We start from the raw sequence: 72,089 nt of genomic DNA on the forward strand, positions 1-72,089 counted from the left end.
TAGTATAAAATATTATTTTTCTAAAATTTTCTATTATTTAAATTTTTTAAAAAAACATGAAAGAATAAAAATTAAAGAAACTAAATACAGAGGGAAAAAAGTGGCAACACAGGTCTCTGTTCTGCCCACTTAAATAATACTCCTTACTCCGTTGTTTTGTTGTATGTATTTTGTTTAATTTTCAGTCCTTTCTTTCATTTCTATCTCATATTACAGACAATCCTTTACTTCTCTTCTTGTTCCTCTCCTACTATTTATTTCATCCCTTTTACTCCCTCCCTCCTACAGTTACTCCATAAAAATTACGTATAAACTTTACTTCCATCTTCATGCCTACCTACATATCTCCTTCAGTCTTCTTTTGCCAATTCGCTGGTAATTTTCCAAAAATTTTGCTTCTTATAATTTAAACTTTTCATTGATCACCCATAATATAAATTGGAAAAAGTTGAAAAGAAAGAGTTAGAAAAAGCTTGAAAAAGGGAGTCCAAAAAAAAAGAGAAAGGACGAAAATATAGCTGCAAAAATTGTCATATACTATATTCAGCACTAAAGAAAACATGCTAGGACATAGAAAATGCTTCAACAGCATTTTTTTCTCGCCTCAACAGAAAAAGGAAAGAAAAAGATATATGTCCATGGGCGGAAAAAGGAAGAGGTAGAGCAGCCTCACAATCGTCAAAGTATTTGTTTACCCTCAAAATCGGATAACAATTGAATTTGTTAGTGGTTATAAGGACATGTGGATTAACTTGATACAAAGCGATAAATTAGATTGTAATTGAAATAAATAACGATAGATTAACCATAAACCACGTGAGCTGGATGATTTCGGCTTAGGAAAGCACGCCACCCTTGAATTAAATGCACTTTATTTGACACCAAAATATCAGGAGTAAGAACTTAAAGAATGTATTGCTTATCAGTATATGTTACAATGCTCTTATGATTTGTCAAGTCCCCTTTATATATTAGGGGAGATCAAACTTTTAAGGTATTATTTTATTATTCTATAAAAGGCAAAAGTCCTTAATTTGCTGACCGTTGGTTCTCCTTTTTGAGCCGTTTCGTGATTTCTGCCATAATGATTGGTTAATGGCGAGAATTACAGAACCTTATCGGATGAGTTGGCAAAGCTTTTTTTCGAGACCGCTAGAAACGGGACCGGTTATGCCTTTCGTTAACTTGAGGGCAAATCCGATGGTCTCGATGGCTAATTTCAGCAATGCTTTGAGTTCGATCTCAATCACAATATTTCGATCTTGGCTAATTGTATCGAACGTTAGATCGATTTTCAAGCTCAACCTTATCCGATCACAGACATTTTGACCCTGGCCTAATCAGGGAGTCTTGGAAGCGAGATTGAATATCGAGCTTGGTTTTATCCGTATACAGATGGTCCCCTCATTTTTTTAGAAAATAGATGACGAGAAACGATATGAGCCTCCAATTTTTATTTCGATATATCATGACGTAACATCCTCTTATTTTCTGGAGAGTAAATGATGAGAAACAATATGAGCTTCCGATTCTCACTTCGATAAATCATAACGACGACTTCATGACGTAAGTGATAAGAATAGTTGAAACGTCCCGTCGTTCCAGTTTTTGAGGCATTAAATGAGTGTCAGTTAACGGTCGGCCGCTACAGGATGCGAACCGCCGTTTTGAGAAAACTATAAATACCCCCTTCATCCATTTATTAGAACTTTTACATTCAAACTCTTCTCTTATGTTTTTAATAAAGCTTCATCACCTTCATCTTCTGGTTTTCTAGCTTAGCCTTAAAACTTCTTCTCTTCTAGTTCTTTGAAAATTTACATAAGTTATCTGTTAGGCTCGCCTCCTCTTTTACCAACACTTTCTTTTCTTCACTGTTTATAAGAAATGGCAAAGATTTCAAAATATGTTCCTCAAAAAGAAAACCCCTCTTCTTCACGACTATCTGTTGACAAAAATGTTTCGTCTGTCGCTGCTGAGGAACCGGTACCGAAACCCCCTCTGAAATTGTTCGTACCTACGGGGTGACCAACCGGTGCTGATTTTAAGGTCGACAAAACCTCCTCCGTTCTGGGTCGGTGTGAGCCGGTCTCGAGATATATCTGCTCGGTCACCGATGATGTTCTCTCCGAGGTCAATAAAGATTGTAACTGGGCTGGCAAGCACGTGGTGGTACCCAAGCCTGAGGAAGCCATTACCACCCACGTGAAGAGTTTTTTGAGTGTTTACACTTATTCCTTCACGTTGGGCCCCTTGGACCCAGTCATAGTCGCCTTCTGTAAGAGGTACGAGATGACCCTTGGTCAAATTCACCCCTCATTTTGGAAGATAGTAATTCTTTTTCGTTTCTTTATGAGTAAGATCGAGCGGTGTCCCTTCACCATCGATCGTTTAATGTGTTTGTATAGTCCTTGACTTTACCGAGGGGGATTAATCAAGCTTGCACGTCAGGCCAGTATAGCCCCATTCTCGAGCATCGACGAGGATCGGGACTGAGGCTGGTTGGGCCGATTCGTTAGAGTGAAGACCTCGGATTTAATCCCGGCCGAGGATATGCAATTTCCTAAAAAATGGAACATGAAACGTAAGTAAAACCTTGCCTTTAAGATTAATTTTATAGCTTTTCCTTTTATTTCCTTCTCATCGATATTTTGTGATGGTGCAGCTACTGCTCGGATGCCTGATGCAGTACCTCAACTCAAGGAGTGGGTCGAGGGTATCGCAACACTTACTCCGAGCGTTCATGGAGTGAGCTTTTGAAGGGTCGATGGGAGGCCCGTTCTCATGGTAAGATTTTTTCTTTAAGTTACATTCAACCTTGCTTTCACGCCGTCGATTTTTAACTTATTTTACTTTCTTTTTGCAGGTTTACCGAAAGACGTTGAAATGAGGCCTCTGTCCGGTGATAATGACATTTTTACCTAGCCCCCATGCTCCAAAGAAGGACAAAGAGAAGAAAAGGAAAAATGCTTCGAGTTCTCTGGGCTCTGAGAAGAAGAGGCCAAAAAAAGGATTGGCCCGTAAGCCCAAGAGAAATGCAGTGGTCGATCATTGTCCCCGGACTCGCTCTATCGATTGAGAGATGAGTCCGAGGAGGAAGGAGAAGCCTTTGAACTGGTGGCCAGTATGCCGTCACAACTCGAAGGGCAAGGGGCCTCCGAACCAAGGATAGGCGAGGCCGGTTTTCATCATGTCAGGGGAGGCCGAAGGGTAGGCAGGAGCTGAGGCTTCCTGTGATGCGAAAAAAGTGCCGCAGGAAGCACTTGGTCCTATAGAGATTATCGATTCGCCGTTATTTATGGAATCGATGTTTAACGAGGCTCAAGTAGTAAAAGAATGCCCCATCGACGGAGCCCATAGATCGAAAGACCCTTTTTCGCAGTGTTTTTGATGGTATGGATTCGACGGCCACAGAGGATGCCATTGGATTCGGTAATTTAGAGATACCGAGGAAGAGCTCTCCCTCCGAAGCAAGCGGGCCTTCCTCGAGCCCAAAATTGGTCAATCGATTCCCCGCCGCGAGTGTATATCCTGATCGAAAATGCACCATTGTCTTTTCCCTTCCTGAGGATGCCCGGGTTCTTTCTACCTCGGTGGGAATTGCCAGTTTTTGGTGCTTGGTGACCGACGAGGATCAAGCTAAAATGAACGAGGTGGAAGCACCCTGTCTGTTCAATGAAGCTCAACAGACGTTGAATTGCGTAACTTCGAATTTTCCTTCATTATGTACTTAGATTTTATCGTGAATAATCGTAACATTTTCCTTTGTGTTTGCAGGCCTCGGTGCTTCATCATGAGGCCTTTCTTCGATACCGGGAAGAGTTCAAACGTCTCGAGGCCGAGAATCGGGAGCTTGCTGAGAAGAAGGATGCTTACAAGCTTCTTAGTGAGAAATCCTAGACTGAGCTAGAAGAGTTTCGGAAGGAGCATGCCGACCTGGTCGAGCAGGTGAGAAGAGTTCTTGAAGTTAGTTGGGCGGCCAACTGGACAAGGGCAGCTTCGCGCCTTTCATCTAATAGTTCCAGGCTCGTACTCATAGCCTCGTCGTTCGATTCTTTTGTTGCATGTAGGAATCTGATGTTCTTTTCTCCGACCTCGACCGGTATTAAAGCTTCGGTGCCATAAACCAAAGAAAACGGGGTGGACCTGGTACTGGACTTCGAGGTTGTACGGTACGCCCATAGGACCTCAAGTAGCATTTCCTTCCATTTTCCTTTGGCGTCGATCAACCTCTTTTTGAAGTTTTGGATTATGATTTTATTGGTGGATTCTGCTTGTCCGTTCTTACTAGTGTGGTAAGGAGTGGATAAGATCCTTTTGATCTTATGGTCTTCAAGAAACTTGCTTACTTTGCTGCCAATAAACTGTTTCCTGTTGTCGCATACAATCTCGGCCGGTATTCCGAATCAACATATAATGTGGTCCCAGATAAAATCGATGACTTCTTTTTCTCTGACCTTTTCATATGCCTGTGCTTCTACCTATTTAGAAAAATATTCTATTATAAATAAAATAAATTAAGCCTTACTAGATGCCCGTGGAAGGGGGCCAACGATGTCCATTCCTTATTTCATGAACGGCCATGGTGACAAGACCAAATGTAGTGGCTCTCCTGCTCGATGAATCATCGGAGCATACCTTTGGAATCCATCACATTTTTGAACGAACTCCTTTGCATCTTTTTCCATATCGATCCAGTAGTAACCGGCTCTGATTATTTTTTGAACCAGTGATTCGGCGCCCGAATGATTTCCATAGGTACCTTCGTGGATTTCCCTCAAAATGTATTTAGTGTCTCCCGGTCCCAAACATATCACGATCGGGCCATCGAACGTTCTTCAAACGTTGATAAGTGGCTTCGGCGTTTTTTAATTTCGAATGGCATCACGTTATAAAAGTATGTGCCGTATTTAGTAATGAATAAGGTTTTTTCCTGATCACTCGGGTCCATCCGTATTTGGTTGTACCCGAAATAGGCGTCGAGAAAACTGAGGATCTCATGGCCGACCGTGGCATCGATCATACGGTCGATGTTGGGCAAAGGAAAATAGTCTTTGGGAAAAGGAAAAGAGTCTTTGTAATCAACACACATTCTTAGTTTATTCCTTTTTTTAGGGACTACCACTACATTTGTTAACCAATCCGAGTATTTAACCTCCCGAATGGACCCTATTTTAAGGAGTTTAGGAGGGTGTTTGGCTAAGCTTATAAGCTAGTCAAACTGGCTTATAAGCACATTTTGGCTTTTCTACGTGTTTGGTAAACATCCAAAGTGCTTATAAGCTAAGTGTTTATAAGTTAAAATCAGCCACAAGCCATAAGTTGATCACCCCCAACTTATGACTTTTCAACTTATAAGCACTTTTAGTTTGACCAAGACTTTTACTAGTTTATCCTTTATAATATTTTTTAATTTACAAAATATTTTTCCCAAAATAAATTTTTTAATTTTCTCTTCATTCCATATTCGTTGTTTATCATTTTCTCTACAAAGAAACTTTTTAATTCATAATGTTTTATAAAAACTTTAAGGATATTTTAGTCTTTTTAACAAAAAAATAGCTTATCAGCACTTTTCTACCAAACATATCAACTGTTTATTATCAGTTTCAGCACGTCTATCCAAACACGTGAATGCTTATTTTAAAAATTAGTTTCAGCACTTAAAAATGCTTTTCAGCACTTCAAGCTTATCAGCTATTTATAATCAGCTAATCCGAACGGGCTCTAGATACCTCGTCCTTGATGAAAGCACGCTTGACCTCGGACTGGGGCCTCCTCTTCTGATTGACGGATTGATTTTAGGGTCCAAGCTTAGCTTGTGAGTAGTTATCCCCGGTGGGATCCCTGTCATATCGAGATGGGACCAAGCGAAACAATCTATGTTAGCTATAAGAAATTGAATATGTTTTTTACTGGGCTCGGGAGTTAACCCCGTGCCCAAGAATACCTTCCGATCTGGCAGATGCTCGACCAATATAATCTGTTCCAGCTCTTCAACCATTGATTTGGTTGCGTTGGAGTCATCAGGGATTATAAAAGATCGGGGGACACTATAATCATCGTCTTCATAAGTCCCCTACTTATTCGATTAGGTCGTGGCCGGTGTCGGTGACTGCTATTTGGCCTCTTGGTTTGCGCTCGAATTCAGTTCCTTCGATGTTGCGAGTATTGATATTGGAATCACTTATTCGACTGCAAATATTTTTTTTGCGGCCGGTTGTTCCCCATAGATTGTCTTAATCCCCTCCGGAGTTGGGAATTTTAACACTTGGTGAAGAGTTGAGGGCAATGCCCTCATGTTGTGGATTCATGGCCTTCCGAGAAGGGCGTTGTACCTTATATCTCCTTCGATCACATAAAATTTAGCCTCTCGTATGGTTCCAGTGATATTGACTGGTAACGTTATCTCTCCCTTAGTTGTTTCACATGCCATATTGAACCCGTTTAGAATTCGGGCTCCAGGCACGATTTTGTCTCGTAGACTGAGCTGTTCCACGACCCTCGACTGAATGATATTGGCCGAGCTACCTGGATCAATTAACACATATTTAATTTGAGTTTTATTTACGAGTACAGATATTACCAGTGCATCATTGTGAGGTTGTATGATCCCTTCCGCATCTTCGTCGCTGAAAGATAAAATTCCTTCCGGTACGTAGTCTCGAGTTCGTTTCTCCCTAGTGATGGATACTTTGGTGCGTTTCAACATCAGCCCTTGTAGCATATCGACTCCACCGATGATCATATTTATGACGTGTTGAGGTTTAGTATCTTCTTGTTCTGTCTGTTTGCTAGAATCCCTGTTCCTAAAGTGGTTCTTGGCTCGGTCGCTCATGAATTCTTGAAGGTGCCTATTATTGAATAAACGGGCTACTTCTTCTCTCAGCTGTCGGTAATCTTCCGTTCTATTACCGTGAGTGTCATGATATTTGCACATCTGGTTAGGGTCCCTTTGAGATGGATCGGATTGTAGAGGTCGAGGCCATTTGGTATCATTGATGCGCCTGATAGCTGATACGATGGGGACAACATCGACATTAAAGTTGTATTATGATAGCCTCGGCGCTTATTTAGGCCCGATGGACCTGTCGAAGCTGTTTTTGGTTATGAGCCCCCGGTTGCTTTGACCTTGATCATTTCTCCTTTCGTTTCTTATGGGGTTCCGCCCGGACCCACTGCCCCTCTGATCTCCATTATATGGTAGATATCGATCCCTGTTTGATCTTGGTTCACGATCGATGTCTCTCTTGACTCTGTCGAGGGTTCTGACGGGATAAACAGACTCCAAGGGGCCCCCGAGTTGGTCATCGTAGACTCTAATTTTTGATTGATATCGGTTATGTACATCTGCCCAGGTAACTGCGGGGTATTCTATCAGATTCTGCTTCAGTTGGTGTGAAGCCACCAAGCTCCGAATATTGAGTCCCTGAGTGAAAGCTTGAAAAGCCCAATAATCAGCGACTGGCGGCAGATCCATTCGTTCCATTTGGAAATGGGACATGAATTCTATGAGCATCTCGTTATCCTTCTCTTATACTGTGAGAAGGTCTGATTTCCATGTTTTGACCTTGATGGCACCAGCATGTGCTTTCACGAAGGAGTCTGCAAGTATATCAAATGAATCAATAGAATTAGGAAGTAAGTTGTGATGCCATGTCATAGCTCCCTTTGACAAGGTCTCCCCAAATTTTTTCAGTAGAACAGACTCGATCTCGTCGTCTTCCAACTCGTTCCCTTTGATGGCACACGTGTAAGAGTTTACATGCTCGTTTGGATCGGTCGTTCCATTATACTTAGGTATTTCAGGCATACGGAATTTCTTGGGGATTGGCTTTGGAGCCGCGCTCGGAGGAAAAGATTTTTGCATGAACTTCCTGGAATCCAGTCCTTTCAATATCGGAGGTGCTCCTGGGATTTGATCTGCCCTGGAATTGTAGGTTTCCACCTTTTTGTTGTTCGTTTCGATTTTCTTTTTCCCTGATTCTATCCGCTTTGCCAGCTCCTCGAGCATCTTTATAATCTTGGGGTTAGTACCCGATTCTTGTTCATTTGACCTTACTACGACCGGTTCATTTCTGCGGGTGACTTCACAGAGCGGATCAGGTTCAACCCTACTCCGCGTCTGGCTTTGGCTCTGCAACTGAGCTATCACCACCTGTTGAGCTTGCAGCATTTCGAAGATCATCCGTAGGCTGATCCCGTCTTCTTCATTATTTTGTGTGTTTCGAGCTGCCGATCGGGCCCCACCACGGATGCTATTTTCGGGGTCAGCAGGCAAGTTGGCGTCGATAGCCACATGATCTGCGATCGAAATTCCTACGGGACCAGCGGGTGACTCTACGTTACCAGGCGCTATGTTGTTATTCTCACCCTGATGACCAGACTCGTTGTCGATATATAGGGGTGCTAATTGAGAGTTTGACATTTTTAGCCTGAAATCAAAGATACTTCAAAGAGCAAGTGTAAAGTAGTATGTGTTATGAAGATTTGTATCAAATAATCACTATTATCCTTAGCCCCACGGTGGGCGCCAAGCTGTTTACCCTCAAAATCAGATAACAATTAAAATTGTTAGTGGTTATAAGGACATGTGGATTAACTTGAGACAAAGCGATAAATTAGATTGTAATTGAAATAAATAATGATAGATTAACCGTAAACCACGTGAGTTGGATGATTTCGGCTTTAGGAAAGTATGTCACCCTTGAATTGAATGCACTTTATTTGACAGAAAAATATCAAAGAGTAAAAGCTTAGAGAATGTATTGCTTATCAGTATATGTTATAATGTGTTTTATGAATTGTCAAGTCCCCTTTATATGTTGAGGGAGACCTACCCTTTAGGGTATTATTTTATTGTACTATAAAAAGTATAAGTCCTTGATTTTGAAGACCGTTGGTTCCCTTTTGTCTAATTTCGTAATTTCTATCATAATGATTGGTTAATGGCAAGAATCACGGACCCCTGTCGGATGAGTTGGCATTGCTTTCTTCGAGACCGTTAGAAACAGGACCGGTTACGTCTTTGGTAGACTCGAGGGCAAATATGATAATCTCAATGGCTTGTTTTGATGATGCTTTGAGTCCGATCTTGAATATTACATTCCGCCCTTGGCTGACCATGTTGGATGTCAGATCGAACCTTGGACTTCGATTTTTACCCAATTACAAATGTACCGACCTTGGCCCTCCATTTCACAAGCTCGATCGAACATCGAGCTCGATTTTACCCGTACACATCACTACAAATTTGAAAGAGGTAAACCTATTGTGGAGATTAAAACGCATAACTCTTGGAAGAGGAACGGAGAGGTTAATTAAAAAGGTTAAAAGATATAGATAGTTGATGAATTTTCAAGCACATAAAGGAAAAATGAGGAAAAGGGCAAAATTACCTAGAGATGAATTTGGAGTGACAAAATTGAAGTTTACCTTGATACAAGCAAATCTTTTGTTGATAATTTATCATAAAAGTGTAAGAGGGATACTGAACTTTTTCTTGCCAATTCCAATACTATACATCTGTGACCAAACAAACAATTAGCATAGATGAAAATTGGGAATCTTTTGTACTCACTGCAATTTTTCTATTAACTACAAGAGAAAATAAACAACCCAAAGTCAGCATAAGAATGTTATGTAAATGCAATTTTTTGTCGAAAACAACAAAGTTTCAAATTCGTTGGAACTACCACCTAGAAAATATGATCGCACTTTGATTGCAGTCAAGAAACTTACCGTTAAAAAATCTAATTATAAGATCTCTTAAAACAAAATCTACAATTTTAGAGATTTATCATACTTTTTTACTTGACAACCAAGAAAACTGGGAAAGCACAAACCCTCTCTTTCATATTGCGGCCTTCTGCAGTAAAATGGTGGTAAGAATTGGTGTAGATTTGCTTCTGTAGTTCCATTCAAATAAACTAGGCTGAAAGAAAAGGAAATAGCGTTACTTTTTTTCAAAGGAAAAGACGTAACTTATTATATTAAAGAACAAAAGAAGACGAAAAGGCTTATTAAAGAACAAAAGAAGAGGAAAAGGCGTCAGTTTAATCAAGACTATTCATGAGACGTGACTTTTCGGGATTTTTAATTAGCACATAAAAAGAAATATATATGGGGAAAATGGCAAAGAAAGAGAAAAAAAGATAAGGAAGTTCCCTTCTTCAAGAGATTGCCACGTCATTTTGTCAAAGTCCCTACTTTATATATACAGATATTCCATGAACGTGCGTTGCACGTTTATAATTGGCATATAGATAATTAGTCGATTATTTATATAAGGAACAACAAATATAATTAATGTATATATACATGTATATGCAAGAGAAAAAATGTTTAAAATGTGAGAAGTAAAAACTCTAAAAATTGATGTTATTACCTGCCTGCTTTTTCTTTATATTATTTTTTCTTTTTAAAAAATAAAATAAAAAGACAAAATGAGAGTTTAGCATACTACGTGTAACGACCCGACCAGTCGTTTTAAGCATTTACGCCCCTTTTAACTATTTGAAGTCTTGAATAGTTTCATATGATATATTATGATGTGTATAAATCGTCGATTTTGTTTTCAGGTGTTTCGGAATATGTTCGGAAGAATGAATTCCATGTTGGAAGCCTTAAGTTGAAAGAGTTGACCAAATTTGACTTTTTAGTATTCGACCTCGGATCAGAGTTTTGATGATTTCGTTAGGTCTGGGTGGTGATTTTGGACTTGGGCGTATACCTGAATTTTAATTTGGATATTTCTAGAATGTTTCGACGTCGTTTCTTCAAGCATAAGTGGTACCATATTAAGCAAATGAGATCCAAATTTAGTTTTGATTGAAGCATTTGATCCGTATTGAAATTACGGAACCATAGCAAAAAGAATCGTCAAATTCGGACATTGCATGAGAGAGTTATGCTCATTTCCGTGTCGGGAAAGATTTCTGTTTTTCTGGGGCAGAGGCAAATCGAAGGTATCAAATGCGATTTATAAGTCTCAGCTGTCAAATGCGACTTGCCTGGACAGATTTTAAAACGGGCGTTTCGGCCATTTTAAACACATTTAGAGCTAGGGAGCTCGAATTAAAGCGATTTTTGAGGCGATTTTCACCATATGGATTGAGGTAAGTGATTCTAACTCAGTTTTGGTTAAATTACACGAATCTATTGTTGTTTTTATCAACAAATTAGTATTTTGGGTTGAAAATGAAAGAAAATTTCATAGACTTTTAATTGAGGATTTAAAGGCCGAGTTGTGGTCGAATTTGAGTAATTTTGGTATGGTTGGACTCGTGGTTGAATGGGGGTTCGGATTGTATAATTTTTGTCGGATTCCGAGATGTGGGCCCCACTGTCATTTTTGGGTGGATTTTCGGATTTAATGGAAAATTTAGTATTTTCATATGGAATTGATTCCTATAATTTATGTTGACTGTATCAAATTAATTGTAACTAGATTCGAGGCGTTCAGAGGCAGATTCGCGAGGCAAGGGCATATTGGAATAGAGAATTACACGGTTTGAGGTAAGTAACATTTTTAAACTTGGAGTTGAGGGTATAAACCCCGAAAATCCGTGTTATATGATTTGTTTGGGGGTGACGCACATGCTAGGTGACGGGCGTGTTGGCGTGCACCGTAGAAACTGTGATGTAAATTGTGTAGTCAAATAATCTTGGCATTGTCCATATACTTTCATGTGTTAAGGAAATCGAGCTGAGAACTATGTTAAAAATCACGCTGAGGCTATATGCCGGTATTATTGAGACCCACAAAGGTCATGTTATTGTTGAATTATTTGTTTAAATTTTAATTTCGTACTCAGTCATATACATTCATTGCATATCATATCTCAGTCTCTGTTGTTATTTATCGATATATCATATCATCATTTTGGGCTAGTTTCATGACATTGTGAGCCCGAGAGACTGGAGAGATTGATGACTGAGTGGGGCCGAGGGCCTGATTGTGAGGATAATTATGGGACCGGGTTGCATGCCGCAGCAGGCCATATTGGCTTTATATACTTTATTATTATATGGATCGGGCTTCACACCGCAACATGCTTTATAGGCTTTATTGTTATGGGATCGGCCTGCACGCCGCAGCAAGCCTAAATGACTTATTATAGCGCTTGGGCTGAAGGAGCCCCTGCGGAGTCTGCACCCCCCTCAGTGAGCGCAGATAATATTATATTTGGGATGAATTTCCTAGGGTATGGAGTTGCCTTATTTATTTATGTTTGGGATGGACTTTCTAGGGCATGGAATTGCTTTATTTATTTATATTAGGGATGAATCTTCCCTGGGCATGGATCTTGCCCGAATCATTTATATTTTTGGAATGGATTTTTCCCTGGCATGGATGTTGCCTAATTATCTATATTGAAGGATGGATCTTTCCTTGGTTGGATTAGCTCCATACAGTACTGAGTGACTGAATGTCAGTCATTATGTATATATATTTGGGATGGATCTTCCCAGAGGTGGATTGGCCATGTACAATACTAAGTGACTGTGCGCGAGTAGTTATTATATTTGGGTTGGATCTGCCCGGTACAGTACCGAGTGACTGAGTGTGCTGAATAGTGAGCGTGATGGGTGAAAATGCGAGACAGTGAGATTGAGTACTCTGAGAGTGTGAGTATATGAGTTCATCACCATGCTGCATTGCATTAGACATCCATACTTGATATGTAGGCATAAAGAAGTATTTTTTCTCATGCCATCTGTTAATGAAATTTCTTATCTGTCGTTAAAGTTATTTTTGAAAAAAATTACAGATTTCAGACTTACTCATATTTTCGGTAATTTTCGGCAAAGGATTTGAGTTTTACTGTTATACATGAAAAGAAAATATTTATTTTCCGGAATTGTGTACGAGCTGAGCATTCTATTATTGAATTATTACTTGTGCTGCTTTAAATTATATTGTTATGAGATGTTATTGGTTATTGGAGTGGACTCTGACCTTGGTATAATCTTGTCACTACTTTCAACCTAAGGTTGGGTTTATTAGTTATTGAGCACATGTGGTCGGTTGTACTCATACTACACTTCTGCACCTTGCGTTTAGATTTCTGATGCTGATGTTGCTGCGTACGGTGAGAGCTGAATCTGAAGATGTGTCTGCGATCCAGTCACATCTACCTCTTGTTCTAGGTAGCTTTAGAATTTTTAAACTTGTTCATGTATATTTCAGACAGATGACGTATTTTTATTTCATACCAGTTTTTGGAAATTCTAATCTTAGAAACTCATGATTTGTACTACCAGTCCTTTGAGAGTGTATTAGAGTCAGTTAAATATTAATTGAATCGGATTGTTGTTATTTGGCTTACCTAGTGTCACGACCCAATTTCCCCTCTGTATGACGTCGTGACGGCACCTAATCTCTATGACTAGGTAAGCCTAACATTTTGCGAAATTAATGAAATGAAAACATAAATTTAACAACTAACTGTAGCAATAAAACTATAACTGAGTCCCATGCAATTTGGCATGTACAATAACCAACTCCTCAATATACTACTCAGTATTTCCAAAACCGGGAATATCATGAATCACAAACTACATGAGGAAAATCTAGTGTTTCTATACATCAAAGTCTATCAAAAGAAAATACAGAAGATAATGGACATGGGGAAGAGTAGAAGGGGACTCCGAGGTCTGCATATGCGGCAGATATATCTTGAAGTCTCCAAAGTTGTCCCGGCTCACTGATAGTGCAGCTGATAAGGAGTACCTGGATCTGCACACGAAAAATATGTGCAGAAGAGTAGCATGAGTACACCACAATCGGTTCCCAGTAAGTGCCAAGCCTAACCTCGGTCGAGTAGTGACGAGGTCAGGTCAAGGCCCTACTGGTATATATATAATAACACAAGATAGAATGAAATACCGCCATAAAATAAAGACTGAAATTTAACAAGAATGAAATCATAGAAAACAACAACTCAATACACAGAGATAACAACAGGGAATTTCCCGAGATACCGTCTCGTAGTCCCAACGTAAATGTGCAAAACAGGGGATCTCCCGGAATACTGTTCCGTAGTTCCAAAGTAAATATGCAGTACATGGGAATCTCCCGGAATACCGTGTCGTAGTCCCAAAGTAAATATGCAGTATACGGGGATCTCCTGGAATACCATTTCGTAGTCCCAAAGTAAATATGCAGTACAGGGGGATCTCCCGGAATACCGTTTCGTAGTCCCAAAGTAAATATGCAGTACAGGGGGATCTCCCTGAAATACTGTTTCGTAGTTCCAAAGTAAATATGGAGCTCAACCAACAGAAATAACAGTTACAACAGGATAAAACTACAATTTAGACTAAGTTCAAGTCAAGGAAAAATAAGAATTTCACTAAAACATGCTGCACGGAGTTCAGATAACAATTAAGGCAAGTAGGCATGCTATTTTAGTCTAACGGGTTACTACACATATTGATAAGACTCAAATAAGAAGGAAAAATAGGTTATTACTTAGTATAAATCGGGTTTTTACAATAATTAGCCCGTGTACATACTCGTCACTTCACGTACGCAATGCTCACATATCAAAACAGTACCAAATCCTAAGGGGATTTCCCCCACACAAAGTTAGGTAAGCCACTTACCTCAAACCAACCTCAATCAATTGGTAAGAATGCCTTTTCTACGAATATCTGACTCTGAATGGTTTGAATCTAGCCAAAAATAATTTGATACAATCAACAAAATTATAGGAATCAATTTCATAAAAAATATTATATTTTTCAATAAAAACCCGAAATTAACTCAAAAATTGCCTGTGGGGCCTACGTCTCAGAATCCGACGAAACTTACAAAATCTGATAACCCATTCAATCACGAGTCCAACCATACCAGTTTCACTCAAATTCAACTCCGAATCGACACCGAAATCTCAAAAACTTGTTTCTATGAGATTTCTAAAATTTTCCCAAATTTTCATCTCAAAACACTAATTAAATGTCGAAAATAATGATATATTCGTATATATTGACCAAATCCGAGTTAGAATAACTTACCACAATATTTTTTTCTTAAAAATTTATCAAAAATCGCCTCTCTTCAAGCTTCAATTTGTCAAAAATGGCAAATGGGACGAAGTCCCCTGTTTTATAATTTTGCCCAGGCAGCCCTCGGTCTTGCCTCGATCCTGGCCCTCGATCATGGCCCTCGATCATGGCTTCGATCCTGAGCCTTCGATCATGGCCTTCGACCCTGAGCCTCGACCCTGGCTTCGATCATGGCCCTCGATCCTGAGCCTTCGATCATGGCCCTCGATCCTGAGCCTCGACCCTTGCTTCGATCCTGGCCCTCGACCCTAGCCTTCGACCCTAGGCTCAATTTTTGGGTTTCGATCCTGGGCTCGATTTCCGGGCTTCGACCCTAGGCTCAATTTCTAGGCTTCGATCCTCGGCTTGAATTTATGTGCTCGATTTTCGGGCTTCGATCCTTGGCTCGATTTCTGGGCATCTATTTCTGCATTTCCAGCATAAGAAAATTGCAGTAGCTGTTTAAGTCCAACTTTTGATCCGTTAATCATCCGAAACTCATCCGAGGCCCTCGGGACCTCAACCAAATACACCAACAAGTCCTAAAACATCATACGAACTCATTTAAAACCTCAAATCACATCTAGCAACGCTAAAATCACAATTCATACCCCAATTCAAGCTTAATGAAAGTTAAGAATTTCCAACTTCTACATTCGATGTCGAAACCTATCAAATCAAGTACGATTGACGTTAAATTTTGCACACAAGTTAAAATTAATATAACGGAGCAATAAAAATTTTTGGAATCGAAATCCGACTCCGATATCAAAAAGTCCACTACCGGTCAAAATCTCCAAAAATTCGACTTTCGCCATTTCAAGCCTAAATAAGCTACGGACCTCCAAAACACAATCCGGACATGCTCCAAAGTCTAAAATCACCTAACAGAGCTAACAGAACCGACAGAATTCCATTCCGAAGTCATCTTCACGCAGTTCCGACTACGGTCCAAATCCTAAGGCTTAAACCTCCATTTAGGGACTAAGTGTCCCAAAACACTCCAAAAACCAAAACGAAACCTCCCGGCAAGTCACATGAGCAGAAAATAATACGGCGGAAATAGTAAACAGGGGATCAGGGCTATTACTCTCAAAACGACCGGCAGGTTCGTTACACCTAGCGGGTGAGGTTAGGTACCATCACGGCTAGTTGAATTTTGGGTCATGACACTATGTAAATTTAAAGTGATTGAATATTATTTAAAAATACATGAATAATAAATTTAGTTAAGTTACTTAGATAATATTATATGTACTTATAGTTTTTTTATTTGCAGTGTGACCATATCTTAAGATTTTCTCGTAGATGAAGTTTTTGATGTATATTGTCCTCTAATTCCTTGGCTACTCCATCATGATTAGAACTTTTATTGTTAATATTGATATTTTTCTTGAAAGTGTAACATATAATTATTTGTGTGAGAAAATATGTTGTGGCAAATATAGTGTAACATTTGGAATTATTTGCCTTTGCGCTTTATTTTCTTGGCAGAACAATAGCGTACTGGAAATAATTTTGAACAAATTTAAAAGGATATTCTTCGCTTTCTTGAGGCAAAAGTTGAATTTTGGGGATAAGCACATGCTTAAAAGCACATTAACCCATCATGATTTTTGCATGTATGCCGCTATATTATTAAAATTCATATGTGCCATCTTTGTATCATTACATGAGTTGTTTAACGGATCTAAATTTTTCAATATCATGATGGACGAATTTTTCTTCAGAACTCACTTGTATGCAAAAGAAGATCAGTTTTAACTTTATTTATTATATACATACATGATACCAACATCTACATAAGAACTTGTGAGGTTAAATATTTAAGCATTCTTACTGATAATAATTATTTTGGCATCATCTTCCGCTTAGTCAAATTAACTAAGAAATATTTTGCTCTAACCAAGGAACTTGACAATCAACTTTTTTTTAAAAGTTATTTACATATTAATTTATAATATTCTAAGATAGCTCTTTTCATCATGTACTTTACACAGCTTGCATTTTCATTTAATGATGCAAATTTTTCTTTTATTAAACAATCTTCAGCACAACTATCACTATTGAGTTTGACAGTCAAATATTTGGAAGAAGGACCAGATCATCTCTTATTATATACTCTTATCCGTTTTCGAAACATAAATTTAAAAGAATCAATAGTTTCGAAACATAAACTATTGAGTTTGACAGTCAAATATTTGGAAGAAGGACCAGATCATCTCTTATTGTATACTCTTATCCATTTTCGAAACATAAATTAAAAAGGCAAAACGGCCTCCTGGCCACTTAAACTTGCACCTGATTGCCAACCCAGTAAAGGAACTTATAACTTTCCCATTTGAACACCTCAACTCATATATTTGTGAACTAATAAACCCCTCTGACCATTGATCATGCTTATGTGGCAGGAGCAGAGGTGACCTGGCCAAAGTGCGTGCAACTCACGTAATTAACACGCGTGAGTACAATAGTTTTGGATTAAAAAATTATAAAACCAGGAAAAAAAATAGAAATAAAAAAGAAAGAAAGAAACTCCCTTTCTTCACAGTACATTCCTCCCCCCTTCTTCCCCGACCATCCCCTGCTTTCTCCCCTATCCTTCCCACTCAAAATTCATTTTCTTCATTTTACTTCCAAATCAAACGCAACGGTAACACTCCTCCCCCCTTCTTCCCCGGCTCACCCCCCTTTCTCCCCTTTCCTTCTACTCAAAATCCATTTTCTTCTTTTTACTTCCAAATTAAACGTAACAATTCTTTTTTGTCAAAAGTACCTTTCAATCTTCTCCCAAGCTATTCTTCTACTGAATGTCAAGGATATGTTGATAGGGAAGATTAAGAATTGAATAACTAATTAAGTCTTTGTTGCTTTTTCCCTCATTTTTTGGTCTCTGCGCAGATAATTTCTAGAACTAATTTTGACTTATTTGTGGTGGTGTGATGGTGCTGGAAGCAGAGATGTGAGCGAGAAGTTGACATGGTATGGTGGCATTGGCTTATATGCAGTAGGCCATGAAGAAGAAAAGGATAGAATAAAATTAAAATTGTGATAAATTGGTTTAAAAAGTTGGACCCACAAATTACACATGTCAAGCAACAAATAGTCGTATAATATGACTTAGTAAAATGTCAGTGTGTTTGATATACTGTGATGACCCAAAAAGGTCATCTTATATTTTAGAACTCGATTCTGCGCTCTTAAGCCTTAAAAATCTCAATTTTATCCTCTTTGATTTGCGTGCGCATTTCGGGTATTGGCTCGGAAGGCTTATATGTTAAAAACTGATAAAAATAAGAACTTTTGCTTAAAAATTTTAGTTGAGTTGACTTCGGTCAATATTTTTGGTAAACGGGTCCGGGTCTATTTTTTGACAGTCCCGTGGGTCCGTATCAAAATATGGGACCTGGACATATGCCCGAAATCAAATTCGGAGGTCCCTAGCTCGAGTTATGAATTTTTAAAAAAAATTAAAAGTTTGAAAGTTTAATAATTTTTAAGAATTGGTAGATGTTTGGCCTTGTTGATACCGGGTCTGTATCTTAGTTTCAAAGCCCGGTATAGGTCCAATATAATATTTATGACTTATCTGTGAAATTTGATGAGAAACGGAGTTGGTTTGACATGATTTGGACGTCCCGTTGTAAAAATAGGAATTTTAAAGCTTTTTTGAAAATGTTATTGGATTAGGTGCTAAGTTCGTAGTTCTAGGTATTATTTTGGCAATTTGATCTCGAGATCAAGTTCGTATGAAGTTTTTAGACTTGTGTGCACGTTTGGTTTGGAGCCCCGAGGGCTCGGGTGAGTTTCGGATAGGCTACGAGATGTTTTGGACTTGAAAAATATGGTATTTTTGCTGCAGCAGTTTTTCTGGTATGTTCTTCTTCGCGTTCGTGAAGGTACTCTTGCGAACGCGAAGGGTAAGCTGGTCAGTGTGAGTTTTTACTCTTCGCGAATGCGAAGCGATGTGGGGCTTTACCCTTCGCGAATGAGACCAGCTCATCGCGAATGCGTAGTGTTAGCGACCTGAGGGAGGGGCCATTCTTTCCTTCATCACGAATGCGAGCAAGGTCTCACGAATGCGAAGGCCAGGGGGGGTAGCCTTCACGAACACGAAGGGGACTCGCGAACACGTAAGCCTGGAAACTCTGCTCTTCGCGAACGTGACAGTGTCCTCGCGAACGCGATGAACACTGTCGCCCAGTGCATAAACAGTCCCAAAAACAGGACTTAAGCCATTTCTTCAACTTCTCAAAAACCAAACAGGCTAGAGGCGATTTTCAAGAGATATTTTCTTCCCCAAAGTGTTGGTAAGTGATTCTAAACCATTTTCTTTCAATTACCCATTACATTTCATGAATTTTGAACCTAAAATATAGAGTTCTCATGGTAGAATTGGGGGTTTGGGGTAGAAACTAGGGATTTCAAAATTTGGGGATTTAGACCTCAATTTGAGGTCGGATTCCAAAAGCAATTATATATCCGAGCTCGGGGGTAAATGGGTAAATGAACTTTTATCCGAACCTGGGGTTTTGACCAAGGGGCCCGGGGTCGATTTTAGAAATTTTGGAGGAAGTTTGGGAAAATATAAATTTATGCAATGCAATTGATTCCATTAGCAATATTTGATATTATTGAGTCGTTTTTAAATAGATACGAGTGGTTTGGAGGTGGATTCTAGAGGAAAACTGTGATTGAGTATTGAGTGGCCTTTGAAGCGAGGTAAGTGTCGTGGTTAACCCTGACTTGAGGGAATTAGGAACTTCAGACTATTTGCTATGTGAAATTCATGTGAGCGGTGTATATGTGAGGTGACGAGTACTTATGCGCCGCCAATTTACCTGCTTTCCCTGTTTCTCTCATTTTCTCACATTGTCTCTTTTTCCCTTGCCTAATTGCTATGTGTTTAGACTAGTGTTCTTAAGTTGATTGTTCTTATCATGTATATGGATCTTCTGGTGATAATTGAATATTGACTCCAAAGTTAAGGTTGATATTGTGGAACCTAATGTTGAAGTAATGCTTGTATTTATTATTCTATCTCACTGTTGTTAATTGTTCATTGCATTATGGTAAGGGAGAGTGTTAATGCACGAAGGGTGATGCCGTGCCATATTGTGAGTGTTAATGCACGAAGGGTGATGCCGTGCCATATTGTGAGTGTTAATGCACGAAGGGTGATGCCGTGCCATATTGTGAGTGTTAATGCACGAAGGGTGATGCCGTGCTATATTATGAGAGTTAATGCACGAAGGGTGATGCCGTGCTATTTCTATTGATTTTATGGTGAGGTTGAGAGTAAAAGCACGAAGAGTAATGCCTGCAATTTGTTTTCCTTTACTGTATTCGCTGTTCCTGTTGATTCATAGCATATTGGTTGTTTCAGTCATTATTCTACTATAGTTCTTTATCTCGTACTTCCCTTAGCATGTTCCCCCTAATTGTACAGGTTGATTTATAGGTGCCTTGTCTTAGCCTCGTCACTACTTCATCGATTTTAGGCTCGATACTTAACCAGTACATTGGGTCGGTTGTACTGATACTGCACTCTGAACTTCTGTGCATATTTTGGCACCGGCTCGGGTTGATCGAGATTTTTGTTGTTGGACCCGCTATTCAGAGACTCAAGGTAGATCTGTCAACGTTCACAGACCTTGAAGTCCCCACCTATCTTTTTCTGTTTTGATGTTCCTTTCATCCAAACAGTTGTATTTTTTTTCAGACTATTACTTGTAGTGAATTCTAGAATGCTCGTGAATTGTGACTCCAGATCCGGGTGGTAGTAGTTAATAAAATTTTGATATGACTCCGCACTCACTATATTTCATCTTAGCTAATTTGTTATTAATCACTGAATGGAATAAGGATTGGTTTAATGATTCTCTAATGTTGTCTTGCCTAGCAAGTGAAATGTTAGGCGCCATCACGGTCCCGACGGTGGAAATTCTGGGTCGTGACAAATTGGTATCAGAGCACTAGGTTGCCTAGGTCTCACGATTTAGGAGCGAGCTTAGTAGAGTCTGGAGGATCAGTACGGAGACGTCTGTGCTTATCTTCCAGAGGCTATGAAGTTTAGGAACAAATTTCACTATTGTTCTTCTCTGTCGTGCAATTTTGTTTTCTCGATACTGATTGAACTCTCCTACTCTTATTCTCTCACAGATGGAGAGAACACGTACCGCTTCCTCAGTTGAGCAGCAGCCAGAGCCCCCAGTGGCAGCTCCTGCAAGGGGCAAAAGTCGAGGTCGAGGCCATGCCAGAGGCAGGGGCAGGGCTCATCCCAGAGCTCGAGTAGCAGTACCAGTAGTGGAGCCTCAGGTAGAGTTGGGCTAGGAGGTTCCATCCCAGACCGATCCTGCCGGACCAACTCAGGTTCCGGAGGGGTTCATTGCCACCACAGTACTTCAGGACGCTTTGGTCTGTTTGGTGGGCCTTATGGAGAGTGTGGCCCAGACTGGCGCATTTCCCATGGAACCAGCCGTCTATCAGGCTGGAGAAGGATCCCAGACTCCCACTACTCCCGCTCTGGAGCAGATAGCTCCCAGTATCAGGTTCTAGCAGCTCATCCAGTCGGAGTAGTTCAGCCGGTTGTTGAGCCACAGACCAGTGATGGGTCAGCTATGTCTTCTGAGGCTTTATGGAGGTTGGACAGGTTTACCAAGCTCTTCCCAGTTCACTTCAGTGGTGTTACTTCAGAGGATCCCCAGAAGTATCTTGATAGCTACCATGAGGTGCTACGAAACATGGGTATAGTGGAGACCAATGGGGTCGATTTTGCTGCTTTTTAGATGACTGGTTCTGCCAAAAAATGGTGGAGAGATTATTTATTGACCAGACCAGCTGGGTCGCCTGCTCTTACTTGGGACCAGTTCTCTCATCTCTTCCTAGAGAAGTTTTTGCCTATCACATTGAGAGAGGAGCGTCGTTGTCAGTTTGAGCGTCTCCAGCAGGGCAGTATGACTGTTACTCAGTATGAGACCCGTTTTGTGGATTTGGCCCGTCATGCTATTCTTCTGCTTCCCACTGAGAGAGAGAGGGTGAGGAGGTTTATTGACTGACTCGCTCAGCCTATCAGATTGCAGATGGCTAAGGAGACTGGGAGTGAGATTTCGTTTTAGGCGGCTGCTAATGTCGCCAGACGAGTCGAGATGGTTCTTGCTCAGGGAGGTCAGGAGTCTGACAAGAGACCTCATCATTTCGATGAGTTCAGCGGTGCCTCATCTAGAGGTAGGGGTACTTTTGGTAGAGTCCATCCTCCCGGGCCATTTCATTCAGCACTCCAGGCATCCCACGGTGCCTCAGGTGGTCGTGGTCCTCATATGCCTTATTCCGACCAGCTAGCCTACAGTGTACCACCAGCTCCTATTAGTGCACCTCCACTCCAGAGTTATCAGGGTGGTTACTCAGGTCGACAGGGTCAGTTTCAGGGTCAGCAGTCATAGCAGCCGAGGTCATGTTATACTTGTGGTGATCCAAGGTACATTGCTAGATTTTGCCCTCGAACATCGGGCAGCTCATAGCATCAGGGTTCTCGTGCCATGGTTCTGGCACCACCTGCTCAGCCAGCCAGAGGGAGGGGTCAGACAGCTAGAGGTAGAGGCCAGATTGTTAGAGGTGGAGGTCAGGCCATTAGAGGTAGAGACCAGCCAGCTAGAGGCCGTCCCGGGGACGTAGTTCAGGGTGGTGGGGCCCAGCCCTAGTGTTATGCTTTCCCGGCCAGGCCGGAGGCTGAGTCATCTGACGCTGTTATCACAGGTACTCTTTTAGTTTGCAGTAGAGATGCTTCAGTTCTATTTGATCCTGGATCTACTTACTCCTATATGTCATCCTATTTTGCTTTATATTTGGTTGTGCCCCGTGATTCTTTGAGTGCTCCTGTGTATGTGTCTACACGAGTGGGAGATGCTATTATTGTAGATCTTGTTTATCATTCGTGTGTGGTCACCATTGGGAATCTTGAGACTCGTGTGGACCTTCTACTTCTCGATATGTTGATTTTGATGTCATACTGGGTATGGATTGGATGTCACCTTATCATGCTATATTAGATTGTCACACCAAGATGGTGACCTTAGCCTTGCAGGGGTTGCCTCGATTAGAGTGGAGAGGGACTCTTGGCCATTCTACCAGCAGGGTTACCTCTTATGTGAAGGCTCGGCACATGGTCGAGAAGGGGTGTCTAGCTTACTTGGCTTATGTCTACGATTCTAGTGCGGAGGTTCCTTCCATGGATTCAGTGCCGGTTGTTCGTGAGTTTCCAGAGGTGTTTCCTGCAGACCTACCGGGGATGCCACCCGACAGGGATATTGATTTTTGCATTGATTTAGCTCTGGGCACTCAGCCCATTTCCATTCCGCCATACCGCATGGCCCCGCTAGAGTTGAAAGAATTGAAGGAACAGTTGCAAGATTTGCTTGATAAAGGCTTCATTAGACATAGTGTCTCATCCTAGGGTGCACCTGTTTGTTTGTGAAGAAGAAAGATGGATCGATGAGGATGTGTATAGATCATCGGTAGTTGAACAAAGTCACCATCAAGAACAAGTACCCATTGCCGAGGATTGATGATTTATTTGATCAGCTTCAGGGTTCCCAGGTGTTTTCGAAGATTGATTTGAGATCTGGCTACCATCAGTTGAGGATTAGGGCATCCGATGTCCCTAAGACAACATTTCGGACTCGGTATGGGCATTATGAGTTTCTAGTGATGTCATTTGGGCTGACAAATGCCCCAGCAGCATTCATGGATTTGATGAACCGGGTGTTCAAGCCCTACTTGGATTATTTTGTGATTGTGTTTATTGATGATATCTTGATCTACTCCCACAGCCGAGAGGAGCATAAGCAGCACCTTCGGATCGTTCTTCAGACTCTGAAAGACACCCAGTTATATGCTAAGTTCTCAAAATGCAAGTTTTGGTTGAGTTCAGTTGCTTTCTTGGGTCACATTGTATCAGCATAGGGTATTCAGGTGGATTCTAAGAACATTGAGGTAGTTCAGAACTGGCCTAGACCCACAGCAGCTATAGAGATCCGTAGTTTCTTGGGTTTGGTGGGCTACTACCGTCGATTCGTGGAGGGGTTTTCATCCATAGCAACCTCGTTGACCAGGTTGACCCAGAAGGGTGCCCCGTTTAGGTGGTCAGACGAGTGTGAGACGAGCTTCCAGAAGCTCAAGACAGCTTTGACTACGGCATCGGTATTGGTGTTACCCTCAGGTTCAGGATCTTATACAGTATATTATGACGCATCCCGTATTGGTCTGCGTGCGGTATTGATGCAGGGTGGTAAGATTATTCCATATGCTTCGCGGCAGCTGAAGGCTCACGAGAAGAATTATCCTGTTCATGATCTAGAGCCGACAACCATTGTTCACGCACTGAAGATTTGGAGGCACTATCTTTACGGCGTGCCATGTGAGGTATTCACAGATCATCGGAGCTTGCAGTATTTGTTCAAGCATAAGGAGCTCAATTTGAGGAAGAGGAGGTGGTTAGAGCTATTGAAATATTATGATATCACCATCTTGTATCATCCCGGGAAGGCCAATGTGGTGGCCGACGTCTTGAGTAGAAATTCAGCTAGTATGGGTAGCCTTGCGTGTATTCCAATTGGTGAGAGACCGCTTGCATTGGATGTTCAGGCCTTGGCCAATCAGTTCGTGAGGTTGGATGTTTCTGAGCTCAGCCGTGTTCTAGCTTGTACAGTTGCTCAGTCTTCTTTGTTTGAGCGCATCAGAGATCGGCAGTATGACGATCCTCATTTTCTTGTCCTTAGAGACATAGTGCGACACTGTGGTACCAAGCAGGTTACTGTTGGAGATGATGGAGGTTTGAGGATGCAGGATCGTATTTGTGTGCCTAATGTGTATGGACTTCGTGAGTTGATTCTTGAGGAGGCCCACAGTTCCCGATATTTTGTTCATCCGGGCGCCGCCAAGATGTATCAGGACTTGCAGCAGCATTATTGGTGGAGGCAAATGAAGAAAGACATAGTTGCATATGTAGCTCGGTGTCTAAATTGCCAGCAGGTAAAGTGTGAGCATCAGAGACCTGGTGGTTTACTTTAGAGGTTATAGATCCCTGAGTGGAAATGAGAGCGTATCACTATGGACTTCGTTGTTAGACTCCCACGGACTCAGAGGAAGTTCGATGCCGTTTGGATCATTGTGGACAGGTTGACTAAGTCAGCGCATTTCATTCCTGTGGCAGTTACCTATTTCTCGGAGTGGTTGGCAGAGATTTACATCCGTGAGATCGTTCGTCTCCACGGTGTGCCCGTGTCTATCATTTCTGATCGAGGTACGCAGTTCACCTCGCACTTCTGGAGGGCAGTACAACGTGAGTTGGGCACGTGAGTTGAGTTGAGCACAACGTTTCATCCTCAGATGGATGGACAGTCCGAGCGCACTATTCCGATCTTGGAGGATATGCTCCGCACATGTGTCATAGACTTCGGAGGATCGTGGGATCAGTTCTTGCCCCTTGCAGAGTTCTCCTACAACAACAGCTACCAGTCGGGCATTCGGATAGCTCCCTATGAGGCACTATATGGTAGACGGTGTCGATCGCCGGTCGGATGGTTTGAGCCGGGGAGGCTCGATTGTTGGGCACAGACTTAGTACATGATGCCTTAAATAAGGTCAAGATTATTCAGGATTGACTTCCACAGCTCAGTCCAGGCAGAAGAGTTATGCCGATCGCAGAGTTCGTGATGTTGCATTCATGGTCGGGAAAGAGTGTTGCTTCGGATATCACCCATGAAGGGTGTAATGAGGTTCGAAAAGAAGGTCAAGTTGAGCCCTAGGTATATCAGACCTTTTGAGATTCTAGAGAGAGTGGGAGAGGTGGGTTACAGGCTTGCATTGCCACCGGGGTTATCATCAGTTCATCCGGTGTTCCATGTATCCATGCTTTGAAAGTATCACAGCGATCTATCCCATGTGTTAGATTTCAGCTCTGTTCAGTTGGACAAGGATTTAACTTACGAGGAGGAGGCGGTGGCTATTCTAGCCCGACAGGTTCGCCAGTTGAGATCAAAGAGTTACCCTTCAGTTCAAGTGCAGTGGAGAGGTCAACCTGTTGAGGCAGCTACTTGGGAGTCCGAGTCTAATATGCGGAGTAGATATCCCCACCTTTTCACCAGCTCAGGTACTTTTCTATGTCCGTTCGAGGACGAACGGTTATTTTAGAGGTAGAGAATGTGATGACCCAAAAAGGTCATCTTATGTTTTAGAACTTGATTTTGTGCTCTAGCCTTAAAAATCTCATTTTTACCCTCCTCGAGTTGCGTGCACGGTCCGGGTATTGGCCCGAAAGGCTTATATGTTAAAAACTGATAAAAATAAGAATTTTTGCCTAAAAACTTCAGTTGAGTTGACTTTGATCAATATTTTTGGTAAAGGGGCCCGGATCCGTGCTTTGATAATCCCGGTGGGTCCGTATCGAAATGTGGGACCTGGGAGTATGCCCAAAATCGAATTCGGAGGTCCTTAGCTCGAGTTATGAATTTTTGATGAAAATTAAAAGTCTGAAAGTTTAATGATTTTTAAGAATTGGTTGATGTTTGGCCTTGTTGATACTGGGTTCGTATCTTGGTTTCGGAGCCCGGTATAGGTCCAATATAATATTTATGACTTATCTGTAAAATTTGGTGAGAAACGGAGTTGGTTTGACGTGATTCGAATGTTGGGTTGTAAAAATAGGAATTTTAAAGCTTTCTTGAAAATTTCATTGGATTTGGTGCTAAGTTCGTAGTTCTAGGTGTTATTTTGGTGATTTGATCGTGCGAGCAAGTTCGTATGAAGTTTTTAGACTTGTGTGCTTGTTTGGTTTGGAGCCCCGAGGGCTCGGGTGAGTTTTGGATAGGCTATGGGATGTTTTGGACTTGAAAAATCTGGTATTTTTGCTGCAGCAGTTGTTCTGGTATGTTCTTCTTCGCTTTCACGAAGGTACTTTCGCGAACGCAAAGGGTAATCTGGTCATGGTGCGTTTTTACTCTTCACGAAGGCGAAGGCTTGGTCACGAACGCGAAGCGATGGGGGGGCTTTACCCTTCGCGAATGTGACCAGCTCATTGCGAACGCGTAGTGTTAGGGACCTGGGGGAGGGGTCAGTCTTTCCTTCATCGCGAACGCGAGCAAGGTCTCGTGAACGCGAAGGCCAGGGGGTAGCCTTCTCGAACATGAAGGGGACTCGCAAAAGCGTAAGCTTGGCAACTCTGCTCTTCGTGAACACGACAGTGTCCTCGCGAAAGCGATGAACACTGTCGCCCACTGCATAAACAGTCCCAAAAACGGGACTTAAGCCATTTTTTCAACTTCTCAAAAATCAAACGGGCTAGAGGCGATTTTCAAGAGATATTTTCTTCCCCAAAGTGTTGGTAAGTGATTCTAAACCATTTTCTCTCAATTATCCATTACATTTCATGAATTGTCAACCTAAAATCTAGAGTTCTCATGGTAGAATTGGGGGTTTAGGGTAGAAACTAGGAATTTCGAAATTTGGGGATTTAGACATCAATTTGAGGTCGGATTTCAAAACCAATTATATATCTGAGCTCGGGAGTGAATGGGTAAATAGATTTTTGTTCGAACCTCAGGTTTTGATCAAGCGGGCCCGGGGTCGATTTTTGACCTTTTGGAGGAAGTTTGGGAAAATCTAAATTTATGCAATGCAATTGATTCCTTTAGCATTATTTGATATTATTGAGTCGTTTTTGAATAGATACGAGTGGTTTGAAGGTGGATTCTAGAGGAAAAGTTGTGATTGAGTATTGAGTGGCCTTCGAAGCGAGGTAAGTGTCGTGGTTAACCCTGACTTGAGGGAATTAGGAACCTTAGACTATTTGCTATGTGAAATTCATATGAGCAGCGTATATGTGAGGTGACGAGTACTTATGCGCCACCAATTTACCTGTTCTCCATGTTTCTCTCATTTTCTCATATTGTCTCTTTTTCCCATGCCTAATTGCTATGTGTTTAGACTAGTGTTGTTAAGTTGATTGTTCTTATCATATTTATGGATCTTCTGGTAATAATTGAATATTCACTCCGAAGTTAAGGTTGATATTGTGGAACCTAATATTGAAGTAAGGCTTGTATTTGTTATTATATCTCCCTATTGTTAATTGTTCATTGCATTATGGTAAGGGAGAGTGTTAATGCACGAAGGGTGATGTCGTGCCATATTGTGAGTGTTAATGCACGAAAGGTGATGCTGTGCCATATTGTGAATGTTAATGCACGAAGGGTAATGTCGTGCTATATTATGAGTGTTAATGCACGAAGGGTAATGTCGTGCTGTATTGTGAGTGTTATTGCACGAAGGTGATGCCGTGCCATATTATGAGAGTTAATGTACAAAGGGTGATGTCGTGCCGTTTCTATTGATTTTATGGTGAGGTTGAGAGTAAAAGCACGAAGGGTAATGCCGTGCAATTTTTTTTCCTTTACTGTATTCGCTGTTCCTGTTGATTCATAGCATATTGGTTGTTTCAGTCATTATTCTACTATAGTTCTTTATCTCGTACTTCCCTTAGCATGTTCCCCTCCCGATATTACCTGTCTAGGTTTTCATTATTGTTACTTGTATATACACTGTTAAATTGTACAGGTTGATTGTAGGTGCCTTGTTTTAGCCTCGTCACTACTTCGTCGAGGTTAGGCTCGACACTTACCAGTACATGAGGGCGGTTATACTGATACTGCACTTTGCCCTTCTGTGCAGATTTTGGCACCAGCTTGGGTTGATCGTGATTTTTGCTGTTGGACCCGCTATTCGGAGACTCAAGGTAGATCTGTCGACGTTTACAGACCTTGAAGTCCCTACCTAACTTTTCTTGTTTTAGTGTTTCTTTCATCCAAATAATTGTATTTCTTTTAGACTATTACTTGCAGTGAATTCTAGAATTCTCGTGAATTATGACTCCAGATCCGGGTGGTAGTAGTTAATAAAATTTTGATATAACTCCGCACTCACTATATTTCATCTTAGCTAATTTGCTGTTAATCACTGAATGAAATAAGGATTGGTTTAATGATTCTCTAATGTTGGCTTGCCTATAGCAAGTGAAATATTAGGCGCCATCACGGTCCCGACGATAAAAATTCCGGATTGTGACATATACACACTCCATTTGAGGGATTTATTAGTTCACAAATATATCAGTTGAGGTGTTGAAATGGGAAAGTTGTAAGTTCCTTTACCGGATTGGCAATCAAGTTCAAGTTCAAGTGGCCCGGAGTCCATTTTGCTAATTAAAAATCATTGAATGTTGGATATTTTATTTCTATCATATATGTTGTTAGATAAAAAAAATTTCATTCAAGGCCACAAATATGATTTATCAAGCTAGCATTAAATATCTACTCTCGTCGATTTTGAAATTACTGGTAGATATTTGACATAAATCACCTCCGAAATTATTACTTTTCCATCAATCAGTTCATTGATATTCATTATCTTCTTTTTCTTATCAATTCTGTATTACCACTCTGCTTTAATATATATGCGATGACTTTTAATTGTTTGAAAAGTATGTTAAATATAGAGTGAGTCATGCACTCTTTGATAAAATTGTTGTCGCTTCACCACTTGATGTTATTGCTAACATGCTAGAATGCGTCTTCTTGATATTTGCAAGTGATGTACAGTATAGAAATAATTTTTAGATTCTTCCAGGTCCATCTACAAAGAACAATACCACTTTATCATAGTTGACTCTTTGCAATATAGTCTTGAGAGTTTGCTCTTGTTCATGATATAACTTTAACCATGCATTAAAATGTTGTTATTTGATTCTAGTGACCTTATTTCTTTTGCAACTTTCTTGAATGTTTTACACTTTGTTCCATTAAATATGAGTACGAAAAAATTACAAAAAAGTGATAAAACCTTATTGCCTTCACCTCGGAGCAAATCTCTAAATTTGAATTACAATTGTATTTAGTTTATAGGTAAGGATTATAAGACACAACCTATTAGTTATTCGTTATCATGCCATAGAAATTTGCTCTCTTCCTATCATTTATTCTTTTATCAATCGGATATTCATCTTTTTCTCGCATTGACTCGTTTCTAAACAATCGAGGGTATGTGATTCTTGCACTAATCACCCTTCATACACGGATTTGTAGAGAGGTAGCTTCCAGATGGATCATTCATCATGCTCTTGATACCAATTCATGATGCAAGAGCATATATTCATCTTTGTCATGAAATTCTACCGTAATAAGCTTGTCATACTAATGTACTAAAGTTATTATGTGTCCTTTTCAAATATTATTAAAAGGTGTTTATGTGTTAGACCTCTTTTTTATTATTATTTAAAGTCGTACACAAATACATGCGTTGCGACCCAAATAGTTGTGTGAAACTTTGTTATTGCCTTGCTAGGTTTTTAAATTAAACACCAATATTATTTTCCTACATCATCATTAATGTGTTGGGTGTATGCTGTTGATTTTGTAAGATCCCTAATTATTATGCCCAATAAAAAGATAGCGAAAAAAAACTAATCGTAATAAATGAATAATAACGTAAAATTATATTAAACGTAGTTGCATTCCTATGTTGACTTGATCTCAGTTTTATAATTTTCTATTGCAGTTAAACATTTTGATGTCAAACGTCTAAAAGTGAAAACACACGGCAATATATAAATACTTGAGCCAGCTGAAATTACTTACTTGTGCATGTAATATTTAGATAATTAATTGAGCTAATAAATATAATTGGGGGATCGATTAACTTTTGTCTTACTTTTACAACTTGTTGATTTTCTAAAATACAAAATAACAGTTACCTCCCTTCAAAAAACAATACTTAAATGAAATCATTTCACGTGATAATGAGTAGGAAGGAGTCCTTGACTACCTCAATTTCAAAAAATAAAGTTAGCCAAGTATGTTTAGGCACGTATATCCTCCGTGATAATTAAAAGATTTTGTTATAATTTGTAAATATTTTTTTACCTTAATAACTATTTTTACTACCCAAAATTAGTAAAAGTTCATATAAGTGCATTATTTTTACTACATAATGTCAAACTAATTGTTCAAATAGACCCTAACAAAGAAAATCACTATTAATATACTATATAAGGATAATAATATATAGTACTTTTCGCAAAACGAATTTAATTGAACTTTTTTTTTTTAATTTAAAAAAAGAGTGATTTGGTGAACCTAGCCAATAAATAATTTTGGTGTGATAAGATATATGTCACGACCCAAAATCCTAACCTGTCGTGATAGCACCTAACATGGTACTAGGCAAGCCGACATTACGAAATAATTCCAACACTTTTAACAGAAAATGATTTAAAGCAGTTTAAATAATAAAAGTTCTCATAAACAGGGATAGAAACCCAAAACTCAATGCGGAAATTACCAACTATCGGGGTGTCACAGAGTACATGAGCATCTATATATCATAAGTCTGGAAAATACTGCCTAGGATACTCTGAAAGTAAATACAATAAGCCGAAAGATAGATAAGGAGAGACAAGGTCTGCGAAACGTCGGGCAGCTACCTTGCAATCTCCCAAAAGATCAACTGTGCAAGGAGATCAACACCCACCGTGTCCAAAAACACCTGAATCTACACACAAAGTGTAGGGTGTAGCGTGAGTACAACCAACTCAGTAAGTAACAAGACTAAATGAAGAACTGAAAGTAGTGACATGCTTGACAGTTAAAGTCCAATTATAGTAATTTTAACATAAGAAGGTAGGCATGCTTTCAAGTTCAACAATTAAGGCCCAAACAGTTAATCCATGTCAAGTTCAACCGAATCCCTAAGAAATTTCAAGAAAGTGATATATGACAGCTGAAGTGCAACAATAATGAAGTCAATGCATCCTCTCAGGGCAACAGTCAGTCAACCCTCCCATTCACTCCAACCTCACAATCACTCTTTCCTCACAGTCACTCCTTCCTCTCAATCACTCAGCACTCGGCACTCGCACTCAGTGGTATATACGCTCACTGGGGGTGTGTACAGACTCCAGAGGGGCTCATTCAGCCCAAGCGCTATAACAAGCCAATCATGGCATATATCAATGAAACATGTTGCGGAAGCCCGATCCCATAAATGTCCTCACAATCAGGCTCTCGGCCTCACTCAGTCATCAACCTCTCCAGTCTCTCAGGCTCTCAATGATCATGAAAATCAGCCCAAACAGAAAGGATGTAATGTATCAACAATGAACAATGGAGACTGAGATATGAGATGCAAGTAAAATTATGACTGAGTACAAAATAACAATTAGCAGATGATTCAATATGTGCGCGACCTCTGTGGGTCCCAACAGTGCTAACACATAATTTAAACATGATTTCTAACGTGATTTGCAGTTCAATTTCTCTAACACAGGGAGAATGTACGGGTAACAACAGATTATTCAACTACACAGTTCCATGGGATTGATAAAGTCACAATTCCTACGGTGAACGCCCACACGCCCGTCACCTAGCATGTGCGTCACCTCAAACCCCAACACATAACACATAATTCGGGGTTTCATACCCTCAAAACCAAATTTAGAACTGTTACTTACCTCAATCCGAGCAAATCTCTACTCCAACACACCCTTGCTTCGCGAAACGGCCTCCGAATGCCTCGAATCTAGCCATAAACAATTCAATATAATCAATACAGGCTAAAGGAATCAACTTCATAAGAAAATGCTAAGTTATTAATTAAAAGTCAAAAATCTACTCAAAATGGACCCCCGGGCCCACGTCTTGAAATTCGATAAAAGTAACAAAACCTGAAAGCCCATCCATCCATGAGTTCAACCATACCAAATTTATCAAAATCCGACACCAAATCATTCCCCAAATTCCCAAATCAAACTCTCCAAATCCCTAGCCTCAAACTCCTAATTTACACCTTAAATACACACCAACTAGGTGGAAACATCAATGGGGAAACAAGATTATTGATAAAAAATGAGCATAAGGGATTTACCTCAAGAATCCCCTCGAAAATCCTCTCAAGAATCGCCAAAACCCGAGCTCAAAATGTTTAAAATGAAGCAAAATCGCGGACTTCTTCAATTTAAGTGTTATGTCCAGCACTTCTGCTTCTGCGGAAACTTAACCGCTACTGTGGTATCGCAGAAGCGACATCACACACGCATCTGTGGCTCATTCTGCTCCAGCGGTCCCTCACTCTGCTTCTACAAACTCGCTCCTGCGAGCATCCAAGCCGCTTCTGCGAACCAAGCTCACATGCCCAGTTCCGCTTCTGCGATCCGCCTGCCCCATCTGCGGTCACGCAGGTGCGGAATTACCTGTCGCACCTGTGTGCTTTCTGCTTCTGTGTGCCTCTCACCGCACCTGCGGCCAAGCAGGTGCGAAAAACTCCTCGCACCTACAACCACCTGCACACTCCCCTCCAAACTCGCACTTGCGCAAGCCAGCTCGCACCTGCGATCAAAGTTCCGCATGTGCAGTTACACCTGCAGAGGTCCAACCTCAGCAATCTCTCAACTTCAACTTTTGATCCGTTAACCCTCCGGAATCAACCCGAGGCCCCCGGGACCTCCACCAAACATACCAACAAGTCCTAAAACCTCATAAGTCGAACCCACAAATCACATCAAACAACTTCAAAAATACGAATCGCACCCCGATTCAAGCCTATTGAAACTAAGGAAATTCAACTTCTACAAACGACGTTGAAACCTATCAAAACACGTCTGATTGACCCCAAAATTTGCACACAAGTCATATTTAACATTACGGACCTACTCCAACTTTGGGAATCGGAATCCGACTCCGATATCAAAAAGTCCACTCCCGGTCAAACTTTTCAAAAATCAAACTTTTGCCATTTCAAGCCTAATTCCACTACGGACCTCCAAATCATGATCCAGACACGCTCCTAAGTCCAAAATCACCCAACGGAGCTAACACAACCATCAAAACTCTATTCTGGAGTCGTTTACTCATAAGTCAAAATCCGGTCCATCATTTCAACTTAAGCTTTTAACTATGAGACTAAGTGTCTCAATTCATTCCGAAATCTCTCCGAACCTGAACCGACTACCCCGATAAGTCACATAACAGCTATAAAGTAAACAATAAGCAGTAAATGGGGGAACGAGGCTACAACTCTCAAAATGACAGGTCGGGTCGTTACATCCACCCCCTCTTAAATAAACGTTCATCCTTGAACCGGTCTAGAAACATACCTGGAGTATCAAATAGGTGTGGATATCTGTTCCTCATCTCCCGCTCAGTCTCCCACGTAGCCTCCTCAACTGGCTGACCTCTCCACTGCACCTTCACTGAAGCTATGTCCTTTGACCTCAAATTTTGAACCTGCCGATCCACAATGGCCACCGGCTCCACATCATAAGTCAAATCACCATCCGACTGAACTGTGCTGAAATTAAAAACATGAGGCGGATCGCCGACATACTTCCGAAGCATAGAAACATGAAACACTGGATGCACACTCGACAGACTAGGTGGTAAAGCAAGCTAGTAAGCCACCTCCCCCAATCCTCTAAAGTACCTCAAACGGCCCAATATACTGAGGGCTCAACTTGCCCTTCTTCCTGAACCTCATAACACCCTTCATGGGTGAAACCTTGAGCAGAACCTTTTCCCTAACCATGTAAGCAACATCACGGACCTTTTTGTCGGCATAACTCTTATGTCTAGATTGCGCCGTGCGAAGCCGCTCCTGAATCAATTTAACCTTGTCCAAAGCATCCTGAACCAAGTCAGTACCCAATAGCCTAGCCTTACCCAACTCAAACCAACCCACCGGAGATCTATACCGTCTCCTATACAAAGCCTCATACGGAGCCATCTGAATGCTCAACTGGTAGCTGTTGTTGTAGGGAAACTCTGCGAGCGGCAAAAACTGATCCCATGAACCCCCAAAATCAATGGCACATGCGCGTAGCATGTCCTCCAATATCTGAATAGTGCGCTTGGACTGTTCGTCCGTCTGAGGGTGAAATAATGTGCTCAACTCAACCTGGGTGCCCAACTCTCGTTGCACGGCTCTCCAAAAATGTAAACTGCGTGCCCCGATCTAAAATGATAGACACTGGCACACCGTGAAGGCGAACAATCTCTCAGATGTAAATCTTAGCTAACCGCTCCGAAGTATAAGTAGTCCCAACTGGAATGAAGTGCGTGGACTTGGTCAGCCGATCTACAATCACCCAAATAGCATCGAACTTCCTCGAAGTTTGTGGGAGTCCAACTAGAAAATCCATGGTGATCTGCTCCCACTTCCACTCTGGGATATCTAGCCTCTAAGCAATCCACCCGGTCTCTGATGCTCATACTTCACCTGCTGACAGTTAAGGCACCGAGCTACAAACCCCACTATATCCATCTTCATTCTCCTCCACCAATAGTGTTGCCTCAAGTCCTGATACATATTCGCGGCACCCGGATCAATGGAATACCACGAACTGTGGGCCTCCTCAAGAATCAAATCACATAGCCCATCTACATTAGGCACACAAATCCGACCCTACATCCTCAATACCCTATCATCCCCAATAGTAACATCTCTAGCATCACCGTGTTGAACCATGTCCTTAAGGACAAGGAAATGGGGATCATCATACTGGCACTCCCTATTGCGATCATGTAAGGAAGATCGAGAAACCACACAAGCTAGAACCTGACTGGGCTCCGAAACATCTAATCCCATGAACTGGTTGGCCAAGGCCTGAACATCAACTGCAAGAGGTCTCTCACTAACAGGAATAAATGCAAGGCTATCCATACCCACCGCCTTTCTACTCAAGGCATCGGCCACTACATTGGCCTTCCCGAGATGACACAGAATAGTGATATCATTGTCCTTTAGAAGCTCCAACCAACTTCGCTGCCTCAAATTTAGATCCTTCTATTTGAACAAGTGCTGGAGACTCCGATGATCTGTAAACACCTCACAAGACATACCGTAGAGATAATGCCTCCAAATCTTCAATGCATGAATGATGGCAGCTAACTCCAAATCATGGACAAGCTAGTAATTCTCATGTGGCTTCAACTAATGCAAAACATAAGCAATCACTCTACCCTCCTACATTAAATCACACCTAATACCGATTCGAGAAGCATCACAATACATTGTACAAGAACCGGAAGCTGAAGGTAGAACTAGAATGGGAGTTGTGGTTAAGGCAGTCTTGAGCTTCTAAAAGTTCTCCTCACACTCATTCGACCACCTGAAAGTAGCACCCTTCTGGGTCAATTTGGTCAAAGGAGATGCAATAAACGAGAAACCCTCCATGAAGCGACGATAGTAACCGGCTAAACTAAGAAAGCTCCGAATCTCCGTAGCTGAGGATGGTCTGGGCCAACTCTGAACTGCCTCTATCTTCTTCGGATCCACGTGAATCCCTTCACTGGACACCACGTGCCCTAAGAACCCCACTGAACCAAGCCAAAACTCACACTTGGAGAACTTGGCATAAAGCTTCTCCTCCCTCAACTGCTGTAAAACAATCCTCAAATGCTGGGCATAATCCTCCTGGCTACGAGAGTACTCCAGGATGTCATCAATGAATACTATGACAAACGAGTCAAGATAAGGTTGAAATATACTGTTCATCAGATGTATAAATGATGCCGGGGCATTGGTCAGCCCAAAAGACATCACAAGGAACTCATAATAACCATAATGAGTCCTCAATGCTGTCTTTAGAATATCCAAGTCTCGAATCTTCAACTGGTGATACCCAGACCTCAAATAAATCTTTTAGAACACCATTGCTCCCTGAAGCTAGTCAAGTAGATTATCAATGCGCGGCAAAGGATATTTGTTATTGATTGTAACTTTGTTCAACTGCCTATAATCAATGCACATCTGCATGGTACCATCATTCTTGCTCACAAACAGAACCGGTGCACCCCAAGGCGACACACTAGGCCTAATAAACCCCTTATCCAAAAGTTCCTGAAGTCGCTCCTTCAACTCAGTCGGTGCCATATGATACGGTGGAATAGTAATATGCTGAGTGTCGGGCACCAAGTCAATACCAAAGTCAATATCCCTGTTGGGCGGCATGCCCGGCAGGTCTGCAGGAAACACATCCGGAAAATCTCGCACCACCGAAACAGAATCAATAGTAGGAGTATCAGCACCAATATCCCCCATAAAGGCCAAATAAGATAAACAGCCTTTCTCAACCATCCGCTAGGCCTTCAAATATGAAATCACTTTGCTGGGAACATAGTCTGGAGAACCTCTTCACTCAATACTTGGCAACCCCGGCATCGCCAATGTCACAGTCTTAGCGTGACAATCCTGAATAGCATGACATGGAGAAAATCAATCCATACCCAAGATCACGTCGAATTCCACCATACTAAGCAAAAAGAGATCAACTCTAGTCTCCAATCCCCCAATAGTCACTACACACGACCAATATACACGGTCCACAATAATAGTATCGCCGACTGGCATAGATACATGAACAGATGAAACTAAGGACTCACGAGGCATATCCAGATAATGAGAAAAATACGATGATACATACGAATAAGTGGAACCAGGGTCAAATAATACAAAGGCATCTCTGTGGCATACTTAGACAATACATGTGATCACTGCATAGAAAGCAACAACATCTAGCCTGGCAGGAATAGTATAGAATCGGGCCTGGCCTCCACCTGATCAGCCTCCCCTCTTGGGAGACCCATAGCTGACTGAGCCCTACCCCGAGCTGGCTGGGAGGGTGGTGAAGTAACTGGTGCTGAAGTTGTTGCCTGACTCCTCTGCTGCACTAGACCTCCTAGACGACGAGAACACTGCTTCCACATATGCCCAAAATCCCCGCACTTAAAGCAACTCCCCGGTGCTGGTGGTGGGGACTGAAGGGAGCCCCGAGCACTAGGATAGCTGCTAGAAGGACCCAGCATAAATGAACCCTGAACCGATGGAGCACGGGACGAACTCTAAGCCAGAAGGGAACTGAGAGATGATTGACCCTGATAAGAACTGTATGAACCATGGCTGGATGATGCACCACGGTAAACTAAACGAGTCGTCTAAGCGTGCCTATAAGGACGGCCCCTGCCGTGGTAGAACTGACCCGCAGAAGGAACACTGTTGAAACCACCCTATCCATGGGGCCTCTTAGACTCCCTCTCTCCTGGCTACGGACCATCTCTATCTACCGAGCGATGTCAACCACCTCATCAAAAGTAGCACCAGACACCCTCTCCCAAGTCATAAGCAACCGTAGCTGATATGTGAGGCCATGAATGAACCTCCTAATCCTCTCCCTATCAGTGGGAACCAAACAAACTGCGTGATGAGCCAACTCAGAAAATCTCATCTCGTACTGCGTCACGGACATGCCCTCCTGACGTAACTGCTCAAACTATCTACGCAGCTCCTCCCTGTGAGACTGTGGCACGAACATCTCCAAGAAGAGAACGGAGAACCCCTGCCATGTAAGTGGTGCTGCACCGACCAGCTTGTGCCTCTCATCAGCCTCCTTCCATCTGAAGGCAACCCAGTGAACTGAAAAGTAGTGAACGAGACCCCACTGGTCTCCAGAATACAAGACGTGCGAAGCATCCGCTGGCACTTTGTCTAGGAAACCCTGAGCATCCTCTGACTCAACACCGCTAAATGATGGAGACTGAAGCCTCCCAAATCTCTCAAGTCTCCTTTGCTCATCATCAGTCATAACGGGGACCACCTAGGCCTGAGCAGCTGCAACTGGCTGGGCTGGTAGTGCCCTCGGTGTCTGAAGTCCCTGCATCACCCACTCTAGAGTACGGGTGGTGGGAGTCTGGGTACCTCCCCCGGCCTGAGAAGTGGTTGTTGCGGCCGGAATAGAGACCGCCTGAGCAAGTATGGTGCACACGGTCAGAATTTGAGCCAAAGCCTCCTGAAGGAGTGGAATCACAATGGGCACAGCTGGTGCCTGAGCTGTCCCCACTGGCTCATCCACAACTGAAACCTGCTCATGAACAGGGACAACTGGCAGATTTGCATGTGCTGCCCTAGCTGCTGCACGAGCTGTACCTCTGCCCCTACCGCAACCTCGTCCTCTTGCGGCCCTAGCTGGTGGTACTGGTGGCTATCCATCATGTCCGGTAGCACGTGTCCTCACCATCTGTGAGAGAATAGAATACAAAAGTTTAGTTACCAGAATCAACAAATCCGCATGACAAGAATATAAGAATGTGAACTTTCCTAAGGGTTCGGCAGCCTCTCAAAGATAAGTACAGACATCTCCGTACCGATCTGCAAGACTCTACTAAACTTTCTCATGACTCGTGAGACCTATGTAACCTAGGCTCTAATACCAACTTTTCACGACCCAAAATCTTAACCTATCGTGATGGAGCCTAACATGATACTAGGCAAGCCGACATTACGAAATAATTCTAACACTTTTAACAGAAAATGATTTAAAGCATTTTAAATAATAAAAGTTCTCATAAACAGGGATAGAAATCCAAAACTCAACGCGAAAATTCCCAACTATCGGGGTGTTATAGAGTACATGAGCATATATACATCATAAGTCTGAAAAAAATACTGCCAAGGATACTCTGAAAGTAAATACAATAAGCGGAAAGATAGAGAAGGAGAGATAAGGTCTGCGAAACGCCGGGCATCTACCTTACATTCTCCCAAAAGATAAACTGTGCAAGGAGATCAACACCCACCGTGTCCAGAAACACCTGAATCTACACACGAAGTGCAGGGTGTAGCGTGAGTACAACCAACTCAGTAAGTAACAAGACTAAATGAAGAACTGAAAGTAGTGACGAGCTTCACAGTTAAAGTCCAATTACAGTAATTTCAACATAAGAAGGTAGGCATGCTTTCAAGTTCGACAATTAAGGCCCAAACAGTTAATTCATGTCAAGTTCAACTGAATCCCTAAGAAATTTCAAGAAAGTGATATATGACAGCAGAAGTGCAACAATAATGAAGTCAATGCATCCTCTCAGGGCAACAGTCACTCAGTCCTCCCATTCACTCCAACCTCACAATCACTCTTTCCTCACAGTCACTCATTCCTCTCAATCACTCGGCACTCGCACTCAGTGCTACCTGCGCTCACTGGGGTGTGTACAAACTCCGAAGGGGCTCCTTTAGCCCAAGCGCTATAACAAGCCAATCATGGCATATATCAATAAAATATGTTGTGGCGTGCAGCCCGATCCTATAAATTTCCTCACAATCAGGCCCTCGGCCTCACTCAGTCATTAACCTCTCCAGTCTCTCGGGCTCTCAATGATCATGAAAATTAGCCCAAAAAGAAATGATGTAATTTATCAACAAGGAACAATAGAGACTGAGATATGATATGTAAGTAAAAATGTAACTAACTACAAAACAATAATTAGCAGATGATTCAACATGTACGCGACCTCTGTGGGTCCCAATAGTGCTAACACATAATTTAAACATGATTTCTAATGTGATTTGCAATTCAATTTCTCTAACACAGGGAAACTGTACGGGTAACAACAAATTATTCAGCTACACAGTTCCATGGGATTGACCAAGTCACAATCCCTACAGTGCACGCCCACACGCCCGTCACTTAGCATGTGCGTCACCTCAAAACCTAACACATAACACATAATATGGGGTTTCATACCCTAATAACCAAATTTAGAACTGTTACTTACCTCAATCCGAGCAAATCTCTACTCCAACACACCCTTGCCTCGCGAAACGGTCTTTGAATACCTCGAATCTAGCCATAAACAATTCGATATAATTAATACAGGCTAAAGGAATCAACTTCATAAGAAAATGCTAAGTTATTAATCAAAAGTCAAAAATCGACTCAAAAGTCGGGCCTCGGACCCACGTCTCAAAATTTGATAAACATCACAAAACTAGAAAGCCCATTCAATCACGAGTTCAACCATACCAAATTTATCAAAATCCGATACCAAATCGTCCCCCAAATCCTCAAATCAAACTCTCTAAATTCCTATCTTCAAACTCCCAATTTAAACCTTAAATACACACCAACTAGGTAGAAAAATCAATGGGGAAACAAGATTATTGATAAAAAAATGAGCACAAGGGACTTACCTCAAGAATCCCCTCGAAAATCCTCTCAAGAATCGCCAAAACCCGAGCTCAAAATATTTAAAATGAAGCAAAATCGCGGACTCCTTCAATTTAAGTGTTCTGTCCAACACTTCCGCTTCTGCGGAAACAGAAACCACTTCTGCAGCGTCGCAGTAGAGATATCTCACACGCATCTGCGGCTAATTCTGCTACTGCGGTCCCTCACTCTGCTTTTGCAGACTCGCTCCTGCGAGCATCCAAGCCGCTTCTGCGGACCAAGCTCACATGCCCAGTTCCGCTTTTGCGATCTGCTTGCCCCTTCTGCGGTCACGCAGGTGCGAAATTCCCTATCGCACCTGCGTGCCTTCCGCTTCTGCGCGCTTCTCACCGCACCTACAGCCATGTAGGTGTGGAAAACTCCTCGCACCTGCGACCACCTGCACACTCCCCTCCAAACTCGCACATGCGCTGTCACGATCCAAAATTCCCACCTTCAGAATCGTGATGGCGCCTAACATTTCACTTGCTAGGCAAGCCAACGTTAAAATAATCTTAACTATTTTTAAGCAAATTTAATTAAATAGAAGTCAAATTACTGAAATAAAGTGCGGAAGGCCATAAATACCGAATTATCAAAATACATCCCCGAATCTGGTGTCACAAGTGCACGAGCTATTAGGATAATACAAATAAAGGTCTGAATAAAATTCAAGCTGTTTGAAAGATAATACACAGCTGAGATAAAATAGAAAGGGACTTCAGAACTACGAACGTTGTGCAGTTATACCTCAAGTCTCTTCTGAATAGCTGAATCCGAGCCCGTCTATGGTATGCTACTGGGACCGACTCCAAAATCTGTACAAGAAGTGCAGAGTGTAGTATCAATACAACCGACCCCATGTACCGGTAAGTGCCGAGCCTAACCTCGACAAAGTAGTGAAGAGGCTATGACAAGACGCATAATCAACATGTACAAGTATATACAAATACAAAGTAACAATAATACAATAAATAATAATTTATCAATTGGGAGGGAACATGCTAAGGGAAATGATATAATAATTTCAGCAGGAGAAGTGTCACTTAGCAGCCAATTAATTCATCAACAATAAAATGAGCAAATGATAATATAAAAGTGGCACGATACCACCCTTCGTGCTTTTACTCTCATTTGGCACGGCATCACCTTTCGTGTTTTTACACTCTCTGAAAATGATACGGCATCACCCTTCGTGCTTTTATACTCACAAATGGCACGACAATACCCTTTGTGATTTTACATGCACAAATGGCACGGCAACACCCTTCGTGCTTTTACACTCTTCCTTACTATGACAATGATATTATGAATAATTAAAATGGTACGGAATCACCTTTCGTACTTTTACACTCTTCCTTACCATGAAAATAATAATATAAATTCGAAAGAGTATTTAAATACGGGGATATACGCTTATCAATCAATTCAATACCAGAATACCGACTTCACCTTCCAAAATATTCAACAATAATTAAATAAATAATAATTTCACAACTAATGATCAAATAATCAATAATAAACTTAAGCAGGAATATCTTAATTAAATAGACAATTATTCACAATAAACAACTTCCACCCGCATGCTTTGACTCAACCACAATGCATAAGTACTCATCACCTCACATATACGGTGTACCCGCACATTAAATCATGTAGCAAATAAACAAATAAATCCTACTCTCTCAAGTCAAGGTTAACCACAACACTCACCTCGCTTGCAACCAAATTCAAGTATCCAATAAACCTTTGCCTCGCGAATTCGTGTCCGAAATCTTCAAATCTAGTCATAAATAATTCACTATACTCAATACAAATCGTAGGAATTAATTCCATATGAATTTACTAATTTTTTGGATTAAAATCCGAAATTTATCTAAAAACTCATCAGTGGGGCCCACGTTTCGAATCTCGGAAAAACTTACGAAATCCGAACACTCGTTATGAGACGAGTCCAACCATACAAAAATACCAAATTCCGATGTCAAATGGACTTTCAAATCTTAATTTTTTATTTTTGAAAAGTTTTTCAAAAATTCCAATTTCTTCCATCTAAATCCGAAATAAATGATGAATATAGACATGGATTTATGAAATATAATCACTTTTAGTTATAGAATACTTATCCAATTCAAAGTCGTGAAAAATCCCCTTGGAATCACCTAAATCTGAGATTCAAAACTCAAAAATGAGTAAAAATGGCTAACTTTCGATTTTATGGGTTCTGTCCTGGCCTTTCCGCATCTGCGGACGCTTGACCACATCTGCGATTTCCGCTACTGCGGGATGGGGCGCTTCTACAGACAAAAAGCCGCTTCTGCGGCTTCGCAGATGCGGCAAAAGTTTCGCACTTGCGCACACTGCCCAACCCCTTCCCTTTCTCTTCTGCGAGGCAAAACTCGCTTCTGCGAGCTCGCATCTACGGTCTAAAATCCGCAGGTGTGATTACACTAGAAGGCCAAAATTTTAGATTTTTTCTTAAGTCCAAATTTTGATCCATTAACCATCTGAAATTTACCCGAGGCCCCCGGGACCTCAACCAAATATACCAACAAGTTCTAAAACATAACACGGACTTACTCGGGGTCTCAAATCACATCAAACAACATCGATATTACAATTCACACCTCGATTCGAATTTTTATATTTTTCAATTTATAAATCTTGTACCGAAACATGTTAAATGAATTCGGAATGACTTCAAATTTGACACACAAGTCATAAATAACATAACAGAGCTATTCAAATTTCCAGAATCGGATTCCGGCCCTGATATCAAAAAGTCAACTCCGTGGTCAAACTTGAAAATCTTTAACTTTTAAATTTTTAGTTTCCGTTAAATGGTCATAACTTGAGTTATGGACCTCCAAATTAAATTTCGGGCATACGCCCAAGTCCCAAATCACGATACGGACCTACCGGAACTGTAAAAATACTGATCTGGATCCTTTTGCTCAAAATATTGACCAAAGTCAACTCAGTTGAGTTTTAAGGCTCTATTTCACATTTTAATCAATTTTTCATATAAAAACTTTCCGAAAAATTATACGGACTGCGCACGCAAGTCGAGGAATGATAAATAGTGCTTTTCGAGGTCTTAAAACACAGAATTAATTATTAAATTTAAAGATGACCTTTTGGGTCATCACATGAGCAAGTCAGCCCGTACCTGCGATCAAAGCTCCGCAGGTGCGGTTACACCAGCAGAGGTCCAACTTCAGCAATCTCTCAACTTCAACTTTTGATCCGTTAACCCTCCGGAATCAACCCGAGGCCCCTGGGACCTCAACCAAACATACCAACAAGTCCTAAAACCTCATATGAAGTTAGTCAAGCTCTCGAATCACATCAAACAACTTCAAAAACACGAATCGCACCCCGATTCAAGCCTATTGAAACTAAGGAAATTCAACTTCTACAAACGATGCCGAAACCTATCAAAACACGTCTGATTGACCCCAAATTTTGTACACAAGTCACATTTGACATTATGGACCTACTCCAACTTTCGGAATCGGAATCCGACCCCTATATCAAAAAGTCCACTCCCGGTCAAACTTTTCAAAAATCCAACTTTCGCCATTTCAAGCCTAATTCCACTACGGACCTCCAAATCACGATCTGGACACGCTCCTAAGTCCAAAATCACCCAACGGAGCTAAAGGAACCATCAAAACTCTATTCTGGAGTCGTTTACGCATAAGTCAACATCAGGTCCACCATTTCAACTTAAACTTTCAACCGTGAGACTAAGTGTCTCAATTCATTCTGAAATCTCTTCGGACCCGAACTAACTACCCAGGCAAGTCATATAGCAGCTATAAAGTACAAAATGAGCAGTAAATGGGGGAATGTGGATACAACTCTCAAAACGACTGTCCAGATGATAAGGTATATATATAATGCAACAGTAGTTTGTTTTATCACCGTTTGATGCTGACTCATTTACTAATTACTTTGAAGTTTTAATTACTCGCTGCTTAAGGGAAGGAATTGACTTCCAATAGAAAAAGGTTTCTGTCCAATATTACAGTTATATCCTACATTAGTTTTTTTTTATGAAAGAAATATTTTAAGATTATTTTGGTAAACAAATATTATATTCATACTTTTATAATAATATAGATAGATAGATTCTCTATTCAATTGACTTCATTTTATTATTGGAGATGTATCACAATTTAAGTATATGATTTTTTTGAAAAAAAATTTGAAGCTTATGGATTCTTCTTTTAATGAGTTAACTAACATTTTTACAGGTTAAACATACTTTTTAATAGTATTTATATGATTTTCTAAAATATTGTAACACTGATAAGGGCTACACGTGCAATGCGCGTGTCCAGAAACTAATTATTATAAAAGTAGAAACCCCAAAAGTGAAAAGTTAAATTACCAAAATATCCTTCTAAATAACTTACAACAACAACCCAGTATAAGACCTTATACCTACTATGAGGTAGAGAGGCTGTTTCCAATAGAAACTATTAGCATCCTTGCCTCCAAGAACTCCCCACCTTGCTCTTGGGGTGACTCGAACTCACAACCTCTTAGTTGGAAGTGAAGGTTGCTTACCATCAGAGTAAGCCCTCTTGTTATCCTGTTAAATAACTTAAATATCCTGTTATTAAAAAAAAACTAACAAAAATACACGTTTGTTTGAAGGGATGTAACTCTTCACAAAAGCGACTAATAATGTCCAGAATATGGTATCTTTTTAAAAGTTGTTATTAACGGTTGCTTTTTTTTTTATTTGTTAGAGAGTTAAATCTCTTATTTCACTAAAGATTGACAATACAATTATCGCCCTCATTGGAAGTGTCCCCTACAACTGTTATCTTATTATCAGAATTTATTCAAGCAAACTCCTTACTCTTCCATGGCCATGACACCAAATTCTCAAGCAATAATAAATTAAGTGCAACTCTATATTTCCCTGGCAAGTCGCACTCAACTTTATACTTGTTTATGTCATGCGAGGATCAGAAGAAACATTACTCCGATGTCTTCCTGCTAATGAAGAAAACAAAGTAACAATCATTTCCAATTGTATTATAACACATATCTCTTCTAAAGGTCTCCCATTTTTTCAAAGATTTTTATTATTGATATGTAATCTATATATACGATAAGTTATCAACACTTCTAAAATTTTTGTCTTTCCAAATACATTTACATGCTCCTTTGTAACGACCCGACCGATCATTTTGAATATTTACACTTCGCTCGGTAGTTTGAGGGCATGAGTAGCTCCGTATGATGTATTATGACTTGTGTGAATCGTCGAATTTGATTTTTAGGTTATTCGTAATGGATTTGGAAGAATGAATTTCATGATTGAAGCTTTAAGTTAGAAGAATTGACCAAATTTGACTTTTTTTAGTATTTGACCTTGGATTAGAGTTTTGATAGTTCAGTTAGGTCCGGATGGTGATTTTGGACTCGTACTTATGCCCGAATTTGCATTTGGATATTTCTAGAAGGTTTCGGCGCAAATTGGCGAAAGTTGGAAATTTGAAGGTTTGGAAAGTTCATAAGTTTGACCAATAGTTGACTTTGATGATATCAGATACGAATTGTGGTTCTGGGAATTGAAATAGTTTTGTTATGTCATTTGGGACTTATATGCAAAATTTGGGTTCATTCTGGGTTGATTTGATATGTTTCGACGCGAGTTTTGGAAGTTGAAAGTCCAAAGTTCAGTTAAGTTCGAATTGAGGTGCGATTCGTCGTTTCGATGTTGTTATGTGTGATTTGAGACCTCAAGTAAGTCCATATTATATTATGGGACTTGTTGGTATATTCGGACGGGGTCCCGAGGGGCTCGGGTGAGTTTCAGATAGGTTTGGGTTGTGTTGCGCTCGTTGTTTTTATGTTTCGATGTTGTTTCTTCAAGCATAAATGGTACCACAGTAAGCAAATGAGCTCTAATTTTTGTTTTGACTGAAGCATTAGATCCGTATCATAATTTTGGAACTATTGCAACTAGAATCATCAAGTTTCGACATCGTATGAGGAATATATGGTCATTTTACTAAGAATTGGGTTGCTAGATTTTTTTCAGATTAATTATAAAATTGCCACTGAATTCGTATATAAAAATTGGTACTATTTGCAAATATTGAAACCAACATATCTCCTTTATTATAAGGTCAAATGGAGTTTGAGAGTTCGTATTTGGACGATTTTTGAAGTGATTTTCACCACCAAGATTGGGGTAAATATTTTCTACTCATTTTTTATTATATTTTATGAATCTATCTTCGTTTTTGGCAATTGGTTGATGATTTCAAAAGTGAAATTTGGGGGGTTTTGTCTAAAATTTCATAAGTTGAATTTTTGAGTTTTGAACATCGATTTGGAGTCGGATTTGAGTGAAACTTGTATGGTTGGACTCATAATTGAATGGGTTATCGGATTTTATAAGTTTTGTCGAGTTTCGAGGTGCGGTCCCGGGTTGGAATTTTTGGTTAATTTTGGGCTTTTGAGTAAAGATTCGACCTTTATCAATTGAAATTGTTTCCTTAGGCTTTATTTGATGTATTTGAGTTGCTTTTGGCTAGTTTCGAGCAGTTCGGAGATCGGTACGCACGAGGTAGCATTTTTCGAGCATCGTTTGGCTTGCTCGGTGTTGGATTTGACTTGTTCGAGGTAAGTAACACTTCTAAACTCGGTGCTGAGGGAATAAAACCCCAAATTACGTGTTATGTGTTTGGTGTTGAGGTGATGCACATGCTAGGTGACGGGCGTGTGACCGTGCACCGTGTGAATTGTGACTCAGTTATTTCTGTGATACGCTGTAGTTACCTAATCTTATTTGTATCCATGAAATCTCTACGTGCTAGAGTAATTGAGCTGTGATCCATGTTAGAAACTATATATAGGCTATATGCTTATCTTATTGGGACACACTGGGGTCATTTCTGCTGTTGAGTTATCTGTTTATACTGAAATTACATACTCACTCATACGCATTCATCTACATATCATATCTCAGTCTCTGTTACCATTCATTGATACATCACATCATTATTTTTGGGCTGATCTCTCATGATATTGTGAGCCCGAAAGATTGGAGAGATTGATGACTAAGTAAGGTTGAGGGTCTGATTGTGAGGATATTGATGGGATCGGGCTGCACGCCGCAGCAGTTATTATTGATTCATGTCATGATTGGATTATTATAGCGCTTGGGCTAAAGGAGCCCCTCCAGAGTCTGTACACACCCCCAGTGAGCGAAGGTACCTACTGTGTGCGAGTGCCGAGTGATTGGAAGGATTGAGTGACTGTGAGGACTGAGTGGTTGTGAGGATTGAGTGACTATGAGGACTGAATGAATGTGAGGGTTGAGTGAATTGACACTATGAGAGTATGTATATGGTTTTGTCACTGAGTTGCATCGCATTCGTCATGCACACTTAACATACATGCATAGAGATGCATTTTTCTCATGATGTACGGTATCACGTCATTCATGACTTCTCATACATATTGACATGTAGGCATAGAGATGTATTTTCCTCATGCCATTTGAAAATGAAACATTTACCTGTCGAAAACTTTGAAAAAATTACAGTTTTCAAACTTACTCATACTTTTAGTGTTTTCGGTGAAAGATTTGGGATTTACTATTATACTTGAAAAGCATACCTATTTTTTCATAACTGTGAATGAGCTGAGCATCATATCTCTGAGCTACTTCGTGTACCATTTTTATTATATTGTTATGCATTATAGCTGGTTATTAGAGTTGGACTCTGACCCTTGTCCCAGCTCGTCACTACTTTCAACATAAGGTTAAGTTTGTTACTTATTGAGTACATGGGGTTGGTTGTACTCATATGACACTTCTGCACCTTGCGTGCAGACTTGGATGCTGACTTTATTGTGTATGACGGGAGCTAGCATTGAAAACGTACCTGCATTTCGGTTATAGCTGCCTCTTATTCACGGTAGCTCTAGACTTATGAAAAATCTGTTTATGTATAATTCAGACAAATGATGTATTTATGTTACACTACCTTTGTAAACTCTAAATCTTAGAAGCTCATGATTTGTACTGCTAGTCCTTGGGAAGTGTATAAAAGTTAAGTTATTTTATCATTTATTTTCTCAGTAAATCTCATTGAATTGGATTATTGTTAATTGACTTACCTAGCGGGTTGGATTAGGTGTCATTACGACTAGTTGGATTTTGGGTCGTGACATCTTCTATCCCAAGCATATTAGTTATACTATCGTGAATAGTCTTTTGTTCTTATTAGAAAACTAGCAACGTTAAAGAGCATTTCTATAAAAGGTTATTAACTTTTCAATGCCTTACCAACAACTTTTAAGATATGTTTCAACGTCTTTCCGCAGATACAAAAATAAATTATTTAACAAGTCTTGCTCTTATTTTTTACACTATGTTATTTTCTTACCCACTTCAAACATTTATTTTCATTTGTCACATTTTTTTTTTCTTGTGTACTTGATTGTTAGATTTTCTCTGGCGGCTACTCTTCTCTCCCTTTGTCAGGCAAACTTCCATTATAGTACAAAGTGAGTTATAATTTAATTTTTCAATCTATGCATTTCTTTGTTTAATTCAATTAATGATTATGCTACTTTAAATTCTGGTTTTTCTTTTATTTTAGATTCATTTTTATGATAATTATAATATTTGACAATCAAAAAATATAAAAGAAAAAATTGGTTTGTTGTCGGAAAATAAATCGTTGCATATCTTTGGTAGAGAAAGTATTAACGACTGTAAACAATATGTAATTGAAGTTTTGTTATTTTAGCTCTTAATGTATGTTGTTCGGTACTACAAAAATCAATTAGAACAAATTTAAAAGCATGACAATAAGTACTTCTATTGCATGATTAAATCTCTTATTCGTAATATTTTGTCACGATCCAAAATTCCCACCTTCGAACTGTGATGGCGTCTAACATTTCACTTGCTAGGCAAGCCAACGTTAGAATAATATTATTTATTTTTAAAATAATTTTTAAATTTATTAATAACAAAGAACAATTGCGGAAGTAAATTCTGAAATATAGTGAATAATCCATTAAAAAAAATAACGGTGTCTAAAATTCAAAATACCATCCCAGAATTGGTGTCACAAGTGCACGAGCTTCTAGAATAAATACAAATAAAAGTCTAAATAAAATAAAGTTGTTTGAAAACAAGCACACAGCTAAAGTAAAATAGATGGGGACTTCAGAACTGCGGACGCTGTGCAGTTATACCTCAAGTCTCCTCCGAGTAGCTGAATCCGAGCAAGTCTATAGTACGCCGCTGGGACCAACTCCGAAACCTGCACAAGAAGTGCAGAGTGTAGTATCAGTACAACCGACCCTATGTACTGGTAAGTGTTGAGCCTAACCTCGATGAAGTAGTGACGAGGCTAAGGCGGGTCACTTACATTAACCTGTACGCAATATTAGTAACAACAACAAATAATTAAAATAAATCGGGTAACTCATTTATAATAATTGAAGCCAACTCAGCAGTCATAACCAATTATCATTTTCATCAATTTTCGTTGCAGCGTGCAACCCGCTCTCACAATATATTCACATTCAATTCTGTTGCGGCGTGCAACCCGCTCCTCCAATATATTCATTTTAATCAAGTCTGTTGCGGCGTGCAACCCGATCCTCCAATATATATAAATATGTATGTCGACTTTTAAATAAGTCTGTTGCGGCGTGCAACCCGATCCTCCAATATGGACTTTTAGTAAGTCTGTTGCGGCGTGCAACCCGATCTTCCAATATGGACTTTTAATAAATCTGTTGCGGCGTGCAATCCGATCCTCCAATATATCCATTTCAATCAATTATGTTGCGGCGTACAACCTGATCCTCCAATATATACATTTACCAATTCTTATAGAAGAAATTTCCCCAATAAATACAACAATTAATATAAAATTATAAGACAATAAGCATACAACAATTATGATTTAATTATGAAATAAACAATGACAAATAGCAAATTATTATGGACATCAGGGAGAAAATAGGCAGTTTAATATTTAATATGCTAAATATCAAATAACAATTAAGACACATAATTCAAATAGCATGTAACAATTAATGCAAGAATTCAAGAATTAATATTTGACAAAGAATAGGAGAGAAATAATTATTATAATAATTAATTCATGATTTAAAATGATTTATAATTTTTTAAGTAATTATGCAAACAATTAATTTGACGACGTATAGACACTCGTCACCTCGCTTATACGTCGTTCACATGCATTTCATATAACAAATAGTTTAAGGGTTCTATTCCCTCAAGTCAAGGTTAACTACGACACTTACCTCGCTTTGCAAATTTTAATCAATTACTCAACCACAGCTTTTCCTTTTAAATTTATCTCCAAAAGTTTCAAATCTATTCACAAACAATTCGATATATTCAATACGAATCATAGGAATTAATTCCATATGAATTTACTAATTTTTCGGATAAAAATTCAAAATTTATTAAAATATTCGACAGTGGGACCCACGTCTTAAATCTCGAAAAAACTTACGAAATCCGAACACCCGTTCCGAGGCGAGTCCAACCATACAAAATTTATCAAATTCTGATGTCAAATGGACCTTCAAATCTTAAATTTTCGTTTTTGGAAAATTTTATAAAAATCTGATTTTTCTTCCATAAATTCACAGATTCATGATATAAACGAGTATGGAATCATGAAATATAATCAATATAGGATAAGAAACACTTAGCCCAATATTTTTTCGTGAAAATCGCCTTACCCGAGCTCAAAAATTAAAAATTATTGGAAATGGGTCGAAACCCCATTTCCAGAACTTAAGTTCTGTTTCTGAGATTTTTACCCTTCGCGAACGCGGTCAGTGCCTCGCGTTCGCGAAGCACAAAATTTGTGCTGCCCAATTTTACTCTTCGCGAACGCGAGGGCTACTTCGCGAACGCAAAGCTTTCCTGGCTTGGCCTTCGCGAACGCGAGCTGCCCTTCGCGAACGCGGACCCCTCTTCGCGAACGCGAAAAGTAATTTTCACCTGCCTCCAGTTTCTTCTTCGCGAACGCAAAACCCCTCTCGCGAATGCGAAGAAGGATACCAGAAGCAGATTTCTGCAGTTTTTTCCAAGTCCAAAAATAGTTCGTTAATCACTCGAAACCAACCCAAGCCCTCGGGACTCCAAACCAAACATGTACCCAAGTCCTAAAACATCATACGAACTTGCTCGCGCGATCAAATCGCCAAAATAACACCAAGAACTACGAATCGGACACCAAATCAAAGAAAATTTTCAAGAAAACTTTAAAACTTATATTTTTACAACCGGACGTCCGAATCACGTCAAATCAACTCCGATTCTCATCAAATTCGGCAGACAAGTCATAAATATTATTGTGTACCTTTACCGGGCTGCGAAACCAAAATACGGACTCGGGATCAATAAATCCAATATCAGTAATTTCTTAAAAATCATTAAACTTTCAAGCTTTTAATTTTTCATCAAAATTCCATATCTAGGGTTAGGGACCTCGGAATTCAATTTCGGGTATACGCCCAAGTCCCAAATCACGATACGGACCTATCAAAATTGTCAAAATACTGATCCGGGTCCGTTTTCTCAAAATGTTGACCAAAGTCAACTCAGTTGAGTTTTAAAGCTCTATTTCACATTTTAATCTATTTTTCACATAAAAATTTTTCGAAAAATTATACTTGACTGCGCACGCAAGCCGAGGAATGATAAATGGTGCTTTTCGAGGTCTTAGAACACAGAATTACTTATTAAATTTAAAAATAATATTTTGGGTCATCACATATTTTGATTCACATTGTAACTTTTTCACCATCAAGTTATCTGAAACTAAAATATTAACACTTAACAAAAAATAAAGTTGTTAACTTGAAAAGAATTATTATTATTTTATGTAATTTGGTGGAGATAATGAATTAATACTTCTAACATTAGAAGAAAAATAAAAGGTTGATTGCTAAGTTTTATGGAAACAAAATATTTTTCAGTTTTTGACTTAGCAGAATATGATACCAACAATTACTACCAAGAAGAATACTTAAATACTTTAATACAAAATGGCCTTCTACCATACATGTTTGTTGTCAAGTTCATTATCTCTTACATATATTAGTGTCAGCATATATATAATAGATTAAGTTAAAATTGATCTTCCATTGCATATAAGTTGATTTTGGAGAAAAATATGTTCGTCATGCTATTGAAAAACTTAGATCCATTGAATAGCTTATATATTAATAGCACTCATATGGTATATAGAAATTTTGACAATAACGTCATACATGCAGAAATTATGATACGGGTCAATATGCTTCTAAGTATGTGTTTATCCCCGAATTCAATTTTCATCTTCGAAACTAAAGAATATCCTTTTGAATTTGTGTGAAAATAATTTTAAGTATGTTTATGTTTTGCAATTATAATAAATAAAGTACAAGGACAAACATCCTAAATATTGGACTATATTTTTATTCATATATTTTTTAGCACGAACAACTATATGTTGTACTTCAAGAGGGATATCAATATCAACAACAAGAGTTCTGGTTATGGCGGAGCAACCAAAGCATTAGAAGAAAATATACATAAGAAAACATCGTGTACAAAGAAATATTCGGTAAGATACCATAATTATTAAATATTTTTAAACTATAATATTTAATTTTTTAACTAACATGACTAAATTGATGATGCCCTTTTATCATATTAAAATGTGTAAGTTCTGATGATGTCCTTTCATTTTGAATTCACGTATTATGCTAAGGTAATAATTTTTTTTCGACATTTAGACGATTGTTGTATTATTATACATAAAATTTCTCTCATTAAATAAATTTTGTTGTTCTTTTATATAAATAAATATTTAAACCACTATATGTCATTATTAACGTGTAATGCACGTTCATAGATACTAGTACTATATTAAAAGCACGAAGACCCTTAGGAAAATATGATTAGTCTTTTTTACCCTTTAAAAATATATTTTACATTGGATAAAATTTAAACTCAATAAACTTTCCTACTATAAGTTTTGTCCAAATATAATTCCGTATTTGATATCTTTTCCTAATAAGAAAAATATTATTAAGACGATAAAAAAAATTACAAAAAAGTAGGAGAAAAGATTCTTTTTCCAACAAGGGAAGCCCACGATTTGTGTAATTTTTTTATTCTTTGTCCATTAATCATACAAGACTAATTTTACCTTTTTATTTGCCTTTCTTATGAATTATTAGCTGTTTTTAAAATTTAAAGCATACATATTTCCTTAGCAGCTTTGTTGTTGAATCCATTAGTTTCTATTCTTAAAATACTACGGCAAGTATTGCTATGAACTGTATCTACCATTAGATATTGAAATAGTAATTATTGTTGGAAAAACAATAATAATATATTTGTGATAAAAATTTAATTCCATAATTGAATTTACAACATTAACTAAATTACCGTAATGCATAATAGCGTTATATAGATGGAAAAAGTTTTGGTAAAAAAGAAACTAATATTATTACTAAGATAGTTTATTACATAATTTGACTAAAATAACAAGAATTAGCTATGAAAGTCAAATTGTAGCTAATAGGATTTGTTTAATAATCTATCTCTAATTCATTACTACATAGGATTAGCGACAAATTTTTATTAACTACATAATTTGTCCGTTGCTAATTTTTTTTCTTTTTGTAGTTGACATATCTAGAATACATGGTACCTAGACGATCATTTTGATATGAAATTAAATCAAAAGAAGGGGACACATAATAGATCACCGAGCCTTTAAAATTATCTTAATTGTTTTATGCTTAGCTACGCTATCCGGTACTTTATCAACCGAATATGGCAAATATTCATCATTTTCAAGAGTTTATATTTGTTTAAATTTTATTTTCAAGATCTTATTTTTTAAAAAGATTATACACATTGTTATAGGGTGTGTGTGTGTGTGTGTGTGTGTGTGTGTGTGTATATATATATATATATATATATATATATATATATATATATATATATATATATATATATATATATATATATAACAAAGTAAAATCCATAGCGTACATAAGCAAATTATTTCTGATTTAGATATTTTATGAGGATATTGAGATTGTTATCTTTTCAACCAGATTGTTATCTTTAGGACAGATGAGCAAATTATTTGTCCTCCATATAATAACCCAGTCTGAGGTTTGAAGTCCAATTCCTTGTGGTTGGGAAGTGCATATGCTACTGGGCTTTTCAATTAGGTTTATTTAGGATAAAGAAGCTCAACAAAACAAAATTGTGGTGGCGGAAAACTACACTGTATAGTCGCTCCCAAAGTCATTAATAAAATATATAATTTTTGTATATATAGCTAGCGCATGTAATTATTTTTTGCCAAGCGACCAAATATGTAACTTGGTCGACCAGCCACTTTTGTATTTTGCTCAAATGCATATGCTACTGTGCTTTTCAATTTGGGTTTACTTAGAATAAAAGAAGCCCAACGAAACAAAATTGTGAGGATATATGGGTACTTATCCAATATCTTTCTTCCACACAACATTCAAAAAGACGTCATCCAACTGTTTAAATAAAAAATTAGTCGGTATATGTATAATTTAGAGAAAATGATCTTCTATAACCCCTCAAAATTTTAATAGCCCATATTTTTTCTTATTGACACGAAATTTTCCTCTGGCCCAAATATATTACATCTAATAACCCGAAATATCTATTTTGTATATTTTTTGTATAGTGACAGTCTATCTTGTATATATTTTGTATAGTGACAGTCTATTTAGTATATTTTTTTGTATAGTGACAGTATATTTTATATAGTGATAGTCTATTTAGTATATATTTTGTATAGTGACAATCTATTTTGTATATATTTTGTATAATGACAGTCTATTGTATATAAATTGTATAGTGATAGTCTATTTAGTATATTTTTTGTATAGTGACAGTCTATTTTGTATATAATTTGTATAGTGACAGTCTATTTTGTATGGTGACAGTCTATTTTGTATAATTATACGTATAAATTGTCTCCCTTATCTAGAAAAAAATTCAAGAGTTTAGATCTTTATGTTCCATAAATTTATGTTTTGTTTGTTGGGTTTTGTTTTCTCCTCTTTTCTTGGTGGCGGGGTGGTCGTAAGTGGGTGGCAGATATTGAGTATTGATAGATTGGACCGTTACTGTGATTGTTATCCTTAAAGAATTTGTTAAATACATTAGTTTGATAGAATTTATCAATTGCAAGAGTTTAATATAGAAAAAGGGCACGCTTAGCTTATACTCCTATTTATCTACATTACTAAAAAAAATAAGTAAAAAGAATTATTACACAAAAATTAAAATAAATAAAGTAAACGTATATTAAAAACTAGTATAAGGGATGTCAATCTCTGAAATTATCCTAACAGTAAATTATAATTTTGTATAAGAAAGTCGAGGCTCGGGGCGGCACAATGGTTAACATAATTTATTTATTTTTGGCTACAAGTTGTAATATGCTATTGTGGGATAGGCGACTGTTTATGGTTTTTGTAGAGCAGCTAACTTTGTCAAAAGCTCAATAATTTAGGGAGAATTATGCTCCCTATCACTTAGCCCAACAGTCCATCAGAAAAATGGCCCACGTTTGAAGTGCTTACCTGATATGGCCCACGTTGTATATAATTTTAAAATTACTTTTCACCGATTAGCCCACTCCATTTAATTGTTTTTTCTTTCTTTGTTTGTTTTTCTTCTCCCTGTATCATGATTTGCATCCTAAAATTTCTCTACCATTATATCTATTCTTCAATTCTCTTTCCAAATTCAAAGCTAATAACCACTATTTAGATGAGAAGAAAAAATACTACGTAAAAGTTTTTTTTGAGTCATATGAAGATCATTTCCTCCATTGGAATGTAGAGAACTGTGAGGTTCACTTGGTAGGTTGTTGGGTCATCAAATTAGAAAGAAAATATTGGCACTGTCTCAGTCTTATCCTCATTCCATATATAATTTTAATCTCAGTGGTTGATTAAAAACTTGAAAAATATAAGTCACTATTAAAGATTGTTCGAAACTTCAATTTCAGAAACTGAATTTTCGATTTGTTAGTTGTTTGGATTGGGTGTCATCCCAATTGATTGGGATCATAAGGGGAGTTCAGAACTCAAATTTGAAGTGATTTGGAGTAGATTCAAACTAGATTCGAGTTAAATTTCATAAGCTGCCCAAGGAAGAAGAAGAATCTGCGAAGCTCCATTGATAGGATTCATTTGTATAATAGTGTATAATATTGTATAAGTAGTGTATAATTGTGTATAAATATGTAACGACCCGACTTGTCGTTTTAAGAATTAGCGCACCGTTCAGTGGCTTAAGGTCTCGAGCAGTTTCGTAATATATATTATGACCCGCGGGTGTGGTCGAGTTTGATTTATGGATGATTCAGAGTGATTTGGGATACTTAGTCCCTAAAACGGAAGCTTAAGTCTTAGGATTTTGACCGTAGTCGGAATTGTATGAAGACGACTCCGGAATGGAGTTCTATCGGTTTCGTTAGCTCCGTTGGGTAATTTTGGACTTAGGAGCATGTCCAGACTATGAATCTGAGGTCTGTAGCTGATTTAGGCTTGAAATGGCGAAAGTCAAATTTTTAGAGTTTTGGTGGACTTTTGATATCGGGGTCGGAATGCGATTTCGAGAGTTGGAACAGTTCTGTTATGTTATTTGGGACTTGCATGCAAAATTTGACTTCATTCCGGGTTGACTTGATAGGTTTCGGCACGAGTTTTAGAAGTTGGAAGTTTTGAAAGTTCATAAGTTCGATTCGTGGTGCGATTTATATTTTCGACGTTATTTGATGTGATTTAAGATCTCGAGCGAGTCCGTGTTAGGTTATTGAACTTGTTGGTATGTTTAGACGGGGTCCCGGGGCCTCGGGTGTGTTTCGGATGGGCTACAAACCATTTCCTTCTATTTTTGAATTGCTGGTTCTGGTGTCTGATGTCCTTCTTCGCGATCGCGAAGATCCTTTCGCGTTCGCGAAGTGTCTCTGCTGATCGCCTCAATTTCCTTCTTCGCGTTCGCGTAATACGCCTCGCGATCGCGTAGCTCTGCACATTCCTTCACCGCGTTCGCGTCCCCTAGTTCGCGTTCGCGTTCGCGTAATGTTATTTTGGAAGATGAATTATTTGTCCTTTGCATTCGCGATCTTACGTCCGCGATCGCGTACTTCTGCCTTTCCCTTCTTCGCGTTCACAGCTCTCTCTTCACGTTCGTGTAGAAGAAATTAGGAACTGGGGGCTGTTGGCTATTTCTTATTTGCGTTCGCATCAATTGCCTCGCGTTCACGTAAGCTCCTGCCCATTGTTCGTCGCGTTCGCCTCCCTTCACTCGCGATCGCGAAGGGTCTTTCTTGGCAGCCTCAATTCTCTTCTCCGTGATAGCGACCCAATCTCCGCGATCGTGATACATAGTCATCTGGGCAGGACTAAAAGTCTCAAAAACTAAGGTTTGAGTTTATAACACAAAAATCAAATTGGGAGCTAGGTAGAAGGCGATTTTTGGAAAGATTCTTGCGTGGGTGTCTGGGTAAGTGATTCTTGTCCAGTTTTAATTAATTTCCATGATTATACCTTTGAATCCATCATTTAATTCGGATTAAATGGAGGAAAAAATTAAAATTTTTATAAAATCTTCCAAAAACGAAAATTTAAGATTTGGAGGTCGAGTTGTTATTGGAATTCGATAAAATTGGTATGGTTGAACTCGTATCGGAATGGGTGTTTGGATTTCATGAAAATTATGTCGGGTTCTGAGGGGCGGGCCCCGCGTTGACTTTTGTTGACTTTTTGGAATACATTTTTAAGTCGACGTATTATTATCCGGAATTATTTTCGATGAATTTCAATGAAGTTATACAATTAATTTGGATAGATTTGAGCTGTCCGGAGGTCAATTCAAGCAAGAAGTTGATTTTGGAATATCGGCATAACTTCAAAAAGGTAAGTGTCTTACTTAACATCGAGTGGAGGAATTACCCCTTAGGCATCGAGTCTTATGTACCATTTGTTAAATGTGATAAGCCGTGTACGCGAGGTGACGAGCATGTACTCGGGCTTATATGTGCAAAAATATTCATTGAGTTAAAGTCTTGGGTAAATTGTGTAGTAATTTGGATAATTGTTAGTACTTACTAAATCATCTATTAGCCATGCCTAAATTCTTGTTGTTGAACTTGTTTTTAGATGATAATTTGATGTGATTGTTACTTGAAAATTTATGAAATTTCGTGAGTGTTTTTGGTTTGATAATTCTTGAAATTTAATTTCAATAATATGAATCTTCCCTATGCAAATAATTAATTAAGCAAGTTTAAAAAGAAGTGATAATATAATTATCTAAGTTTGGATTAATAAAGGCTTTGCCTTATGCTGAATAATTTTTATCTCTATTGATTATTTTTGGGTGTTATACACATTGTGTGGGGCCTTTGGCTATTTGTTGTGAAATTAATTGACTTTGTTGTAGCTTTGGAATTTGGTTGTAGCCATTGGACAAATTGTGATATGAATTGATTTTGTTATGTTGCCGTGATAATTTCCCGTGTTAATTATTGTGTTGTGTTAATTATTATTTTGAGGATATAAGGGTGGCATTTCACCGTTGATATTTATATGGGTATAAGGGTGGTATTTCACTGTAGTTGTGTTTGTTGGAATATTGTCTGGGCGGAACGATAAGGATGGTTATAGGAGCGATAAAGGTGGCAATAAGAGCGATAAGGGTGGCTACTGATATTGTCTGGGCGGAGCGATAAGGGTGGTTATAGGAGTGATAAGGGTGAAAATAGGAGCGATAAGGGTGGCTATTGTCAGGGACGATATGTGATGATCTGTGGTTGTGGTGTTGGTGATTTTCATGTGATGTTGTGATTTTTTTATGTTTATTTTTATACCTTGTGCAATTTGTCTTGTTGTTGGTAAATTGATAATAATCTGATTTATGTTGAAATTGAGAGCATGTGGCTATTGCAAGGCGGATTATAAAATAAAATGTGGACACGAGGTGCCGTGAGTAAATAATGAGGATATTGGCACGTGAATTGTCCGTGCAGTTGTGATATGAAATGTGGGCACGAGGTGCTGTGATAAAATGATAATGATATTTGGTACGTGAATTGTCCGTGCAGTTGTGATATGAAATGAGGGCACGAGGTGCCGGAAAAATATGATGATTTAGTTATGGGCACGAGGTGTCGTAGAAATATGAAAAATAGGCTGAGACCCATGTTTACAAAAAAAATATAAAATGGGCTGAGACCCGTATGTTTTATGATTTTGAAATGAGGTGTCACATGGTGACTCTTTAATCGAAAAAATTATATTCAAAATATTTATTTGAAAGGATTTTTATTCAAGAAGAATTATATGAAATAATTGTATTTGAAAGATATATATTCGACGAAATTATATTTGAAAAGGAGTTTTATTCGTAAGAATTATATGTGAAAGATATTTAATTGAATAACTTGATTTAACTGGGTATAATTGTATTTATTAATTATTAAACGATATTAATGGTGATTTTATTGTCTTACTGTGCATATCATTGGTTGTTTTATGTTGCCTTGTTGTTATTTGTTTCCTATTATTTTGTATATTATATTGCACAAGTTATTAGACTAGTTTGTGTCTTGATTGTACTTCGTCTCTACTCCACTGATGTTAGTCTTGATACTTACTGGGTACCGACTGTGGTGTACTCACTCCACTGAGGTTAGTCTTGATACTTACTGTGTACCGACCGTGGTGTACTCATACTACACTTCTGCATATTTTTGTGCAGAGCAAGGTATTGGAGATAACGGACTTGAGCAGAGTTAAAACGGGATCGTAAGGATTCAAGGTAGAGCTACTTGGTCGTCGCAGTCCCTTGGAGTCTTTCCATTTTATTGTACTGTTAATTTGTAATCAAACAGTATTGTATATTCGGTCCTCGTGATCATTCTATGTATTCAGTTAGAGTTCGTGACTCAGTACTACCAGTCTTGGGAGGTTGTATATTCATATTTGTTTCGTTGTTAGTTTCGATTACTTATTTAATTCAAAAAAAAAATGGCTTCAAAATGTAATTGAAATCGGCTTATCTAGTCTTAGAGATTAGGTGCCATCACGACGCCTGTGGTGGGATTTTGGGTCGTGACAAAACACCTCTTATACACTATTGTATACAAGGTTGATATTTTATTTACAGGTATTTGGTGGACTTCTTCTTCTTCTACCACTACTACTACTACTACAATAACAACTACTACTAGACCTATATACATAGTGCATCACAAATATTTTCACTACTGTGCTTATACATCTTTATATGCTTTTATACAACTATATATATAATGTACTTCTTTGTATAAAAGTGTATAACATCATATAAAAGTGTATAAGCATCTCTAGCGAACGTTTTGTACAATTTTCACTTGCAATTCTTGTATAAAACCAGTCCAAATCTCCATCAAATGACTTCAAACTTTGTATTCAGCCTACTTAAACTATTTCTAATAAGTTTAAACAATACTCTCTCTAAATTTCTCACAAGATCATATTCGAAATTTAACAAAATTAGCATTAATGGAGATGAGATTCTAGATTTCTCGCGTCTGTTTTTGCTTTTTTGTAGTTGTGATAGGTATGTATAAACTTGGGAAAAAAGGAGAATGGAAACTCACGAATATTTCACGCCTGAAAATATAGAGAATCAAAAAAAAAATCGAATCTAAGCTTGTTGTTATTTGGCTACACATTTGCAAACTTGTAATTGGGCTAAAATACTGCAAGATCAGCTTATAGAGTGCATTATTCTGTAATTTTATCTATAGTTTATGTATAATATGTGTATAATTATGTATAACCATAATCTATATCTATCATCTAGGAAAAATAGATTGTGAATCTTGCCGGCTATTTGTATAAAGACCCCTTTTAAGTTACTACATTGTGTGCGATGGGGGTTACCAATCTAGGCCATAGACTTTTTTTATGCCCATTTACATTAATTACAAAATGCAGAGAGGATTTGGCTAAAACCACTACAATAATTAATTATTGACTAAGAGAGAAAATATGGTAAAAGTAAATTGTATATACTTTGTATATCAAGTATCAATAGAGAATTTATAATAACGTCTTCTGGGGATCTGAAGGGCCTCCACTTTCAACAAGTGTCCTTGGAGCTGTCCCTGGTAGTAGCTAATGGTAATATGCTACTATCATTCTTGAGGAAATATATCCCTTTATGTAATAATTGGATTAAAGTACATCCACCAGATCGGTAGATACCGGCCCATTCCTTTTGGATAAGGATATGTTCGAACTAATCAATTGCCTTTTTTTAGTGCTAGGCCCAAAGCTAGCCGTGTGCAGGGGATTTGCATCATACCCTATATTTGTGCCATCTTTTAACATATATTCTATTTTTTAAAATTATTGATTTGATAGTGAACTCACAAAAAATCTGTAATAATATGAGAATTACACCCCTGACAAAAGATATAAAACGATCTCCTCCTCTCCTCTCAGCAACTTTATAAAAAAATCAAAAACTTGTCTAGATTCATCTTCAGAATCACCCTTGCATGAAGTTGTTTTAACTTGAAGCTAAAACTTCATGCTAATGTAGCATGAAGTTATTTCACATTGAAGCTAAAACTTCATGCTATATTAGCATGAAGTTGTTTCACATTGAAGCTAAAATTTCATGCTAATGCATGCTGAAGTTATTTATTCTGCAGTCTACAGTTTTGCCATGAATTTTATCCGAAACTTAAGTCTAAACATGTTGTATTTAGTTCATTTGCTAAAACTTTATATTAAACATGCTGAAATTATTTAGTTCATTTGCTAAAATTTCAGACTAAACATACTTAAGTTATTTAGTTCATTTGCTAAAACTTCAGACTAAACATGCTTAAGTTATTTAGTTCATTTGCTAAAACTTCAGACTAAACATGCTTAAGTTATTTAGTTCATTTGCTAAAACTTCAGACTAAACATGCTTAAGTTTTTTAGTTCATTTGCTAAAACTTCAGACTAAACATGCTTAAGTTATTTAGTTCATTTGCTAAAATTTCAGACTAAACATGCTTAAGTTATTTAGTTCATTTGCTAAAATTTCAGACTAAACATGCTTAAGTTATTTAGTTCATTTGCTAAAACTTCACACTAAACATGTTGAAGTTATTTAGTTCATTTGCTAAAACTTCAGACAAAACATGCTGAAGTTATTTAGTTCATTTGCTAAAATTTCAAACTAAACATGCTGAAATTTTTTAGTTCATTTGCTAAAACTTCAGACTAAACATGCTTAAGTTTTTATCTTGCAGTATGTAATTTTCTAAAGAGTTTTTGCTAATGCATGTTGAAGTTATTTAGTTCATTTGCTAAAACTTCATATCAAAATATGCTGAAATTTTGTAATGCAGTCTACAGTTTTATCCTGAGTTTTATCCGAAATTTCAGTCTAAACAAGGTGAAGTTTTTAGTTTATTTGCTAAAACTTCAGCCTAAACATGCATAAGTTTTTGTCCTGTAGTTTGTCAATAGTCTTTTATTAAAGAAGGGCAAAATCTTCTTTTTAAAATATTTTTAACAAAAAAATAGGTACGGATGCAAACGAAAAAACAAAATGGGTATACGTTAAAAATGGCCCAAATAAGACGTCCCATGCAGTTTTTACCCGTCTGTACAGTGAAGAAGCACTAAGTAGGGATTGAAATTTGCATTGTCCGAGTGCTAGGAAGATTTTGTAATGAAATATGAATAATCAGTAGATATAGCAATGCCTGGAAATTCCCACCTTTAATTAATGTTTATAGCAAGTTAGTAACGCGGGAGATATTTCCTTTACTTTTTCCATTATTTCGTGGATACATATATAGTAGTAGTAATAGTTTTCCTAAAGTTAATTCATACTATTAACTTTATACCTTCTTCTTTTTCATTTATGATTTTTTCCCTGTCGAAAACAGTTAAATCGGTGGAATTAAATCTGGGTTTATGAAAATTTCTTGTGCTTCTCTCGACGAAAGCATCGATAGGGACCCAAAGAAGAACGAGAAAAACAAATATGTCACACGCAGAAGGAGAAGAGGGTCTTCCCCTTTCAAGTGTTGATTAAAGAAAATAATATATAACTGCATCAAATCGAAAAGTCAAATTAAACCGATTAAAATATTTGATTAGGTTTGGTTTCATTTAATTTGGTATTGAGTAAAAAATATCTGAACCAAACCGATATATAAATATAGACATATAAATATATAATTTTAAAACTTTAATAGAATTTTATTTAAAAGATGTCTAGAAATATTTGAGATCCTCTCATGGAATATAATATTTAATAGAACTATAAAGTGTATCATTCTTTTTTTTATATACTTTTGTTTACCCTCAAAATCAGAAAACAATTGAATTTATACGTGGTTTTAAGGATACGTGATCTAACTTGATACAAAATGAGAAATCAGATTAATATTGAAATAAACGATGAAAAGGTAAATACAAACCACACAAGTTGAACAATCTTAGCCTTGAAGGTTGATCACCTTTGAGTCAAAAATGCTTTAATCGATGCCGGAATAGAACGATGAGATAATAAGAACTAGAAATAACAGTATATCGCTTAGGGGTGCGTGTTACAATGTATTTTTGAATGAATTATCAGACCTCCTTTAGCTCAAGGATAACTAACAATATGAAGATGTTCGTTCCTATGGAGTGCCCAACCGATGCCGATTACAAGGTCGAGAAAACTTCCTCGGTACCTGGTCGGTGTGAACCGGTCTCGAGATATGTATGCTCGGTTACCGACAACTTCTTCTCCAAGGTCAAGGAAGACTGCAACTGGGCTGATAAGCACGTGGTGGTTTCTTCGCCCGAGGAAGCGATTACTACCCACGTGGAGGGTTTTATAAGTATTTACACTTATCCCTTCACGTTGGGCCCCTTGGATCTGGTTATCATCACCTTCTGTAAAAGGTATGAGGTGACCCTCGGTCAAATTCATCCCTCTTTCTAGAGGATAGTAATTCTCCTCCGCTTCTTCGTAAACAAAATCGAGGGGTGTCCCTTCACCATCGATCATCTCATGCATCTGTACAGTCCCCGACTCTATCGAGGGGGATTAATAAACCTTGCTCATCGGGCTAGTAAGGCCCCATTCTCGAGCATCGACGAGGATCGGGACCGAGGCTCGTTGGGTCGGTTCATTCAAGTGAAGACCTCGGATTTAATCCCGGCCGAGGATATGCCATTTCCTGAGAAATGGAACATGAAACGTAAGTATAACCTTGCCTTTAAGATTTTGTTTATCGCTTTTCCTTTTCATCCCTTCTTATCGATGTTTTGTGGTGGTGCAGTTGTTGCTCGCAGTTCCTCGACTGAAGGAATGGGTCGAGAGCATCGTATCGCAGAAGCCATATTCCGAGCGCGAGTGGCACGAACTTTCGAAGGGCCGGTGGGAAGCCCGTTAACACGGTAAGGTTCCTCCCTCGAGTGGGTAACACTTAATTTTCCTGTTGCGCCCGTTCTCACTTATTTTTCCTTTGCAGGTCTTCCCAAAGATGTTGTAACGAGGCTTCCGTCCGGTGATGAAGACATCCTCCCCGAACCACCTACTCCGAGGTAGGATAAAGAGAAGAAAAGAAAAGGGGCTACGAGTTCTCCGAACTCGGAGAAGAAAAAACCTAAAAGGAGGCTGGTGCGCAAATCCAAGGAAAGTACCAGCGCTCGGGGGATTCCATTGGACTCACTCAATCGACTGAGGGATGAGTCTGAAGAAGAAGAAGAAACTTCCAAACTGGTGACCCGCGTGCAAAGCGGCACCGAAATGCCTCAAACCAAGGAGATCGACGAAGAGGCAGTGGCTGAGGCCTCTGAACCGGGGAGGGATGAGGCCATTTTGCCCCGAGCTGGGGAGGTCGATAAAGAAACCTCGACCAGTACTTCTCGGGCAGAGGAAAATGTCCCGAAGGATGCACATGGGGTGATAGATCTCTCCGGGTCGCCTTCATTCACTGACTCCATGATCAACGAGGCCCAGATGCTGAAAGGACTCCCAAATGAGGGGCCTCAAAGGGCGGCAGATTCTTTCAATAACTTCTTCGATGGCTTAGATTCTACCGCCTCGGAGGACATCATCGGGTTAGGCGACTTACTGGTACCAAAGAATATACCGTCTTCGAGAGCCAGCGGGCCTTCTTCAAGTCCAAGATTAGTAGACCAGTTTCCAACTCCGAGTGCAGATCCTGACCGGAAGCGGTCAATCATTATGTCTATCCCGGAGGATGTCCAGGTTCTTTCCACCCCCGTGGGGGTTGCCAGCTATCTTCGGTGTCTGGTGACCGAAGAGGATCGGGCCAAGATGGGCGAGTTAGATGCCCCCTGCTTGTTCAACGAAGCTCAACATGCATTAAAGGATTAAGTTGCAAACAATCGTAACATTTCTCTTTATGTTTGCAGGCCTCGGTGCTTTATCATGAAACGTTTCTCCGATATGGGGAAGAGTTAAACCATCACGAGACCGAGACTCGGGAGCTTACTGAGAAGAGGGATGCTTACAAGCTTCTCAGTGAGAAACTCTAGGCTGAGCTAGAAGCGGCTCGAAAGAAGCATGCCGACCTGGTCGAGTGGGTAAGAAGAGTATTTGAAGTTAGTGACGATGAGTCAGACACAGTGGCTAACGATCTGAACCCGCAAATTCAAAAGAAACTTGACCAGATCGAGCAGGTCCAGGCGGAGGTGGATACGGTAAAAGCTGAGGCCGAAGAATGAAAAAGAAACATGGACCGCCTGGCCTTGGAAAAGGAGACTGCCCCGGGCACAATTGGCTTCGACAGAGGTCCAGCTCCGGGCTGCAAAGGAAAAGGCCTCGGTACAAGCCAAAAAGATCGAAGGGCTCCTGACTCAGCTGAGCTCGGCGGTCTCCGGTCAAGAAAATTTGGCCAAGGAACTTGAGGAGGCCAAGTCTGAGGTTGCCGTGGTTAAGGCCGAGGCCGATGAGAGGGTGGCCCAGCACAAGGCTGATGCCGAGGCGGCTCAGGACCAAGTGAGAAATATGGTGGAGCATATGAAGTGGCAATCACGAAGGGAGGCCCTCGAGGGAGTTCATGCTCGGGGTTTTGACCTGTTAGCTGAAATCGAGAATGCCAAGGTATTCGAAGCCAAGGTCAGGAAGATGGCTTTCCCTGAGGAGGAAGATTCCGAGGGTTCTGAATATTCGGGTGAGTCCGAAGGTGACGGAGACCCCGAAGGCGATGATGCGGCCCCCGGCAAAGACTAGGCTACTTAGGATGTTTTTGTCTTTTGCTTTTTGAGGCTGTTTGGCCGTTGTTGATACTCAATTTTGCCCTCACATTTTTTCAAATAGTATATATATTTTCAAAATGTCATTTTTGCATCATTATTTGATTTACAAGATTTATATAAGCATTTTCTATAATTTTCCGCAATTTTTAGAGTCTGCATTTTAATTACTTAAACATTTATTAATTACGCCTTTATTTATTTTGTGATGATTTAATTACCCAAAGTTATTATTGGCATCAACATATATGTTCCAGAATATTTTTTCTCTATTTTTATATAAGCACATTTATATTTTTAAGTTATTTACATAATTTTGCAAAAATGGCCTACATTATACAAATAATTGCGTTTATTACATTACTCATGCCAAAGTAGCATTTTTATATTTTGTAATATTCAGTCATAATTCTTAAGTAGTTTTATAGCATAAAAATTATTTTTTACCATTTATTAGATGTTTTAATAATTTATTTTATTAATTTTAAAGGGGTTTTCAAGAGGTGGCCCAAAATAGGCTAATTTGCAAACTAAATTTGGCCCAAATCTCTAGCCCAACAACTCCCAGCCCAATCCAAATGACCCTTTACTAAAACCCGGTCGTAACCCGTTTCTATGACCCGCCCCACTCTTATTTTAATCTTGACCGTTGATCTCAGAGATCAACGGCCCATAAACCATCTGCCCTTTTAATTTACACCTGCCCCAAACCCTAATCCTCACTTCCACTCAACAGCCGCCCTTGAATCCTCTCTTCTCCCTTCTCACTAGAGAAACCCTAGCCGTCTTCCCTTTGATTCCCTCTCCTAATCTCTCTAACCATGGATTTCACCATTATCTACTTACTATATTTGGGTTCCTTTAGTACTGGTCATGCTTTTATGGTATTACTTAGATATTTTCCCAATTTTGCAAATACCATCACTATATCGGATAAGAATCAATCACAATATTGGAGATTTGGATAATATTTTGTCCATATACATATAAGATTTTACTATTTCTTGTTTGTGTTTGCTTAATTCCTTTCCTTGTTTACTCGCATGATTCAGTACTATATAAACCCTCCCCTAATCCCCTTTGAAAAAGGCTCGAATCGCTTAACCACTATTACTATTTTCTCACTTTTACCTTACATATTATCTCTGCTCTCTTTTGATTGTGGCCGGCTGAAAGCCAAGGCCACCAGAATCTCCTCTATTTGCCTTCCCTAGTGCGAGCACTACTCGGGGCTCACTGAAGCTCTTGTGAACTCTAACATACTAGGACCTGGGGGTTCTCATTGCTGTCTTTGATTTGCTATCACTGCTAGGATTCTAAGTTACTCCCTCTTTTGCTCAATTATCTTAGCAACTGGTTAGCATTCTTGACCTTTACACCTTTGAAAAATTATTCCTTTACTTGTTCATCTATGTGTATTATGTATGCCAACAATGTTTGAACTTTTAAACAAGCATGCCTTAAAGCTTCTTTGTTATTTGTGAATTCCCAGCATTGTACTATTATATGCTTTTTGTAATTCCATTGTTTCTATGGTGTTCTGCCGTTTCATGTTCTCTATTATCGAATCTGATAGGTTTGAACATGTGAAGTAGACCTTCACTCTATATATTTGATCCATATAGTTTCTACCCTCTTAAGTTTACCTGGATGGTCATGCTCATGTTAGCCTTAACATTATGTCCTTTGCTTATTATGAGTTTACATTCATGCTTTGAATTTCTGGGATCTTTGTAGGAATTGTTTGCTCAAAATCTGCTTCAATGAATCTCCTCTTACTAATCTACTATTTTCTGCAAAGTAATTCTTAACTCTCCCATGTTATAATATTGTTTTGATACATAGTCAAGCATGTTTATCTGTAATTTGTAACTCTGTTGATTGGGTCCCTTGACCTGTCAACCCAACCCTCTTTAGCATTGCCTAAAGCTTCTAGTAAATTTCAATATATATAGCTCCTTCTATTATGCATATTCAACTGACATGAACCCTGGAGTGTGTCTGTTCTGTTAACCTTAAGTTGATATGCTTTCCTGCCATGAACTCTTTGGGTTTTGAAGTCTTTGTGTTATACTCAACATGTTGGGATGTTTGTTGACTGTTGTAGATCAGACCTACTATCTTGTTTTCTATGTGTATTAGGATATCATGTGGAAATTGCTATGCCCCTTACTATGACCCTATTAGACTATCATGATTAAGAATCTCAAGTCTAATGTCCCTTTTAGGCTAATTCTGGATCATGCCTTACTGTGGAATTGTTTCTGGAAAATCTAACATGCTTACCTTGTATATGTCTTGTATGCTTACCCTGTTAGTCCAAGTGACATGCCTCCTCAACTCTCCTAATGTTGTGTTTCTGTTCAACATGTTACATTCTTTCCCCTGTTTAATTGTCACTCAATCATGAACCTATGCTGTTAGTCTTCTATGTCAAACTCACCATGTTGAAGAGCTCTACTGACTCTCCTTGTTTTCATGTTCAAAGACCCTTGTTTCTAAAAAAGCAAGTTCCAATATGTCTTATGCGAGTCCTGTCAATGTGTTTATGATTCTGTCGTAGTGAGAGTTGTTGTTAGTATGCTTCAGAGTTGTTTAGTTAGTTGTCATACATAGCTCATCAATTTATGTGGTTAAGTTGTTCATATGCAATTGCTGGGTAACTGGGTCTTCCCATTAGGCCTAGTGTGGATCTTTGTGTGAGTTTGGGTTGAGCAATTGATATACCCTAATGTTTGGGTGTATTTGGATTTGGGTTTGTTGTCTGTATGAGGAACGAGCCTGCTGAAGGCCCAGGCCTTACTGGGTTATTTTCTTTTGGGTCTGCTTTGTTAAATGGGCCTATAGTGGTCCTCTTATATAATTATTCATAACTGATTACTTCACCCGGGCTGTAATAATTTGTAAATTGAACAATTGAGGATTTAGTGAAATTGGGGAAAAAAGGGTATTCTAGTATTTGCATAAATGGGTAGAAGCATGTCTATAGGATCTATGTGCTCTATTTGTTGTTTTGTTTAGCATGCTTTATTTCTGTACACTGATAGACGTCATGCCTATAGGAGTCCCGCACACACCTCACTTAATTTGTCAAGACATGCTAGTCCTAGTATTTGCTATACTTGTTTCCATGTCTACTGTTCAACACTCTTAAATAACATGTCTTAGGGCGCAACAATGCGATATTTTCAATTTTCTAGATATCATGCCCATAGGACTTCAAACAATCAGTCTATCAGTTGCTTCAATTATTTTGGTGTACTGCTCATCTAGATACTATGCCTATAGGTTTAATAATCAATTAGTTGCCCATATCATTTGTATTGCCTCACTTAGATCGCATGCCTATAGGGATGAAACTATATAGAGTCAATTGCCAACTATAGATATCATGCTTCTAGGACACCGTCACCTATCTAAGAAACTCGTCTATAAAATCAGTGCTGGTAATTCATGATTCTGGAGTCGTTTTCCCTGCCTTTTGCTCAAACAATCTATAAATTATGCCTATAGGTTTGTAACCTATAAATCTGTTCCCCGCATATTGCTAAAAATCAGAATCACTTAGAAACCATGTCTATAGGACTTATAATGATCTGTACGTTAGTCTAAAATGCACCATTGCCTGTTTGATATTGGAATCATATAGAGATCATGCCTATAGGACCAAAAGATTCTGAGTCTCAAGTTCGAAACGTTCTGTTGCTTAATCTGAAAATCAGTCTGTGTGCTTCTCTGTTTATGTGTGGAGGCTAACATGAGCCACTCTCTGCTATTATGTGTAGTCCTCTTTGTTCTTGAATGCGCGGTTAGTTTTATCATGTTTGAGCAGCCTAAGTAAGTCTAGAACAACCCAAATAGAGGTCCAAAGCCTCCTTGACCATAGGCATGGGACGAGTAGTGCACACATCGGCTGCGACTTAGAATTGAATTAGAACGCTTTAGGTAAATAACTTCAACATAGTAATCGGGTAGCAGGAGATGATAGTTTGTGACCGCTGAATGATATGAGTAACTCCTATCTAAAAGGAGTTGCAAAGTATTATTTATATTGCACGGGGTGATCCTTTAGGCTAAAAAATGTAGGACCCCTCCCCTCCTTTATATCCTTGCTATTCACACTTAGTCATTTAATATAGACCATTGTAGTCGTATCCTTGTAGTACTTAAGATTTGTACCAATTCTCATTGTGTTATAATGAAAATCTCCTGCTTTTATATTTTCTTTGTTTATATGATCACCTAGCCTAATTACATAATCCACATAGTCTTAAGTTCGGCCGGGACCCATAGTTGTGGACCTCGAAGAGTGCCTAACACCTTCTCCTTGAGGTAATTTGAGCCCTTACCCGATCTTTGGTGGCTTTGACTAGTTAAACAGAGTTATTTGCATAATAGGTGCCCAAACGCACCTTAAAACCGTTAAGTGGCGACTCTTCTATTTTAATACCCTCTTTTTAAAAGAGTTGTCACACGTCGAAGCCCGATTTCGAGAGAAAAAGGGGCGCGACAGCATGGCGACTCTGCTGGGGATTTACTCTTAGGCTCTTACCATAATGAACTTGGCTTATGTGGATTACTTTCT

The sequence above is a fragment of the Nicotiana tabacum genome, chromosome 13 (assembly GCF_000715075.1).
Source record: "Nicotiana tabacum cultivar K326 chromosome 13, ASM71507v2, whole genome shotgun sequence".
Classification (NCBI taxonomy): domain Eukaryota; kingdom Viridiplantae; phylum Streptophyta; class Magnoliopsida; order Solanales; family Solanaceae; genus Nicotiana; species Nicotiana tabacum.